Raw genomic sequence first — 65,940 nt, 5'->3', positions numbered from 1 at the left:
TTCGGTTTAAATAATGTGTAAACGAAGCTGTTAAAGGGATACAGTTATCTAAGATACACACGGTAAATCTAGATCTTGATAATAGACAAAAGCTTTGGCCAGAAGTATAACGGTATGGTTTTTTGATAAGCCTTTGCTAAATAGGACATTCAAACACAGGCACATCATCTAGGTCTTTTAAATATAGCATTAGTATGGTCTCGTCGAGATATGGATAGAATGCATGCCTCTTGGTGTTAAAAGTTGAATCATCGTTATTTATTATGACTCTTTTAATGAGACTGAGACTGTTGGACTTATCTTTTTGTCGAGATAATTACTAGTTCGTTAGCAATACGGATATCAACGTGTCAGTAATATATTCTTTTATTGAATATGCAGTCAACTTACAACATTAATCCTCCTCCTCCTCTTCCTCACCACCATAATCAAAAATCATTAACATCATTACCATCATCCTCAACAACCCTAGTATCACCACCACCATGAACAACAACAACCACCCCCACTATCACCGTCATAACCACCATCATTACCACTACCACCACATGCACCACCACCACCTATTGTCCCATCATCACCACCACATTCACCACTTCCATTATCGTCACCACCTCCACTCCCACGAACACCATCACTATCATGACTATGACCACCACAACCATTATCACCATCAATACCATCATCACCACTACCACCGGTACCACGGATACTATGCTTGTCTCCTGGTATTTTTTTTTCTTTAGCCAGGGCGTTATGATTATTTTTGACACATTAATGTCTCTATGGGATATGTTGCCCCTCTTTTACAATAATACATATATACGATCAAAGGGCATATCTCAACCTATAAATGTGTAAACAAAAGCAGTATTCAAAGCTTTCAGTTAGAACTACATGGAATGTTGAAGTAACGAATTCTTGAAACTTGCTTGTATTAAAATAAGTAAATTGGGTATGATTTCCAATGAAATAACTATCCACAAAAGTTCAATGATATTGATGAAAGTAATTATATTAGAAGTAGAAGTCCCCGGCATAAAAAAATGAAACATTATAATTGAGAAAACTAACGGTATAATTTACAACAGAACAATTTACGAAAAATAAATTTGACAAGTATAATAGTTCTCAACTTCTATACAATCAATCTCTGTTGGAGGGTTGTCTTATTGGCAATCATGCTATATATTATTTTTGCATGAAACAGAGGAAACTAGTGAACTGCAGGCTCCTGACTGTGTTCCTTTTTATATATAAATGTTGAGCCACATAATGGTGAATGTTTAAGGAGTCTTAATCGAAAGAAAAACTGAATCAGTGTTTGCTTTACTGTGAATTAAAATATATCTATAAAAAATATATCAGTGTCGATATACATGATGAGCTTATTTTGATATATTTACATTTAGTCACACCTGAATTTGTAAATAATGGCAACATGGGCAATGGAAGGCTTTGCTTTTATTTGGAATAAACGTGATTTAGAAGTGGTCTTTTTTAATGAATAACATAAAAGTAAATACAGACCAGATGCCATCTTAGAGGGAAGAACAGTGTATTTGTTGAATGAAACTCAGAATTTCCTATATGTGACAAAACTTATTGAAAATAATGGAAAACATTAATGATGAATTAGAATTATGCAATGAAGATTCGTATGAACATACATCTGTGTTCGATTCGAGCAATCCAGTATGCTTTCATACAAAAATGTGCAAAGAGGTAGAATATCGTAAACTTCTGAAATCAATTCTAACCATACGCATATATAACAAACAACAAACAAACAAAATCATTCACGTATGTCATAATTTATAATGTTAGTGACAAGACAAAAGCTTGAGTGTTGAAAATTAATGTGACGTCATTGTATTGTTGATCTCATTCTTTATGTCAGTGATTGTGAACATTAACTGTGAGAAAACAAGATGTTACATTTAGCTGTCAAATATTGATAGAAATAACTCTCCCATTTCTTCAAAAAATTATGGACAGTTGACAGTGAGCAGAATTAGTTGTCAAAGGTACCAGGGTAATAATTGGATAAACAAAGTCAGGAATGATCAGTGACGGTGAAATCAAATAGTATGAAAGCCAAACGAGTATAAAAGTGAAAAGTTAATGAGCATTGAGAAACCGAAATTCATACTTTTGCAAACCTATCCAACTATAAGGAAAATGAAACGAAAATCCTTTATCAAATGGCAATATTGAAAGCTGAAATACATCATATGAATGTAAAACTTCTTTTATATTCTTAATATGTACAGTCATTTTCAAACCTGGTTTTAAGCTAGCTAAACCTTTCACTTGTATGAAATCAACTTAGAATTCTATTATATTGACAACAATAGTTGAGCATAACAAACAGCCATAATAGATAAAATGTCAAAATAGGGATACAACATTTAATATTGTGTGCAGATCTTTAAATAGTGATAAAATACAAACAATTATGTCAACAAAAAAATAAATGATATATAGACACTCTATAGACTAAGGATATTAGCTAAACTGAAAGACAGCAATACAATTGCAAATAACTACCATAGCACTATAACATAAATTGTGGCATGTAAAGGTTTTTTTTCTGATTTGCATTCTTGGGGTCATTTTGATATTACGTTAGTATGTAAATAACGAATCAATAAGTCCAATCCCGTTGGAAATGAATGACTACTTGAAAAAAAACAATACTGTCATCTTTCACTGTAATGTTACTCTTTAAACAAAGAGATTCTGAAAGGAAAACGATCACTCATACTTACAGATACGAATAGCAGTAAAAGTTCTTTGTCGGTTGACTTATGAAGAATATAAAATGTTCATTCAACACAACACTCAGATTAGACATTAAAAAAAAATAAGAAAAAGTAAAGCTAAATAGACTACTAGCTGAATATTCAGATTTACTTACAGGTAACGAAATAGCATAATTATGCAACTTCGTCCTTAAACGCGGACGTATGTATGGATTGCAATTGCAAACTTCGTAAATGTCAGCAATTGGAACGTGCAGTAAGACACCAAAATAAACCAAATGTTATCATTTTACAACTAACATTTCTTAAGGTACGAACAATAGACGTAGGTCGTCTAAGTCATTGTACAAATCTGATACACATGTTTTTGTTGTTAATTATTTATATTGTTACGTTACAAATGTTTACAGCAATGAAAAACAGTGAAATCACACAGATACTGAACTCCGAGGAAAATTCAAAAGCAAACACCATAATTAAATGGCAAAATCAAAAGATCAAATACATCACACGAATGTACATTGACGATAAGAAGTTAATACTTTGGCTTCCTATCCTTTTACAGTACATGTGTTCATATAAACTTTTGTATTATATTTTAAGGTCAGTTTAGATTTAACGTATACTACTGTCCGTACCTTGCAAAGAAATGCTAGTATAGTGTAAAGTAATGGTATTTCGTATTTGATATATATAGCCGGAAAAAAACGAGCTAATCAATTTATCTAACCTTTAGGTGTCCTTGAATTTGATCGTTGTAGGTAATTAGTCCTACATTTTATTGCAGTATACATTTCTGTTTATTGAACATATGTCTTGAGTAATTCAAAGCACCATTATTTTTTTATTTGGGGTTTCTATAGAATATTTTGTAATTTTGAGGTTACTTTGCACTAAAGCTTGTACACAGGTTAAACAAGGAGAGTAATTTAGATTTATTTGAAACAAAGATAAATTCTGCACAATTTTTTGGAAAGTGCAAAGGAGTAGGTCCGGTAAGGGCCGATTTCGGCCTCAATTTTCAAGTTCATTTTACGAAATATTTTAGACACGTTCTAAACACTTAAGTGTCTATTTCAATTGATTCAAGTAGTTTATGTGAAAGATTTTAACTTACTAAGTCATTAAAAACGCTCCGATTTAAGCTAAAATATGAAAAATCTATCAAATATGCCAAAAATCGTCACTTTTCAGATGGTTTTTGTCAAAAATGAAAGTGGCCGCATCCGTGTTCATCCTCAACATTTATATATATTATGTATTATCATCAAATACAACTTACATTTCAATATTATGAATGAACACGAATGCGGCCACTTTCATTTAAGACGGAAACCGTCTAAAATTTAGCTAAAATGCTACAATTGTGAAGATTTCAGTAATTTAGCATGACTACATGATGCTAGTACCCGATATATGTGCATTTTATTGTCAAAAACAGCCCATATTAATGTAGGAGAAGCATTGTACTTTTCAATAAATATCTAAACGATTACATTTTCACAATTTTTTTAAATTGCTATATTTTGGGGCCAAAAAGGGGTCTTACTGAACCTACTCCTTTAACAAAAATTAATAGGGGGAAATCAATGATGTTAATACACCTATACATTTCTGTGGGTGTGTTAATTAGTTCTGTTGTTAAAAACATTTGGAGCAATAGAAACATTAAAATCTCAAAAATACTGAACTCCGAGGAATATTCAAACAGGAAGGTTCCTAATTAAATGGCAAAAGTAAAAACTTAAACACATCAAAAGAATGAACCTTGTCTTGTAATCTGAATTTGTTTGATTTCCATTTGTTCATATCTTTCTGGTTAAGCGATTGGTTATGTAGTTTATCAAAGGTTTAGGTTCAAATCCCGATGAGGGAAAAACATTAATGATAAAAAGTTTTAACAATTATATACAACAACTCGTCGTGTGAATCTAATAGTGGTCTATGTCCATATTTTTGAAAATGGAGATAACTCCATCTGAAAAAGTGATATCTTGTTTTTCTACCAAGGAGCAATGAAAGAACGATGATACATTCTTTTTGTATTTCAAATTGATGAATGTTGATGTTTTATTTTTACCGATAATAACAAACACACTCCGTTTAAATAAAAAAGACAAAACATTATTTGGAGATAGAACAATTTTATCTTTTTGGTCACATATTTTACAACAATTAAAATGGTACTGGACTTGAAACAGTATAACATTAAACCAGTAAACTATGAATGCATTAGGAAAAAGATTTTAAAGGATTCCAAAATATAATTTTTAATGTATATGTTTTATCATCGTGTATTCCTGACACTATTATTTGGCAATAATGATGATTAACTGGAAAACATTAAGTAATCTTTAATTTGAACGCACAACAAAATTGTTTCAATACGAAATACAAAGCATAATCGTGAAAGATATTATTGGCAAAAATAAATTAAAGAAATACTTCTTGTATATTTAGCAAAGCAAATGACAAAATTTGTGATATATAAAAAACAATAATCACAAACATTTGGTTTATTCAATGTAGCATCTCAATAAGTTCTCAGAAGTAAAACTCATTTAACCGTCAACCCAGTGAATGAGCATTTTGAATTCTTTTGGAAAACGTTAAGTCATAAAGATAGAATTTGTTATTTGAACGCAAAACAAAATTGTTTCAATACAAGATACAAAGCATAATTGTGAAAGATATTGGCAAAAATAAATAAAAGAAATACTTCTTGTATATTTAGCATAAACAAATAACAAATGGTATATAAAAAACAATAACCACAAAGTATTTAACAGTCAACCCAGTGAATAAAATTTGAATTCCTTTCAAAAAAAAATGAAACACTAATAACATTCAAGATGTAAAGGTCCAGCATCCTTGAAGTCCCTTCAGACCATAATTCTGATAACATCCTACACTGTCTGACAATGCAATAGTGATCAATAATGAGTCAACGTCTTGAAGCTTACTTGTAACTCTTGAAAACTGTCTCATAATACTTTCTGTCATCAAGGGGCATATACTTTAACATATCTTTCAAATCTTTGACTTTTTCTTTTGACAACAAGTTTGATTTGGTCAACATATTAACTTTTGGCATGACAACAGTTTTCTGTTTTTTTCTTGTATTCTGTGCAACAATGGAAACCTCTTTGAAACTCTCATCAGAAAATGATACCTTATACAAAACTTGTAACGGCTTCTCAACTTCTAACTTTAAATACTTAACCTTAGTAAAGGGCACAGAGTTATATTTAAATGTCCGACTAGCTGTCTGAAAATCAAAGAAGTGTTCAGGCTGTAATTGAATCACTTTCATTGATCTTTTACGAACTTTTGTCAGAATTCGCAAAAAACTGACAGGACTAAAAATCTCGCTGAGATTCAATGCCTTCTCAATGTGACTGTGTACACAGTCAACTTCTTGAATAGACGAGTGGCCTGGCTCAGAAAATTTTTGTTCTACAGACTTAAGTGAATATGATCTGTCACTTCTCATAAAATGCTGCAGTGCACTAACAACTATAGAGTTACGATTCTGGGGTATGCAAGAGTCCGACCATAACGTTATGGTTTCTAAAGAAGGAAAATCTTCTAGCACTTTTTCTAAAATTTTTAGTAAGGCACTCGAAATTTCATTGGCACCTCTGCCTGCTATATGTTCTGGCCAAACGGCATTATAAGCACATTTATTTAACGAGAAATGTCCAGTTAAGTTGAACACATTCAATTTTCTTTTGTAAAAAAAATTTGAAATATTTGCCCTTGGACAGGTTATAACATTTTCCATGTCAAAGCAAAGAACTGCCTTTTCGGAACTTCTGTCGTTATCTCTTTCCACTTTGGTATTAGATTTTCCAGCTATGTGTAGTTCATACTTCATTTTCAAATCTTCACCAACTTGATTGATCAATTTATTGGATTTGTACTCCTCACAATGGTCACATCTGTCTTTCTTGGGAGTGTGGAAACCCAAATTAAATTCAAAATTAAATATGTTTTTGTATGTATGATATTTTTCTGGAGTAACATCTGTTGTATTACATGTTAAAACATAAAGCTCATACATTTTTGCTATCGACAAACATGGATCAAGATATTGTCTTTTTACAGAAGACCTACAATAGTGGGAGTCCATTCGAGGAAATGAATTGATATGGTTTCTGATTCTATCTTTAGACTCATCTGATATTTTCCTCTTAACATGTCTTCCCCTTTTGTCCTCAAACTGTGGAGACTTTTTATCAAAAAACCATTGAATCCTACGGCCACTTATATCTAAGGTTGAAAGAAAAAACTCTTTACAAATACGGAGTTTACTACACTCCTTCGGTAAATGATATTTATATGTAAATTGTTTTCTTGAAATTTCTTTGTTTGTTCGCTTCCTTTCTTTCTTTAACTTTTCAATATTATTTCCATAAAATGCATTTTTTTCAGAATCGCTATATGACCAAAAAGTTTTAAAAATCGCTTTCCTTTCTGTTTCTGATATATTTTTACTGCATTTAAACCTGCATCCACCTTTACAGTCCTTTGTTCCTTGTTTAACTTCTCTCTTTCGCTGTGTTTTACCTCTAGTATTTACATATTCCATACCTGACTGCCGTCTTCTTTTCCTTAGATTTTGTTTCCATAATTCCGATTGTCTTTTCCTTTTTCTACCTCGCATCGTTTCATCATTTTCATTAGTCTCTACGTTTTGTTCTTCTATTGTGTCTTCATTTTGCTCTTCTGTATTTTTTACATTTTGTTTCCTTGTTGTTTTGTTGCCATTACCTTCACCTTGATGACTTGGGTCTTCATCAATTTCTTCCGCATTTCTTGAAGCTATGGTTTTGTTTTCATTAGGTAATGCTACTGCAGTATATATAAAATTATCAGTTGAATCACTTTGCAATTCATTAGAACATGTAGAACTGGTTGTAGGATTTAGAATCTGTATATTTGCATAAATATGTTCCGTGCTATGTTCCTCATTTAAATCAAAACTTTCATTTAAATTGGTTTCAAATATATTGTTTACAGTTGAATCTGTAAACTGAAAATTGTTATTTTCATCGACTATTATAATGGTACAGTTGTCATCAGTGTTTTGAATTATAGAAGCTAATTCTTGATCATTGGATACTGTACAAATCTCCTCAATATTATAGTTATTAGGATCCATTGTTAATTATTAAATATTGGTGTATATATGTGATAGGAAAGGTCTGTGTAATTAAAGTGTATCTCCCTGTGTAAGTCCTCTTCATTCACAGATGAATCAACACTAAGGTATATAGACATAAGTGTCCAGTAACACTGATCAAGAATTGATGTCACTTCAAAAAATTTCAAAAATATACCACTTATATCTAGAATTTCTAATTGAGGTATACAGGAAACAATATCTTTGATTGTCTTTGGGTTTACTTTATCAAATGAAAGATATAAGTTTTGAAGTTTATGACACTGAGATACTACATGAAAATCACAGTCAATCAGATTTTCACACTCTGAAAGATCAAGAATTTCAAGATTTGGAAGATACTGTAAAAAGCATGTGCTTGATATTGAAGTTCTAGTTAAATTCAACCATGTGAGTTTTCTTGCACAGCTCAAACTTGAAATGAAACTATAATCCAACACAGACAGACGGCCTGAGTAGGTACAATATCCAATATTGAAAACTCTGAAGCTCTTTGAGTGTCTAAATATGTAAGGTAAGTCTTTTTCTTTTATAACTTGAGGCCAATAAAATTCAAATACTCTCCACAAGACAGGTGTTGATTTAATTAGGTGGTAAAATCTTTTACAAACTCTATTTACTACAAGCACGAGATCTTCTAGATCTAAGAAGAAAAATATCCTTATCAGAGGAACGTCGGGTAGGTTCAAGATTGGCAGCAAATGACAGTCATCCCTGTAAATGATCAAAATGTATAATCATTTCTAAATTGGTGTTTTTGTGCAAGAAAAAAGATTATAATGATGTATCTCCAAATTAACTTGAAAAAAGAAAGTTTTAAAATGTTGTATCTCCAAATTAACTTGAAAAAGAAAGTTTTAAAATGTTGTATCTCCATATATCATGCTTTATACTTTAATCTCTTTTTTCTTCTTCAGAAATATGTTTATATCACAAAGTTAATACACATTTAAACAATATAAATTCATTATTAGAATGATTTTAAGAAAAATAATTGAATTACAAAGCTAAAATATAACTTACTTTTCTGTCATGCTTCAAACTTTTTCCATTTGCTAGCTTGTGTCATATGACCAGAATTCAAACATTTTCATTGGATAAAACATAGATCAGTATAACTTTTTCAAATATTAAAGATGTGGAGATACATCATTCTAAGAGTATTTTTTAAGGCCTAAATGGGGCAAGATTCAGAGATATAGAAGTATAGGGAGATAGATCATTACACGAGGATGCAAGTAGTACCAATAAGTCAATTTATGAAAAAAATGGACATACACCATTGTAATATTCACACGACGAACTGTATTTACTCAAATTATAGTGCTAAAAACAATATAAGAGCACATAATACAACTTTCGATATGATAGAGTCCCTGTTGATCTATGGCGAGCATTAAATCCGGATACAAAACGATTTACATGGCGTGGACCTGAGCTTAAGCAAAGCCGTTTGGATTACTTTTTGATTTCATCTGATTTTAAACCACTTGTAAATATGTAGACATGTATATAAGTTCCAGTGTACATGACCTTATAATTTTTACAATCAAATTAATGGTAAAGGCACATTTAGTAACAATAGCTTACTACATGATATGGTCTATGTAACTGAAATAAAAAATTGCATTAGGGAAACTATAAATCAATACTTTCTGCCTGGGAATGACATAGAAACAGAACTTTAAGTTAACCCATACATGTTTTTTGGGAACTCTTAAAATGTATGATGATGTCTGCCAGTTATATAAAAAAAAGAAAAACACAAAAATTAAAAATGAAAATTATAAAATAGATCCCTCAGAATTATAAAATTCAGAAATTAAAATTTTTAAAAGATGAACTTGATCAACACAGAGAGAAAATAGAAACTGGTATTATAGCAAGAGCAAAGGCAAGATGGGTAGCAGAAGGTGAAAAATGTACTAACTATTTTTGTTTTATCTTAAAAAAAGAATTTTATGAGATGATAATTCCAAAATTAATTAAGAATAATAGAGAGGAAATTTTCAATCAAAGTGAAATTTTACAAAACAAAACCAATCATTTAATGAAAAATTGTATTCTATTCTAACAAGAACATAAAAATAATATTTTTTTTTGAAAATAATCCCTTTATCCGTAAACTTTCTAATGAACAGAGGTTACAGACAGAGGGTAATTTGAATGCTATTGAATGCTTTAAAACATTGAAAAATGCGTAACATGGTAAATCTGCAGGGATGAATGGATTTACAACAGAATGTTATATATTCTTTTGGATAGACCTCCATGATTTTATTATAAAATCTTTTATGAGTCTTTTGTAGACGAAGCGTGCGTCTGACGTATACAAAATTTAGTCCTGGTAGTTATGATGAGTTTATTAATTATATCTTACAAACTGGACCTTTTTCGGTTAGTCAGAAATAAGGAGTAGTAACATGCATTTCAAAAGAGGGTTAATCAAAATGTTAATTAAATAACTGTAGACCTATCACTTTATTAAATGTTGATACAAAAATTGCATCAGCTGCATAAGCAAATAGAATGAAACATTTTCTTGGGGATATGATTAGTGAAACACAGCAAGGTTTCATAAAGGGAAAGTATATTGGGGAATGTACCAGGCTTATTTTTGACATTATGGGGGGAAAAGACAGAAGATGATAATCAACCAGGTCTTTAACTTTTTTAGACTTTGGGAAAGCTTTTGATACTCTTGAGTGGTCATTTACAGACTTGGTTTTGTCTTTTTTCGGATTTGGGTCTATTGTTTGTAGATAGCTCAAGACAATATATTCGGAATCTCAGAGCTGTGTTTTAAATAATTGACATTGCTCTCAATTTTTTAATATTGGTCGGGTTGTTAGACAAGGTGATCCTTTATCTCCTTATCTCTTTATATTGTCTTCAGAACTTATGAGCGCTGCAGTAATAAAAAATAACCCAGATATAAATGGTATGAAAATAAATGATACTGAGTATCTACTAATAGTTATCAAAGGTACCAGGATTATAATTTAATACGCCAGACGCGCATTTCGTCTACATAAGACTCATCAGTGAAGCTCATATCAAAATATCTATAAAACCAAACAAGTACAAAGTTGAAGAGCATTGGAATCCAAAATTACAAAAATTTGTGCCACATACGGCTTAGGTAATCTATGCCTGGGATATGAAAATCATTAGTTTTTAGAAAAATTCATAAAAATTTTTTTTTTAGAAAAATTAATAAAAATGACAACATTGTTGATATTCATGTCAACACTAAAGTGTTGACTACTGGGCTGGTGATACCATCGGGGACGAAACGTCCACCAGCAGTGGCATCGACCTAGTGGTGTAAATAGTTAAGTATGCAGATGACTTATGTCTCATATTAGACGAGGATGAGCAATCGTTAGAAAATGTTTCTATACTTTAGAAAAAATTTCTGAGTGTGCGGGACCTAGGACTAACTGTGATAAACCTGAATCCGTATGGATTGGGGCAAAGATTCACTCAAAAGATAAACTAACAACTACAAGAAATTTGAACTGCAATTATTCAGGAAAATTTAAACTTTTAGGAATAAAATTTGATCTGTTCAGTGAAAATAAAACGCTTGTAAATTTTGTAGAAAGAAAATTAAAAAATACAGAGCTTACTCAAGTCCTGGGTTTATAGAGATTTAACACATATAGGAAAGAAAGATCACTGTAATTAAATCACTAGCTCTACCTTTTCTAATTCGATCTTTGACAGTTTTGCCAAACCCGCCTGATGATAAAATAAAATAATTCAAGATATTCCAGACAAGATTAAAAGAAACGTTGTGATAGGGATTTGAAAATAGGGGGTTGAAAATGCCAGATATAAGATCTTTTTGTTATTCACTAAAGATGGCATGGATAAATAAACTGTTACACCCCTTGAATATATCACCATGGAAATCATTGTTAATAGATCAATACAACAGATTAGGAGCAGACAAAATATGGTTCATAACCCCTGATGGTATCCAAAAGATTTCTACAAATTGTAATATTTCGGGAAGATATTTCACTAAACTGGAATATCCTAAACACTGTCACTAATGGCACTGCTGACGGGATCATGAAACAATCCATATGGCTTTACAAGAGTTTGAAAATTAATAATAAAACTGTATTTTACCAGAGGTGGGTTGAATCAGGAGTTTTCTTTGTAGGTGATTTACTTGATGAAAACAGTATTTTTTTACTTTAGAAGAATTCTGCAAAAAATATAATCCTAATATCAATTTCTTGGAATACCATTCTTTACTTTATATGATATCAAAAGACTGGACAGATCTAATGACTACTTTAGAGAAAATTACGCACATATCTAACGATAAATTTGAATTTATAAAAAAACAATAAAAAGTAAAATCACAAAAATACTGAACTCAGAGGAAAATCAATTTGGAAAGTCCATAATCACATGGCAAAATCAAAAAACAAAACGCATCAAAAACGAATGGACAAGAACTGTCATATTCCTGACTTGGTACAGGCATTTTCAAATGTAGAAAATGGTGGATTAAACCTGGTTCTATAGCGCTAACCCTCTCACTTTAATAACAGTCTCATCAAATTCCGTTACATTTACATGATGCGTTAAATAAACAGTCACAATCAAAAAAATAGTCAAAATATGGGAACATCAGTCATCATCGTATAACAATTTAACAGGACACAACAACATCTACTATCTACGAACACATGGATTGATTTGAGTGTCTGACGTCAGAAAAATTATATACGTCACATAAATTTGTCGTTCAATGTGCATACAATAGTTATCCAAAGTACCTGGATTATAAACAATTTAAATTTTACATAGGCAATGAGCGCAGACAGGGTTAAAAAATCAAAAGTATGTAAGAATAAATTACAGAAATCAAACTAGTCCAAAAGTTATACATAGAATTTATGAGAATCCAAAACTTTTAAAAGGAACAATTTAACAGGACACAAAAACCTTTCCACGAACACATGGATCTACTTGAATGTCCGACGTCAGAAAAATTATATACGTCACATAATTTTGTCGTTCAATGTGCATACAAACAATTTTAAAATTTACATAGGCAATGTACGCATACAGGGTTAAAATTCAAAAGTATGTAAGAATAAATAACAGAAATAGACCGAGATTCAAACTAGTCCAAAAATTATACATATAATATATGAGAATCCAAAACTTTTTAAAGGGAACAATTAAACAGGACACAATAACATCTACTGTCTAAGAACACATGGATTGATTTGAGTGTCTGACGTTAGAAAAATTATATACGTCACATAAATTTGATGTTCAATGTGCATACAAACAATCCTGTCAGTTCTTTATAAAAAAAATCTTGTCAATGTATACAGAACGTCCGACAAACAAGAAGACAAAATGTGTAAGGAACGAGGCATTCATATAGAAAATTGGGATTTCATTTAAAGTTTACCCTTATGTTGCACTAAAAACAACAAATTTAGTTTCTTCAAATTTAAAATTTACATAGAACGCTCGCTACAAATGCATTATTGCAGAAATATGGGTTAAAAGAAACTAACTTATGGAGTTTCTGTAATGACACTTAAGAAACTATAAGTCACCTTTTTGGGGATTCTACCCTAGTTAGAAATTTGTGGTTAGATATTGCAGCACTTTTTCTAGTTGAAAATAATTCAACTTTAATATTTGATGTGGGAAATATTGTTCTTGGATCAGAGTCTTATGATGTTTCCCTAAACTTATTCACTATTCTGGTTAAATATTACATTTAAACATGTCGCTTTGATACTGCATTACAGGTTCTTACAGGTGGCATAGCTATGATTAAAAATTCCTTCTGAATAGAAAAATATCTTCCTCCCCTAAAGCAATAGAGAAATTTGATTTTAAATAGGAATTAATTAAAACTTAGTTCACATGTGAGGAGAATTTTTTTATTTAATACTTACTTAAGGCTTTATAATAATTCATGTATAATTAATAATACTATTATGTTAATGCTCATCACAACTGGAAAGAGATTCGTGTGCATCTTAAAAGTACTGTCTATGTTTATTGATATTGTTATATATATAAATATTGATATACTTTTATTTTTTCGATTGAATTTGAATTATCTCCCCTTGACTTTGGTTGACATGTATCATGTGATTCTGTCCAATATGTCATGTCTGACCCTTATCTGTTAATAGTCTCTGGTGGCCTCTCATGTTCAACACCATTGTATAGTCAGTGGTGCATGTGGCTAGAGGAGAAGGCTGGTGCCATCATTAACCTTATCAGCATATTCAGGTTTTCTAATCCAGAGTGATAAATGATGTGTATGATCAAGTAGAAAATATATAAAAATTCTAACTAGCATATCTAACTTTTTAATTTTTGACTGTTATTGAAAAATTTAATATCAATACATGTATTATGAATTATCTATATATTTATGTATCACAATGCTTGGTGAATTTTCAGATGAAATACAAATAAATAACAAAACTGTATTTAATCATCTTGTAAAATTTGGTTTATCTTATTCTGACTCGGACTAATTTATGTCTTTCTTTTTTCCCTTAAGCGCCTCGGGATGAACCTTTTTTTAACTTGTTAACATTTTACAGTAATATTAAACCAAATCGAAACTAAAACTTGAATTACATCTGCTTTACGAAAAATTCAATATCAAGGTTAGATAAGTAACACTTATCCACTTAAACTACTTTTGTGTATTATCAGTTGCTGTACTTGGTACATTGTAGTGTAGATCTATCGAAACAAATCACGTAAAAAATGGCAATGGCAAATGTTTCAATACATTCTATCCGAAACGAACGTGACTTAGAAATCTTCATTAGAGGCCATATTCAAACGGATGATGCATATAGAACTGTCTGTAAACGGGTCATTAAGAGTATAAGTGAATTTTTAAAGCATAACATACAGGGAAAATACCGACCAGAGGAAGTTTTAAAGGTGAGAACAGTTTATTTGATTCAAACAGTATATGTATTACTTTTAAAGAGTGATAAATGGCAAGATAACAAAAATGGTTGAGAACATTTACTAATAAACAATCAAAATATGCTGTCAGTATATCTTTAACGTTTCAAACAAATATGTGTTTTTGCAAATGTCTTCCTGGTTATTCTAGTCGTTATAATTTGATCACAATGAATAGTGTAGAATAATGTAATTATAAGTATTATTTATGGTTTTTTTTATTATTCAACATTATTATGTCATATCTAAGCTTACTAGAGACCACTGAGTAGGTCAGGGATAATAGAGATAGCATAAGAAGAACCTTCTTTCAGATAACATAATTTATTCATTGATAATCTCTTATCCGTGTTCTTTGTCACATGGCTTTTAACTTGAAAATAATGAATAATATCAAAAATACACTACTGAAACATTTGACGCTTTTTGGCATCTGAGATCAACATCCGAACTTCAAGGAAAGATTTAAAACGAGAGTCTAAAATCAAATGGTAAAATCAAAAGCTAAAACACATCAGACAAATGAATAATAACTGCCCTATTCCTGAATTTTTGAAGGCAATTTCTTGTGTAGAAAATTGTGGTTCAACAGCTAGCTTATTCTTGTTTGAGAACATAACATTTCATTATATTGACGACGATTAGCTACAAATGAAGACATGAATACACAATATTACAATAAAACAATAAAACAATAACACAATGACGAGATGTATGAGTACAGTATCAAAGAAACACAAAAAATCACATAAAAGTCAAAAATGTGAAAAATGGGATTACAAACCTAATAAATACAGAATACAGAAAGGAGGAAAAGAAATGCCTGACCCTCGTGTTCGAACAACAATTAAAAACCTCATTTTCCACATCTACAGCTTATTGACCTCGTGTCAGCTGTTATAATTTCTTTTGGAGATTTAAACCTCTTATGTGTTCGAATGATAAATTCTGGTGTTTAGAATCTCTTAGACCTTTGTTGATATGTTGTAAATATTCAGCTAAATCGATACCTATTTTAAATTTAGGTAGCAGTTCACAAGATTTCGTTATTTTTGTTTATCTTTATTCCTGATTGTTGTATTTCATGAAGAATAAAACAAACGTTTTTACAAGGACCTTCATACCTTATTGATCTGATGTGGTTGCATACAAGTATATTAAGCATTACGTAAACAAATATAAAAAGACTCTTACTACATGTATCATCAATGCCTTGACCTAGTAATATAATAAACTCTAAATTAAAATAATTAAGAGGTAATATTGCTATATGTCTTTGTTTAATGTTTTCAGAAACGTCTTCGCTATAACCACATTACATACAAAGGGAAAATGTTGAAACCGAAATCACACCACATAAATAGCATCCTTATCTTTAGACTGAAACTGGTCGTGATTTAGCTAAAAATGATAACGCATTCCAAATACTATGCACCTCGATATGATATTTGAACCTTACACCAACACGTACACCTCACAGAAGAACGCATACGCACCGGTACGTTAACCATTCAGTTTCTTTACCGGATTTTTAGAAATTAAACCTTACGTAAAACCTCAAGATTCATATTCACAAAATACCTACCATATATCTGTTTTGTAACTAAATGTAGCGTGAAAATTCTTATATTTTGATATAGGATAAAAAAAAAAACGTACTTAAAGTATGACTTCCAGTCATTCACAAGCAGTGAAACCATTTAGGACATACTTCTGATCACAGGCTAGGGATAGTATAATTTCCGCTTAATATCTAAAACAGATAAATCACGCCCCTACCTCTTTGGAATTATAAAAAAACACTGAGCTGCTGTAATGTCCACTTCAACAAAATCCTTCTATATTCAGACTGGATCAACAGCAAAAGGAACGGCAATTAAAGGGAAGTCAGATGTGGATTTAGTTTTCTTGTTGTCAAGAAGCCGATATCAGTCTGTGGATCATCTGAACAATGACTTAAAGGAAATCTTGGAGTATATAAAAGGTGTAATTATCAGAAAATACCAGAATGTGCAGGTACATCAAAGATCTGTCTCTTTCGAAACTGTGTGTAGAGAATCCGGGACTGGTCATAGCCATGTTATTAGTGTTGACCTTTTACCAGCTGTCAACTTTGGAGATCTTGGTAAGGACAATCGTCTACATATAATAAGAAATAATTTAATTGTAAAACGTTTTTACATTTCTTTAAAGAAATTATTATTCTAATATGACGTTCTTCTTTGCCTTTGGATACAAAGCAATGTTTTAATTTCAATGAAACCCGGGCTACAAGTGATTGACCACACAATTGCAAATTCAATGTTAATAGAGTTTTGAACAACACCGGAGATTAACATTGACATTTATGTTGGTCGCTAGGAAATTAAATGAAACCATTCTAAAAATAAGTTTAAATATATCTGTTAATTTTTGGTCGTGAAGCTGTTGATTTTCTATAACATTTGTTTCTACATCAAATCAAAATTGATGACTTTCGTGTGTATTATATGTCCCATCGAAGTGCAAATGTTAAAAATTGTCCTATTCAAATCAAAATAATTATATCATGCCATGAGCTATGCTCGTTTTATCTCGGGTAGGCATTGTATTTATCAACATTTAACATATCGCTTATGTTCGGTATTTAGTTATTGACATATATTATACCTACCAAATTTTAAATGATCATAACGGAGGGCATGAAAGAATCATTTCTTAATTATTGAGTTACTATCACATTTGAAAATAATGTCAAGACTCGATTTTCAGTAAATTTGAGGAGTATCCACACCCAAATGAGAGTAGCATCTGAGGAAGTACGAAATAAGAATGATAGAATTTGTTCATACTTTGTCAAAATGTAGTATCTATTAATACATGTTCAAAAATATTATAAAAATGATAGGTCACCGCGCATTTTCTCAAGCTACATGTTGTGACAAAATGACAAATTTTGTATGGATTATACAGGAAAAAACAATATTTTGTGATTAGAAACTAAACGAAATGATAGAATTGTAAAATAAATTTGGAAAAGAGGGCTTTCAGACAATGCTTTGAGAATATCAAAAGAAAAGATAGGGTCACCGTACGTTTTTTCCGGCTAAAAGAAAAAAAAGGAAAATTTCATGTAGAGTCCTTCAGAAAATGCACTGTTTTAGAGTTACCTCCCCTTAAAATGCAAATTTGAAAATATTGAAAAATAACCAAAAATAATATAAACTTGTAAAAATATTAATATTTCTAAGTTACATTCTTCTTAATTGGTTCTTTTAAATGACATAAGATATATAAAAAAAAAAGCAAATTATGTTTTATTCTGAGTTTTCGATGCTTTATTATTTTTGGTTTACATATTATTTGTGTTGTCAGTTTAAAATGCCAAATATCCTTATTCACAATATCATGGTTTACTTTTATAAAATGTGACTTCGATAGAGTTGTCTGATTGGCACTCATAGCACATCTCCCTATACCTATATATTCAAATTGATTTTTATATATGAGCAAACAAGATCAAGGAATTTTTTTTAAATATGCTTGATATATCTCGCTATCTGTCCGTAAATTGTTTGGTGTTAGTTCACATTTTGTGACGTCATATGTGTATGTGTTGAGCATTAAATCTTCATCAGTACGTTAAGCTAAAATTAGACTATTCTAATGAGGATAATTTCCTTATGACTGCCTCGATAACTGTTTATAAATTATAACATTAATATATTTCTATAGGGTTTGTTTATGTGGTTCATAAGTTTTTGTCGTTTCTTTTTGTATAGATTAGATCGTTGGTTTTCATGAATATTTTCACACTTTACATTTTGATGCCTGTTATAGCTTACTGTGCGGTGTAAGCCAATGCCCCTTGTTAAAGGCCATACTTTAACATATGATTAATATGATGGTTAACTTTTTACAAATTTTGACTTTGTCTCAGTGGCCCTCCTACCATATCTTCATATATCTGTATATAAAAAGACGGGTGTTTGAAAAATGTCAGGCAGTCCTAATTATTTTATAAGTTCAATGATGTATGTATGAAGTTCGCATATAACACGTTGAAATATTGAGAGAAATCAGAGTAAAGTAAAAAGAGAATTTCTGGTAATGGTAATGATATGTCAAAAACTGTTTTATCTTTGTAGAACTCTCCATCATCTTTTGCTCTTGAGTTACTTGTCATTCGTCTGTGGGGTCAGGACGGTTTTCCTCTACATTTCAAGCTCACAAATGCATTGAAAAAAGTAATGGAAACAATCGCTGTTCCGAACAACATTAGAGTTGAATTCGTCGGGGAGTTTTACAACAGAGAGTTTCAACAAAGGTATATTTTGCTAACAGGAAATCATAGAGGTCTATTGAACCTGTGGAAAAATATTCATATTAAAGGAACAATGGTCATCAATTTTATGGTATATCTATTTACGATTTGTTGAATAGGATTTTGATTACAACGTATATTTACAATGTACACGTTCATACATAATAATCTAACAGTGGAGTATTAAAGATCCTTTGTAGTAATACACTAGACTTTATTGATTTCTGTGAACGTGCACAAGACCTATTGTAAATTGGGATTATTGTTTTTCTATTTTTCTATCTTAAACAGCTTTTAGGCAGAAAAAAAAAATCGTTCCTCCGTTTATCAGACTGAATAATAAAAATAAAAGTCGTTGATGCACATTTCAAACTTCGAAAGAAATAATTTTAAAAGTTAGTTTTGCAACTATACAAAATTTTTTGCTTTTTCCTACACTTTTACATCAAAATACTAGTATACCTTTTACTTTATCAAATGATCAAATGACAAAATTTACCTATTTTCTATAATATTTAAGCCATCCACTTTATAATGGGTTGAGATGTAATTTTACGATCAATTATTCTGAATAGATCATTAAATACTATATAAGTTTGTATCTGCTTTTTTGCGCAAAATAAAGTAATGAAAAAAAGAAGACTAAAATTAAGCATCCCCTTTCATGACCTAAGTTGATACAATACATTTCTTTGCATACATCTTAACAATACTTTGTGTTGTCTTACTTAAAGCAGTTCAGTAGAACTTTTGCCTGATTCGAATCCCACAACAACAATAAACATCTTATAAAACATTTAATATTAACCCGCTGGAAATGCTTGAACCTGTCCTAAGTAAGAAATCTGATGTAAAGTGGTTTTCCTCTGTTTATGTAATTCATACGTGTATATTATTTCTTGTTTTATGTTGATTGAAACGCTTGTTTCCCCGTTTGATTGGTTTTCCCTAATAATGTTTTGTGGCCCTTTGTAGCTTGCTGTTTTGTGTGAGCTAATGCTCCATGTTGAAGGCCATAACTTGACCTATAATGATTTAATTTTATGAATGTTTACTTGGATGAATTGTTGTCTCATTAGCACTCATACCATATCTTCCTATATCGAAGGAATGTTTTTTATATATATATTTGTAGATATGCTGCGCCATACATCATAGATCCTGTCAATCCGTATTCAAATGAAGCTGCAAAATGTCGGTGGAATGAAATCAGCCAGGCGGCAAACACGTTCCTGCAGAAACCCTGGATGATAAGTGCTACTTCTAAATTTGTTTAACTCTAATTTGAACATATGAAAAGAAATAGGACACTGCAATATACAAATCTGATTTGATTTTTTTATCCAATTCTATTGTAATTTTATTGACTTTAATTGTCTATATTGTATCAACGGCTGGTATTTAATATAGTATCATGTTAAATCCATCAATGTTGTGTTAAATGAATTAGGAATGACAACAGCAGTTGAGATTTCGATCCAACTGTCAGTTGTGATACAGGGGATCGTTGATACATATAAGTACGAAAGTCGAAATTCTGATTACAAACTTGATATCTATAATGGTTTAGTTTTTTTTTTTTAAATTGTTATTTTGATGGAGAGTTGTCTCATTGGCACTCACACCACATCTTCCTATATCTATTGATATCTTAAGACGTGTTCTAAGACATGTCTTATGATCAAATTTGGGACAGTCATAAGACCATCATTCGATACATATAAGACTGTAAATAAAAGATAGCCATATTTAGTATGGAATCATGACAATTTTAGTTGTATTTATAATCTATTTAAAAACATCCATTCGTCTATTAAATTGTATAATTTCTTTTATAATAACTCAATCATAATTATAGTTAGAATTTTAACACTATACAAATAAAAAGTTGTTGAATAAACAGCTACTGAACTAGACTTATCACCAGTAATGTACTAACATGTGAAACAGATATAATGGAATATGATTGAAAACCTTCAATTCAGGGCTTAAGTAATAAACAGGCATATCATGTACAAATTTACTAACTTTTTTAATATTGTAAATACTTAAAATAAAACAAAATGTATCAATGGAACAAAGTCATAGTTTGTGTGTTGTTTGACTAACAACCAATGGCATATTTACACTGAATATGTACAAGATAGCTATAGTCAATGGAAGTATCTACATTTCAAATAATCAATCACACAATCAATCAAATTCAATCATGACATGACTAGTTAATAACATAATGTACATTCATAGGTCCGACCTTATTGGTTCTGTTTTTGAAATTTATATATAATTGTGCTTCTGTGTCAACAGGGGACTGACAAATACGGATTAGAGGTACTGTTGTTATCACACTGAAAGATAAAACAAAGGTTATATTATATAAGAAAATTCAAAAAATTGATTATATGTTTTCTTGTAGTTTACACGTAAACCATTTTTATGATCTTGATTTTCAGAAAACAAACATTTCCATCAACAAGCAAAGACAATTCAGTAAAATGCGTTATCACTTTACCTTGATATCTATAAAGATAATTCGTGTTATGATTGCCAAAAAGACCACTCTCATCGACTTTAAACAATAAACAAAGTCCATACCGTAATGTCAGCTATAAAAAACTTCTAAACGACAAATGTTAAACACTTCAAACGAATAAATTAGTGGCCTAATTTATTGTCAAAATAATGAACGAAAAACAACATACTATACATCACCAACAGAAAACTATTATTTATTTACAGTCTCCTGACTTGGGAAAGGCCCATACATAATATGGCGGGTTAAACGAGTTAGATAGCGCCGATCCATCCCTAACCTAGAACTGTTGGTTTACAGTACAAAACAAGAAAACACCGAACACACCCTATAAAACCAAAACAAAAATGATATAAACTGCAACAAACAAACAACCCCTCAATAACAGACCTCTGACTTAGGGCATGCACAGAATTTGGTACGGTTAAACTATTTTTCTGGATCTAAACCTTCCCCTAACCTGGGACAGTGGTGTAACAATCTTATCGAAAAGCCAAAATCAGAATGAATTTTCAATCTTTATAAACTCATCATAGATACCAGGATTAAAATTTTGTATTAACGCCAGAAGCGCGTTTCGTCTACTAAAGACTCATCAGTGACGCTTGAATCAAAAAATATTTAAAAGGCCAAATGAAGTTGAAGAGCATTAAGGACCAACAAAAAGTTTTGCCTAATTCAGCGAGGGTTACTGAAAAGGTTTTATGTCACTTCACTTGATTTATGCAGATTTGTATACACATAACCCTCATGAATAAGACTTTGTTGTCGGTCGAATCTATTGAATTCATATACGTTCAATATACCTGTTCAATACTTGTTAATTTCTCTTTGATTGTTGTAAAATTTGGCCTCAACCTAGAATCATCTGCCCAGCAATTGGTCATAAGCTGATATCTGAAAATTGAGAGCATTTAAACGGCAGGGCTTACAATTATTTAATCTCAGTCTCATTTAAACATGACAACTTATAAATGATACAGTATTACGTTCCCTTATATGATTTATTTGTAGTCTATGTAATGATTAATGTTGTAAATAGTATGTCTCAACCGAGCGCCATCCATTCCGAGCTCCATTTAGACGTAAATGAGGGAGACTTGAACTATTGGTTACGTAGGTTCTGAAAATGTTCCTACCTTTTCCTAGAATCTATAGAAAGAGATTCTCTTTTCTACTCACACTTAAAACTGTTCGCTAATTTCGTCGTGTTTTATTGTTTTCTTTTTTATTAATTTCAGTCTTAATGTTTAAATACAACATCTGAAAACATTTGCAATCAAAATCACGCAATGTCATTGGGATTAATTATAAAAAGATCTAGACGGGAATTGAATATTTATGACTGGTTAATACAAGATAACATTAAATGATGTCACTTTATTCAGTGTTTAATACGATAATTGCAATCCTTAGATATCAAAGATGTGGTATGATTGGCAATGCGACAACTCTCCATTCAAGACAAAAAATTCAAAAGTAACTGTTATAGATCAATATACGGTCTTCAACACAGAGCATTGGCTGACACAGAACAAGCTATAAAGGGCAACAAAAATTGATAGAGACCATTCAAACGTAAACAATGTCTTATCTATATACAAAATGAAAAACAAAAACAGTTATTACCCACACAACGCTTTGTGTGTAATGTTCTATTCAAGTAAAAAAATAATATTAAGAAGAACGAATTGATTTTCAAGGATCAACTTCCTTCACGCACACCACTTTATTTCTGACAAACAGAATCCCGCCAAATTTTTCAACATTATTTTTATCAAGGTAATATTACAATGTATATGTATTATTTATTTTTATTGCTCAATCCAATTGTTAAGATTCAGATAATTTTACTATCAAACTAGAAGAGAAAAAATATATGCTGAAAAAATTTATACCAGTAAAGAAAAAAGTTCAACTTAAACTAGCATATTTAAATCATTACATTTTCTCGGTGCAAATTTCTGGTTTCGGCAGTCGTCCTCCATGTTTCACAAATTGCATGACTTCTTCGTTTGATTTTCCAGGATAGGGAACATGCCCTAACGAAAACACTTCCCATAACAAAACACCGTAACTCCTAAACAAAACAAAACAACGAATCAATGACATAGCAATATCTATTTTTCCGTTTTATTAGAAAACTGTGTATTAGCATATATGCCTAAATTAATAATAGCAATGATTGAATTCGGCGAACTCATTGTTTTCCAACATTTCCTATTCGTCATCTGTCAAATATGATTTTTGCATGGTAACGTTAGCAATGTTCTTATATACTTATGATGTGTAGGCGAGCACTTAACTTCTAATAACTAAGGCTGCAATCAAGAGTTTTTTTCTATGACGCCATATTTTGAGGGACCATATAAAAAACAAGATGTGGTATGATTGCCAATGAGACAACTATCGACAAAAGACCAAAATGACACAAACATTAACAATTATAGGTCACCGTACGGCCTTCAACAATGATCAAAGCCCATACCGCATGTAGTCAGCTACAAAAGGCCCCGATAAGACAATGTAAAACAATCAAGCGAGAAAACTAACGGCCTTATTTATGTAAAAAATGCATGAGTGACCCTTAGTGGTGGACTGATTAATAAAGATACTTGTATAAAACTAGATATCATTTGAATCAGAATGTTCTCTAGTTTCTAATAAAATAAATATAAAGTGTACTTTTATTATATTGAAAAAAATCCATCCAAAGTACATGGGAAAAAAAACTGAAATCATGTCATATTCATACCCATGAAGACATGATACGTGCACATTTTTCATAATCAAAACTGTATTAAATTTATAGGTTTAAACCCGGATTTTCCTAAATATTTTGTTTCAGGGTACGGTCTCCTGCTCCGAATAGAGCTACAGTAGCTGCAAAAAAAATTCATTTTTCATTGCCTATAAAACAGGATGTTTACAGTGTTGTCTCCCCTCAAAACAAGTATATTCAATATAATTTTTAAACTATTTCAATCATTCAACCTGTTTAAATTGAAAGCTAAGTAAATATTTTTTACAATTTAATACAAAAAACATGATACCTTTTCACCAATTAAGTCAATAAACAAGGGTTTCCCTCCATGGTTATTTGTAGTCGGCGGATAACCCCTAGTTTTTTTTTTTTTTTTATACGAAACTGTTTATAGCACCCAATACTACATGCATATTTAGGATGATAACTTGTTATTAAGCATCAGCTTCCTAATACTAGATGGATATTGATTTTCGTATGATAGCTTTCAATGCAAGACTGTGTTGGAACGCATGCAACTTTCACATGTTGCTTTTTGCATTTTTAAATGTTTCATAGAAAGTCTTCTTCAATTAAATCATTAAATCATTCATTAAATCATTCGTAAAATGATTTTTCGAATTATGCTTGATGAATGATGTACTCTTATTGAATTATTCAAACCTGGATTTATACCGGTTGAATTTTACTCTTATTGAATTATTCAAACCTGGATTTATGCCGGTTGAATTTATCCCGTTGAACTAGTAATACAATAATTAAATGGAGACGGTTATGTTCATATCTTGATAGATATCAAGATTTAGACAGTGGAAACAAAACTGTTCGACAAATCGGCTGATTTCGATTTTCCTATTGTATCCTATCCATTTATATGTAGGACACTTTCAAGCAGTCCTGGATAAGTGTATGACATACGTATACATGGATTATAAATGTTCCAGTTATTAAGATTGTTCACTGTTTCTGACTACTATAATGATTTGCCTAGCAATGATTTGCCTGAGGTTGTTGACCCATCGTTTTCTTTTTTGTTATATTGAAGCCATATATTTGACATTTTCAAGGACTATACATGTAACACCAATAAAACAATATATATGTATATATATGGATTATCCACATCATCAGTTTTATAGTAACACCATAAATTGGCTGACCAGTATAATGTAACACATAACTAGAAAGTTCATATCCTTAGATTCCGGTAAAGTCGAAAGATGTCGTTGATGTAGTGAAATTTCGATATCGGTATGACACTATCGCCTAAATGCACTTTATTTCCCTTAATTAAGAAAAACCAATTGAATATTAATTGCAACTAGTCCTAGGAGCGTAATCAATCAGGTTTTGAAAACAGTTATAAGACTTAGTATGTTTCTATCAGCATTGCAATTTAATCATAATTTAAATTGAGGGATATGGTGCTTCAATCCATCACTCGCGCACATACAAAAATGAAATAGAATAGCCAGACTGCAATCCTTAAACCTTTGTCTTCTAGTACTTTAAAACCAATACTTACCACACATCGGTCTTTGATGTGAAAACTCCGTCGATGAAAGCCTCTGGAGACATCCATTTTACAGGAACTAAAGCCGTACCTTTCTTCCTGTAGTAATTTGTTCTGAAATAATCAATTGCTTCAAAGTTCAGTAGCATGATCGAAAAATGCGACCGTTGCGTGTTTTTCTGAATGAGAATTTAGTACATGCTATCCATATTGACAGAAACTGATTGCTTGGAAATGTAACGTATTTTTAAAAGTTGTAACACAATACCAGGTTCAAATAGTCAATCGACACCTTTTATTTAAACAATAAAGAAAATAATAATAATCTACCTTCCAGTTAATCGGCTCATCCCAAAATCGCCGACTTTTACTATTTTTCTGGAACCTATCTCTGACAATAGACAATTTCTCGTTGCAAGGTCTCTGTAATTAAAATGCATTCAAAATACACATGCACATAAACTGAAATATAATCATTAAAATATCGTTTGTCAATATACAAATAAATAATATGTCGATTACAATTGAATTCTATCGATTGAGTTGTACAGTATAACATTGAGGATGGAATTCCATCTAGTACGATAAACCATAGACGGATGTTGGTTGTTTTGCTGGCTAATGTATTACAAAACACATGCAGAGAGTGCATAACAGAATATGTCAAGATGGTGTACATTTTAATTTACAAAAAGATCGCAGATTTTTAGAGGTTCTAATATATCCACTTGCAACGTATCTAGACTACATTCGATTTAGATTTATATCAAAAATTAAGTTAGAATGTATAGTATTTGTACATAAATGAAGCTGATGAACTTGTATTTAGGTTTGTGTCCATCATTTTTTACATAAGGAAATGTCTGTACCAAATCAAGAATCTGACAGTTGTTAGCCATTCATTTATTGTGTATGAATTTTTAATTTTGCCATTTGATAAGGGACTTTCCGTTTTGAATTTCCTCAGAGTTTGGTTTGTTTGTGATTTTACTTTTGTCGAAATGGGTCAGATGCAGCGTTTTACATTACCGGTACTCTAATTGACTCAACAAATAAAATCAATTGTATGCAACTTGTGAAAAAAACTTATATAATTAATAAAAAGTAAAATCACAAAAATGCTGAACTTAGAGGAAAATCAATTCGGAAAGTCCATAATCACATGGCAAAATCAAATAACAAAACGCATCAAAACCGAATGGACGAGAACTGTCATATTCCTGACTTGGTACAGGCATTTTCAAATGTAGAAAATGGTGGATTAAACCTGGTTATATAGCGCTAACCCTCTCACTTTATAATGACAGTCTCATCAAAATCCGTTTATTTACACTGATGCGTTAAACAAACAGACACAATAAACAAAATAGTCCAAACATGCGTACATCAGTCATCATCGTATAACAATTTCAAAAGGAACAATTTAACAGAACACAAACACATCTACTATCTACGAATACTTTGAGTGTCTGACGTCAGAAATTTTTATACGTCACATAACTTTGTCGTTCAATGTGCATACAAACAGTTTTACAATTTTACATAGGCAATGTTAGACTACAGGGTTAAAAAAATCAAAAGTATGTAAGAATAAATTTCAGAGATAGCCCGAGATTTAAACTAGTCCATAAGTTATATATATAATTTATAAGAATCCAAAGTTAGTTGATTCCACTACGCGATAGAATGATATTGACGTTTGTGGTTCGACGTATATAGTACTTCATAATAGAAATATATCATAAATATATCATATATAAACGGTTGTAACAGAGATGTTCCGATTTAATTGTTTCAATTACAGTAAAATGCAATTATTGTTAATATTAATATGGCACTACTTTTACTGTACTGTAAACAATACAAAAAACATCCAGTCAATGAATAGATATGGAAAATTGCCTTTCATTGGATACCGTTTTAACACCTTCATATTTATTTTTCGATCCAATTTAAGTTAGATACAGTGGCGAATAAAGCAACTTGTATAAGTAATTGGGGCCCACCGACTGCCACTTAAGTCAGTCATTCCTCAGTGATTCCCTATATACTTAACTTGTTTACCTTCAGAAAAAGGAGGGGGCTTCCTTATTAGCAGCCTCTCAATCCAAGGTGTGCCGAATGGGATGAGATTTCTACAAGTCATAACTTTTTATTAATATTAGTTTTACTTTTTTGTGTAATTCGTTCGATTTTTCACTAGATAATTCTAAAGCCCGTCCTTGCTGACATTTGTGAGATGATGTTTTCGAAGAGTAAGACTATTTTCATACAATTACCTATGAATACACCCGTGTTCCTCTAAATATTGACAACCGGTGGCAACATCTATACAAAGAAGAACGAGCTCCTGGGTTGCTATGTCCTGGGATTAAAAACAGATTCGTATTACATGTCATGAAACAAAAACTGTTGTCTGTTTTAGCTTAAATAATGTATCACTAGCAAATTTTAACAAAAGCCTACAATGATCATAGTATCGGAAAATGAATTTATAAATTACAAAAAAATATAGCAACAATTAATGAAAAGTTTCCATAAACTACAGAATTAAGTTTACAAAATAACCTGATGCTCATCAAATTTAATGCTGATACCAGTCAAATATATGCTTAGTGTTTTTATAACGTTCATTTTGCTATCGAAATTTAATTTGCAGAAATTTTATTATGATTGTTTTTTTTTATTGTAAGCCACCCTTCTGGTGCATCGTTTGGTTCAGTTACAGCTTTAAAAGGATAAACATTATTGTTTTAAATATCATTTGCATGTAACTAGACATCGCTTTTCCACATATTTTAACCGTTGCTCAAAGATATCAGAACATTTATTTCAAATTTTATTAACAAAAATATCTATTATGATATGTAACATAAAACAAACTACAAATTTAATTCGATATTTTGTTTTAATCCCAGTTTATGTATTCTGTGTCGTTATAGATCGTTAGTACACTATTTTATTAAACATAACTTATGCTAGACTATATCGGGTATTTTACTTATCACTTACTTGTAACTTAGTTCGCAAACATCTAAGGTATGAACGTAAATCACCGCCGTCCATCAGTTCCGTAACTAATAATATAGACGACCCTTCGATCGAAATCCCGATAAATTTAACTATATTTGGATGCTTTAGCTTGCTGAAAATATATTTCATGTTCATTTATATTTTCTTTCACTCTAAAGCTAATAATCAATGTGGTTAATCATTATTTCAAAAATATTTTATCCATAATCAAATTCTAAATCATTTTAAACACAAATGTATAGATGTCATGGGGGAATTAACTGTGGTTTGTTTTACGTCCAGTGGCAAATATCAATGACAACAAATAAATTAATAATACAAAAATTAGGTCCCGACTAGATAATGGCGGGAATTGTGGAGTGTCACTGGAAAACGAGGTCATGTTGTACAGAGACATGAATTCCTAGTCCAAGTTAAAAGTAATAATATATTATATAACGACAGTTGAATAATTCCTCGGTTTGAAAGAAAGACTATAAACCACTGAGTAAAAGAAATGTACAGATTAATTTTAAAACTTTCATACGGAAGATTTTAAGGGCAACAGTAAACAAAAGTGTGCCTTATTAACGACCTCATTAATCGAAAAAACGAAATAGACTTGATGCAACACAACTTCCGTTATAGCGCTAGTTTATATCGTCTTTTTTTTTCACTGTTGCCCTAAAAGACTTTCGAAATGAAGAATTATTCTTTTAAAGAACATTTCGATGTGTGCATAATTGTGTAATATATTGATTGAAGCTTAAAAAGCGTCTATGATTGAATGCAAAATGGGTTAATGAGAAACTCTTCATTATATTCCTTTTTGGATGCGTAGAAAGTAAACGAGAGGGGAAAAAATCAACGTATATTATGATGTTATGTCAGGGCGGTAATTAACACATTAATAGAATGCCTTTTCTCAATATGTAAGATTTAGGTTTTCATGCAATTCAGTCTTTCAGGTGCACTTAGGATCCCGAACGATCATTATAAAGAAATTAAACACAAAGTAAAGTGTCTTTTAATTGAATAATTACGCGAACAACTTACCTTAACATGACGGCTTCCATAAAGAAATCCAACTTTGTTTGGTCTGAACATAATGTAGGTAATGTCTGAAATCACGAAAATGACACACTGAAGTACGCAATGCAGAAAAAAAACATCTTGAGAGGCAAAGATTTCAAAGTCTTACTTTCTTTGCTGTATTTTTTTCCATTCGGTCTATTTTTATTCCTGGTTTGCAATGCATATTACCATTTTCAGGGGATTTCGAAATAAAGCAACAAAAACAATAAATATAAACAACGGTTTGGATGGCCATAATATCGTCGCAATGCATTTAAACTAACTATTTATCATTCGCATATACATATATTATTGTCATTTGCTTGTCTTTTCAAACATCATAATTACGAATGTTTCTAATAAGCCTGTTGAGGATAATTACAATGACACATACAAATTAGATTAAATGAATTGCGTCTTGATGCTTGATGTAAACATTTTAAAAAAACTTCTACCATTTACATATTTGTCATAAAAATCATAACTATCCACCGAACACCAATTGAAGTACATGTAGATGCAAGCAAATAAACGACCTAAAATTAAGTAAACTCAATACTACGTTGCTAGCTCTAAAAGGTTAAACAAAACAATAAATAAAAACATATATCATATGATATACATAAGTCAACAACAAACAACGAACACGCTCTTTTAATTGTCAACTATAACTAGTTGTATATCCACATGTATGTATGTATGTACATGTATGTATGTATACTCTGACGTGTATTACAAGTTTTTGAACTAACCTTAACTGCAACTGGGGTTGGTACTTCTGAATGTGCATTATCTGCTAGTAGACCATAGTAAACTTCACCAAATGCACCTTTACCAAGCAACCTGAAGTTATACAATTTTAGTTCGGTGAATAACAACTTTAAGAAAAAACAAGGTTTGGTGAATTATTTACAAACGCAGAAAAACAAAACGAATATCCTATTTTATCCTGCAATTGGGTGTCCTACTATACAGATACAGCCCTACAGGTATCGCTATGCTGTATCTGTATACTATACAGATATCGCTTTAAAGCTCCGCCCACTGTCGGACTGAGTATTGTTTGACCTTTGTGACCTAATAATGTGTATTCCAGTTGCATTCCAATGACGATGACAATTGTCGATTTCAAAACTTGAATGTGTATTATTGTGTGTTACGTGTTACAAAATCAACCATGTCAATTTCAACATGCATGTTTAGTGAATGTCAAGTCTGAAGCGTAGGACAACTCGTAAACTTCTGTTTCAAATTTGACGATGTTTTGTTATTTGTTTTTACTGTTGAAATTAGTTGTTACGTTAAAATAGATAATTATTCACCTTGAACGATGTTGTTGACCATTCGAGACTCTTTTTTTGCGAACCCGTCTTCAGCGTAATGTGTGATTTTGATATTACTACGCGGGCCTCAAGGGATTACAAATCGAAAATAAATGCTAAATTTGTTAGGTTTGGTGACTTTCAAAACACAAAAAATATACAGAATTAATTGCAGGATAAAGACAATTATGTAACTGTTGAGTGTCTTTAAATATCAGCTGTATTTGTACTCGGCTCGAAACAGGTGTAGTAGCTCGCTAAAAGCTCGCATACACTAGGAGCATTCTACAATGTCTTTGGAAATTACGATAAAAATGATTACAAACACCAGTTTACTGATTAGCTAGTATTTTATCCATTTTAAAATAATTTAAGAAGAAGAAGAAGAAGAAGAAGAAGTAGTAGAGCCTTTGTATGAGGTCGATACAAAGATATATGGACCTGAAAGAAGTATATTGACTGAGGAAAAAGTCATGAAAAGACCTTTACTAATTTCCGACCATATTTGTGTCAAATCGTCATTTGATTTTGTTGGAAATATATAGATCATATCATATTGTCTCATAGACATTTACAATATATTAGTTGTTATTGTATTTACTTTTTTTTTCTTACACCTTATGAATAAGAAGATTTTTGTTCCTCAAATAATCGATCATATCCGTGCAAATATGGATTTTTGCTGTGCAATGTGCTATTTGCTATCCGCCGTTTTCAATCTACCTAAGAATATATAGTTTAATATGTGACTATCCCTGAACGAATCAAATTAGTTAGAATATACGATTTAATAATATATTTGTATATTGCTGGTCAATATAAATACAATCTTGATAAATTTATACTGATGACGTCATGACGTAACACATAACAGTCATAACAACTCAGGACACAAAAATAAAATTTACAAGTGAGTCATTGGATAATTTAAGAATTTGATCGGTTAAATGCATACGCTAAGAACACACGACAAGTTATGATTCTTGCAAAATACAATTTAACTAGAGGCTCTAAAGAGCCTGTATCGCTCACCTTGGTCTATGTGAATATTCAACTAAGGACACAGATGGATTTATGACAAAATTGTGTTTTGGTGATGGTGATGAGTTTATAGATCTTACTTAACTAAACATTTTTGCTGCTTACAACTATTTCTATCTGTAATGATTAGCCCAGTAGTTTCAGTGGAAAATGTTAGTAAAAATTTACCAATTTTATGAAAATTGTAAAAAATTGACTATAAAGGGCAATAACTCCTTAAGGGGTCAATTGACCATTTTGGTCATGTTAATTTATTTTTAGGTCTTACTTTGCTGTAATTTTTGCTGTTTTCAGTTTATGTCTATCTATAATAATATTCAAGATTATAACAAAAAACAACAAAATTGGTTTTTGAGTTATAAGCCAAAAACTGCATTTTACCCCTAAGTTATATTTTTAGCCACGGCGGCCATCTTGATTGGTTGGCCGGGTCACCGGACACAATTTTTAAACTAGATACCTAATATTGATTTTGGCCGTGTTTGGTTAAATTTAGCTAAGTAGTTTCAGAGGAAAAGATTTTTGTAAAAGTTAACGACGACAGACGACGCCGGACGACGGACGCCAATTGATGAGAAAAGCTCACTTGGCCCTTTGGGCCAGGTGAGCTAAAAATACACAGAAAGAACATTAAACGTCATTTTCCTAATACATAATCTATATATGTAAAATGTAAATTAAGGATTTTCGCTCAGACAATATGTTATATATGGACCTGTTAGATTATGTTGACACTCGGACGTCGTACAAAAAAGTAAAATGACAAAAATACTGAACTTCCAGGAAAAATTCAAAAAGAAAAATCCACAATCAAATGGCAAAATCAAAAGTTCAAACACATCAAACGAATGGACAACAACTGTCATATTCCTGACTTGTTACAGGCATTTTCTTTTGTAGAAAATGGTGGTTTGAGCCTGGTTTTCTAGCTAGCTCAATCTCTCACTTATATGACAGTCGCATCTAATTCCATTATATTGCCAACGATGCGTGAACAAAATAAACAGACACAATATGTAAAAATGTCAAAAATAGTCAAAGTATACTACCGCATTTGTATACATATATCTGTTCTCAGTACAAAGGAATGAATCATTAGAATACAAAATAATGTCCGCATTTAAAGGGTGACATCAGAAATACTGTGACACTGTGTACTCAAGTTGTGATATTAACAATGTGGATTTTAAAAAACTCTAAAAGAACTTCTGAATAAATTCATATCTCGATATTTCTCTGTAATGATTTCTATCAAAACGTTTGATTTTACAAACTGGCATACCACAGTGACTGTTCCTAATGTGAAATTGAATATTGAAGAAATAATTCACAATGTTTTCCAATATTAAAAAAGTAGCATATGCTATACATATCTTCCTTTTTTACCATACGGTATAGTTTGTTAATAGTAAATAGCATTTTAACCTTTTTGTTCACTATTAACAGAATATGCCGTATGGTATCCCAAAGCAATCAATCTATAGCGTATGATCAAAGTTTTATATTATCTAAGTGCTCATTTATTCCTTAGGGTAATACAAGACCGTCGTAGTTCATGAAGTACGATGTTCACACAAAAAACAATATTATTGAACCTTTGACAACAGACACAACACCATATTCATCCTACAGAGATGATAGAAATTGGAGCACTTCTTTGTCTCTTATCTATTTGCCAATAATTATTTTGGGAAGAACGGAAGTTGCACAAGCAGTCATATGCTAATGATATAGTGTATTATGAAGACAAAATGTATGCAAAGATATCCGTAAGCGAGAAGGATGCAACAAGTAACGCTAGTTACTTGCAATTTAAAATTTCTTACATCCTCCTTGATTAGGATGGCTAGGTATTAGTTCGGCCAAATTGTCAATTATGGTAATGAGTCTGTTATATTTTAAATGTCTTTGTTATTTCTGATCAGATTTTGATGTTCTCATTTTAAAAATTGGTACAGTCCATTAAACAATGTCTTAACATTTTGAAAATTTCATTTCAAAATAGGGAGATTCTCCACATTTGCACACTCAGATTCAATTCACTGTGAATGTTTTGTAACATTAAGAATTTTTGACACTATTTTACGTTATCATAACATATTCTATTAAGCGAACTGTAATTTTTGTAACCTGAACAGAGGGCAAAACTATAATCCTTGTACCTTTGATAACTTTTTACATCACTGGGTCGATGCCACTGCTGGTGCACGTTTCGTCCCCGAGAATATCACCAGCCCAGTAGTCAACACTTCGGTGTTGACATGAATATCAATAATGTGGTCATTTTTATAAATTTCTTGTTTACAAAACTTTGATTTTTTTTTTTTCAACTAAGGATTTTCTTATCCCAGGCATAGATTACCTTAGCCATATTTTGCACAACTTTTTGGAATTTTGGATCCTCAATGCTCTTCAACTTTTTACTTGTTTGGCTTTATAAATGTTTTGATATGAGCGCATCTGATGCAAAACTATAATACTGGCACCTTTGATAACTTTTTACAGGAAAATAAGGGGGGGACCAGCATCATTTTGAGAAAAGAAAGAGAGGTGTCCAATTCGTTCATACTTTAGATTAGGAGCATTGCATATTTGAACAATTTCAATATTCAATATTATTCAAACTGGCACAAATTATATAAAATTGAGAATGGAAATGGTGAACATATCAAAATACAACAACCAGAACAAAAAGGTGTCTACAGCCGACAGACACTTATTGATCTTAAATGCAACGAGAAAATCCCATCCCCGGAGGACTGTAAATAAAAATGTATACTAGTTCAGTACAAAAGAACATCATACATAACTTCAAAACATATATATGAACAATATGTTAAACGTTCATTTATTTCACATCCAATCGTATATGGTAATATTTTTTACAAAGCACAACATGTCAGTATTTACCTCAAAAGCTAACTAAATCTTTAAATAAACATATTAAAAAGGAATATAGTAACGATACTGTTGTCAGGTCATTACAGATTGCCTATTTTGGATTAATATTGATTCAATTAGTGCATCTGATTTAAACACACGTATTCTAAAACCAGTTGTTGGCATGACACAGGTTATGTTCTACTCATATATTTTATGATGGTATAATACTAAACCAATAGCAGGAGGGATTGTGTTTGATATTCATATGATGAAGACTTAATCTTTCAATCAGTTTTTGAGGTCTGGAGCTGGCAAGTAAGTAACTGCTGGTAGTCTTTTGTTAATTTCTGTTTTATTGTCATTTTGTTAAATTTTCTTTGTTTAGTTTTTTTTGTAAACTATTCTGACATCGGACTCGGACTTCTCTTTGACTGAGTATTACTGTAATTTTGTTTTTCCTACATTGGCTGGAGGTAAAGGGGAAGGGTTGAGATCTAAAAAAATCATTGTTGAACCCCGCCGCATTTTTTGCGTCTGTCCCGAGTCATGAGCTTCTAGCCTTTTTAGTCGTGTATGGTTTTTAATTTTGGTTTCTTGTGCATAATTCAGAGTTTAGTACAATGTATGACGTCCATTGTCACTTAACTAGTATACATATTTGTTTAGGGTCCAGTTGAAGGACATCTACGGGTGCGGGATTTTCTCAATGAATTGCAGACCCATTGGTGGCATTCGGTTTTAATCTGCTTTATGGTCGGGTTGTTGTCTCTTTGACACATTCCATGTTTCAATTCCGAATTTTAACAATTAAAAAACATACAAGACTTGTAAGGGCGGATGCTCCTGACTGGGGACAAGCCCAAAAATACGGCGGTGTTAAACATATTTTGTGAGATCTCAAACCTCTCCCTATACAACAAGCTTATTGAATCAATACAAAATACGCTTGATCAAGGCATCAAATCTTTATCTCTTGTTTCGCCATTTTTGGCTTCAAATTTTATTTCGTGTGAGTCATAACCGTCTTCTCTTAGTATGTTGGACATGACGGACGACAATATCAAAGACAGATTGTTAAAAGTCTTAGTCGTTGCAGCATTTTGATTATGTCCCTTTCCACAAAGTAAGATCACTGATAATACTAATTTCTGTTTTCGTATCATATTATTGGAAGGGGGTTTAGAATTTGTTTTTCTTCTTCAAGCTCGTACTTGATAAAAATTAGTCATATTCAAATGTTTTATCTCCCAGGTATCCGCTTCCAATGGAGGAAAATTACCAGTCCCTAATGAACGAAGATATTGTGCCTGACATTAGAAATAGAACATTTCAATATCAACATATGATGTGGATCACTTCATCTTAAACTAACTTCCAAATGTGTTGATGTTTAAGCGAAACAGTAATAGTCGTGGGTGAAACTATATGAATTAATTGGTTTTAAATTATATCTGTTTAAAGATCAAGGTAATATTGCATTAATAATTTACATACAAGAAGGCCGTCTATTCAAATAGGTTTTTACTCTAAGTTTAAATATTTGCGTTTTTTTAACGGTTGCTTTTTTTAAAAACGAACTGCAATTGTTTGAATCATCCCTTGAGAAATTGTGGGAACAGAAGCATGTTTTTTTACTAATATCTTATTATAGCTAATAACTTGATGATCGATTTAATTAATTCAACGTCTCTGTATGCAACATAATTGCAGTGATTTTTTGTATGTCTTTTTCTTGAATAATTTTACGTTGATGTACAATTGAGTGATGGATTTCAGGTATCATTGTTTTTCTTCTTATAAGTTTATTTCTACTTTAGGGGAGGCGGAGTCTACTTTCTTGTGTAACATACAATTTTCATTCAGGCTTATTAATGACACTTGTATGTTGCCCTCAAGACGTCTTTTTTGTATTTCTTCGTCGCTTTACTTTCTAATTGGAATGTACCCCCATCTGTTTTTTGTAAATACCAATAATACAGGCATACCAAATGAAAATGCAAATAAACAAAATAAATATAGTTCTTGCACTGCAAGTTTAATAATAATATTAATAAATGAAAAGCATGCATATAAAATTACATGTGACTTATGTAGACAATGAAACGACATTAAAAAAATAAAGAAGCAATGCTCATAATAACAGTCAAGCAAAGAGTTACTTACAATAGAGAATAAAGAATACAGGAAGTCAGTCCTACACAGAGCATAAAAAGAATACATATATGACTGTATGGTTTGTTTTAAAAATTGCAATTTTATATTTTGTCTATTTACTTTTTAAAATCAATATATCTAAACCAAAAACTTATGTAGTGAATGAAAAACGTGATTTTGCATTAATACCCAGTCAATTATAAATTCCCATTACACTTGATAATTTACAATAACAAGTGTACGAGGCAAAACGTTATAGCATGGGTTAAATTATCACGTGACAGGTATAAATAACAAACCATACAAGGCTGACAACATCAACAGAACGTTTATTAAACAGACCTCTGAACAGTTAACTTATGCCTGGCAATACTGTGTATATCGCTTTGGACTTTTTCATACTCCTCTATAGATGTATAAAGTGGAGAATTAACACTGTTTCCACCAATGAATGAAGACATTGTGTCAAGTGATTCGTCCGATCTCAATGATGCACAAAATAGTGGTAGTCCACATTGTGTTGAGTTTTCATTACGACTCATCTGTCTTACTGAAACAATAAAGAAATATAAATATGAAATATATAGTCCTTTGACTACGAATCACATGCCGTAAAAATACATTCAGAGATGACCTAATATTCAATTATAATGGACGCCTGTGTACTGAGAATAACAACTTTCGAAACTTTATGAGGTCACTTTGTTAAACAAATGGATGTTTCCTATACACCACTGTAGACCTTCTTATTTGAGTAATGTATGAGTAAACTGTTATTCTAGCACCAATTGTGTATTAAATATAAGCTCCTAGACGTTACAAGTAACATATTCTTTTATCATATATTCGTATGAATAATATAATTCAAACCAATCTTGATATATAATTAACTTAGCTAGGAAGAATTGGTAGTTAACCTTACGACTGCCTTTGGTGTATTCCCTTTTTTTGTGATATTCTAATGTTATTCTTATGTGAGCAGAGGAAGAACATATCTCCTATGCAAAATAATTACCCATTTCTTCGAAGTTTCACAATATCAAATAACAAACCTTTCAGAATGATTAATATAAGACACAGTCCTAAAATGCCAGCTAATATTGAAACTACTATAACTACAGAGTTGTCCGTTCTAGGCTTTTTTGAGATTCCTGGTAGTTCTGTGAAAAAAATAATACAAGATTCATATTACAAATATATCCCATAATGAAGTCAGCTAGCTATATGTACTAGAAGTCAGGGACGTATAGAATATTTTGGCACGTCTGATCGAACTTAAAACTCAAATTGTAAAGAAACAACTCTTCCAAATGACAAGTTGTATTATCAGAGATCAAATTTCAAAAGTATTACTTTTCAATAAAGGAAAAGAGGAATACAGACGTACACCCGTCTTTTAACCTTAGAAAACATCTTTTAGATGCGAGACCATCAAATAAAGATTTAGGATGCCAAATATACATGGTGCAACATTGAAATTCACAATTAAAAGAAGCAGATATGACAAAACAGTTGACGATACCAGGCTAATAATTTGAGAAAACTAATCTCAAGTCGAACAAATAGAGTTGCAACCTTATTCTTAGTACAATTGCATAATTATGAATAGTTATTCCAATAAAGAAAAACTTGGCATTAAAAAGTTGCCATTACTTATGCAAAATATTCCATGTCAAAAGTAATTGATAAACAGACGATAGATGTGGAGTAACTACACATACTTCCAAGATGGTTTGACGACCACAAGATACCTCGCGCTAAAAAATAACACATAGTTTGAATTGTTCTCATATATGATAAGTTTAAGTAACGATTGTTACATCTTTTGACTTTAAACTATTGTCATTACAAAATCAAGCTATGTTGGACAAAATATACGATACAGTATGTTATAATAGTAGACCGGATACGTAGGACATAGGAGGCAAATCTTTGCAGCTGTTGTAATGTTTTGTTAGGTATGCTAGAACTGCATTAAAATTATTGTTCGTTTCTGGCCTCAATGACAGGTCAATGATTGTCCGTTTCTGGCCTCAATGACAGGTCAATTATTGTTCGTTTCTGGCCGCAATGACAGCACAGTGATTGTCCGTTTCTGGCCGCAATGACAGGTCAATTATTGTTCGTTTCTGGCCGCAATGACAGCACAGTGATTGTCCGTTTCTAGCCGCAATGACAGGTCAATTATTGTCCGTTTCTGGCCGCAATGACAGCACAATGATTGTCCGTTTCTGGCCGCAATGACAGCACAATGATTGCCCGTTTCTGGCCGCAATGACAGGTCAATGATTGTCCGTTTCTAGCCGCAATGACAGGTCAATTATTGTCCGTTTCTGGCCGCAATGACAGCACAATGATTGTCCGTTTCTGGCCGCAATGACAGGTCAATTATTGTCCGTTTCTGGCCTCAATGACAGGTCAATGATTGTCCGTTTCTGGCCGCAATGACAGCACAGTGATTGTCCGTTTCTAGCCGCAATGACAGGTCAATTATTGTCCGTTTCTGGCCGCAATGACAGGTCAATTATTGTCCGTTTCTGGCCTCAATGACAGGTCAATTATTGTTCGTTTCTGGCCGCAATGACAGCACAGTGATTGTCCGTTTCTGGCCGCAATGACAGGTCAATTATTGTCCGTTTCTGGCCGCAATGACAGCACAATGATTGTCCGTTTCTGGCCGCAATGACAGCACAATGATTGTCCGTTTCTGGCCGCAATGACAGGTCAATGATTGTCCGTTTCTGGCCTCAATGACAGGTCAATGATTGTCCGATTCTGGCTGCAATGACAGGTCAATGATTGTCCGTTTCTGGCCGCAATGACAGCACAGTGATTGTCCGTTTCTAGCCGCAATGACAGGTCAATTATTGTCCGTTTCTGGCCGCAATGACAGGTCAATGATTGTCCGTTTCTAGCCGCAATGACAGGTCAATGATTGTCCGTTTCTGGCCGCAATGACAGGTCAATTATTGTCCGTTTCTGGCCTCAATGACAGGTCAATTATTGTTCGTTTCTGGCCTCAATGACAGCACAGTGATTGTCCGTTTCTGGCCGCAATGACAGGTCAATTATTGTCCGTTTCTGGCCGCAATGACAGCACAATGATTGTCCGTTTCTGGCCGCAATGACAGCACAATGATTGTCCGTTTCTGGCCGCAATGACAGGTCAATGATTGTCCGTTTCTGGCCTCAATGACAGGTCAATGATTGTCCGTTTCTGGCTGCAATGACAGGTCAATGATTGTCCGTTTCTGGCCGCAATGACAGCACAATGATTGTCCGTTTCTGGCCGCCATGACAGCACAATGATTGTCCGTTTCTGGCCGCAATGACAGCACAATGATTGTCCGTTTCTGGCCGCAATGACAGCACAATGATTGTCCGTTTCTGGCAGCAATGACAGGTCAATGATTGTCCGTTTCTGGCTGCAATGACAGCACAGTGATTGTCCGTTTCTGGCCGCAATGACAGGTCAATTATTGTCCGTTTCTGGCTGCAATGACAGCACAATGATTGTCCGTTTCTGGCCGCAATGACAGCACAATGATTGTCCGTTTCTGGCCGCAATGACAGGTCAATGATTGTCCGTTTCTGGCCTCAATGACAGCACAATGATTGTCCGTTTCTGGCCTCAATGACAGCACAATGATTGTCCGTTTCTGGCCAAAATTACACCTTAATGATTGTCCGTTTCTGGCAGCAATGACAGCACATAAACTTAAAATTTGAATACCGGTATGTAATCCTATACATGTACCTAATAATATGCTTAGTGACTTTTATTGAATTTAACTTTACGAATATGACAGTTGTTATCTATTCGTTTTATAAGTTTGAGCTTTTGATTTTGACGTTTGATAAGGGACTTTTCTTGGAGTATTGTGATTTTACTTGTAATAGTAACGAAATGAAAAATATATCTCTGTAACTAAAACATATCTTAATATAAAAACTAACTATTTATGAAGCAATTCCCTTCAAAATATATTGCGTCAAGACCAATAAACAGATCCTCATGGTTCTCATATATAATTCCTCTTATTCTTATTCTGTACCTGCAATATTCAACAATTGATTTTATAATCGTGTAGAAAAAATAATTTCGCATTTTAATTTATTCATTAAAACTTGATACGGATTCTACCGTTAACATTGTTCAATTTGTCATATCAATTTCCCAATAACTACTGTTCATTTTATTATAAGGTTTTAACTACTAGTACTATAAAAATGTTGATACATGATCAACCGTCACACTACCTTAACTGTGATAAAATCCCCTTTAAATGTTAATGTGATTAATTTGGTTCTTTATGATTTTTTTTCCAAGTAAACTTTGTGAGACTAACCTTGCTTTTTCTAATGGTAAATAAACATCTGTGGATAACCATTGTCTCTGGATGTTAAAGACTCCTATCCTCTTCGAACAATCTTCGGTGTCATTACTGCGTATTTCACATAGATCAACTCGCAATATACCAAAATACATTATATACGAGAAGTGCATCTGAAATTGATTGTTCAGCTTTTATCATGAAGTTATAGAAAAGCCAAAACTGCTGAAATATCCCAAGACAAATATTGGTTTGACTGTTTTGTAGATATTTTTTTTTACATACCATTTTGGTTTTTTTAATGTAATGGTGGGAGATAATACACGTTAGCAAGGTTTAAAAGCCATATATGCATTTAAAAATCAAAGTAGCAAAATGAAAATAGCTGTCTAGATTTTACTTTAAATTTCATTTGACGTGTGTTAACATTCTTACACCATTTGCTGTGGTCATGAAAGAAAAGTAATAACATTATAAGTTACCTTGCAAGTTCCATGGCCATCAGAGAGAAAAATTGGACTTTTCATATCTACATCTACATCTACTTGACCTTTTTTGTTGCACTTTGATCCATTAATAAATAAGATTTCACCTGTCATTAAAAAAAAGAAATGAAGTTAGACTATTGCAGGTATCCAATCAACATATGTGTTATATTCAATCCATGGAAATATTTTTAATTTTATGCTTCTATTTTTCTTTCATTTTTGTGAGAGTAATATTTCATGGTAAACGATTTTAAACACTTTGCTGAACTATAAAAGTTTTATCAAGCAACTATTCCTTGAAGTCAATGGAATATAGTCTTAATTTAAAATCATTTGTTCGTTTACAAAAGAATTAAATAAATAAAAACTTATTGAAAAATGAACCGTAAACTGATATTATCTTGCTTCTACCCATGTATTTCAATATTTGCTTTGTTGAGACATAACAAGAAAAAGCAATATACCTCTCGGTTGGAACGCAAATTTTGAGTTGCTAATTATAATGCTCGATATCTGTACTTTCTCCCATCTACAGCTATGTGAATGATTTTGAATTTTCCAACCGCATAGTCCATGGTCAAAATCACATCTGGTAAAATCTGATGCTATGCCTACAATGAATTGTATACCAGTTTTGTATAATCCGATAAATGTGAAGCCGAAAAACTTAAATCACAAAAATACTAAACTCCGAGGAAAATTAGAAATGGAAAGCTTCTTATTATTACATATTTTGAAATGAACTTTCAATTAGTATTTTAGTCGTGCAATAGTACAAACTGTCTATACTAATGGATAAAGGTAACAGTTTTAGTGTGTCGCAATATACTTTTACCTAGACTTACAGAGACGAATTAGTAGATATAAAAGTTCTTTTCAAAACCCAAATCAAACAGAATCAAACACTGGGGAATATGTTTTTTCCTTCAGATTGTTAATTTTGTTTTGATGATTTGTTAAAAACTTTAAAATGAAAATAGAAAAAGAAAAAGAAAAGAATTGAGCTATATGACAAAATGATACAAAAATGATACGATTTTTATATAGTGTGGACTCTATGCCATCCCATATCATCTCACTACGATTTGGATGTATTGCGGACTCTGTGTCATCTTAGGTCATTGCCCGTCATCTAGTTTCTTTCTCAAATAGTAATTCGTCTATAACAAGAATGTGTCCAAAGTACACGAGCACTATAGTTTTCCATGTTCAATGGACCATGAAATTGGATAAAAATTATAATTAGGCATTAAAATTAGAACGATAATATCATAAGGAACATGTGTACTAAGTTTTTAGTTGATTGGACTTCAACTTCATCAAAAACTATCTTGACCAAAAACTTTAACCTGAAACATGCACTTTCATTTTCTATGTTCAGTGGACCGTGAAATGGGTGTCAAAAGTTTAATTTGGTTTGAAAATTAGAAAGATCATATCATAAAGGAACATGTGTACTAAGTTTCAAGTTGATTGGACTTCAACTTCATCAAAAACTACTTTGACCAAAAACTTTAACCTGAAGCGGGACAGACGGACGAACGGACGGACGAACGAACGGACGCATAGACCATAAAACATATTGCCCCTCTAATATCGTAGGTGGGGTATAAAAAAGGAGATAGGGTACGGTTACCAATGAGAAATTCATATGAAGTGAATGTCAATAATGATAGGCAACTGGACCGTCTTTAACAATGCGAAAACCCCATACTATATAGTCAAATATAATAGTTCCTTATTTAAAAATTATGAAACAATTCATTTGAGAAATCATAAAAACCTAATTTATTTAACAAGAAAGTAAACAAAATCTAATTTTAAGACATTCATGAACAAACGACAATCCCTTAACCACAGGCTTTGACTTGGGACATGCACATATGAAATGTGGTGGAGTTAATATTAGTTACATAGTGTGCTAGTGACCTAATACGGTATAAATGGGGTCAGTAAAATCCACCTGGGGTGAGAGCACTGTACCTAAAATATCATTTGATGTCCACCAAAATGTTGTTGATATTGCCTGCTGAGGGACACAGTGACAAGTTCTATGACATAAGACTCTTGTATTTCTCTTGCAAAAACACAGCTTTCAAAATTCTTAAAGTTTTAATTACCATTGCATAATTCTTTAGCTTCGTCATCTCCATGGAAACAGTCTTGGATCATGTCACATTTCCTATGGTTGTTTATACACTGCCCAGAATGACATTGATATTCGGTTTTTGTGCAGACCTTTGGGGGTATATCTAAAGATAAAAAAATAGTTCATCAAAGATATCAGGCTTTCAATTTTTTTCGAAAATTCATCTTCTTATCTAAAGATTATGACTAAGCACTAATCTAGTGAATATTATCACATCTTAATTAAATTTACCAAATCCTTTCTTTTTAAGAATGATTTTGCAGCATTGACGAAAGGATAAACATATCAAATAAATATTACAAAAAAACACCTTTAAGTTTTAACGTATACCGTTACTGTTAAGACTATATATCATATACATCTCTTACCCGTTTCACAGTTTGATAACACAATGTCGTCAACAGCGACAAGATACTCAGAGCGGAATCCTATACTTAGATAAAATGGTTCATGTATTCGTCCTATCGAAATCCGTGTTTGATTCCAGTATCTGCTAAGGTAAGAAATAATAATAACACCGTAATATATCGACAATGATACATGTTTATTGCATACTCCATATACATGTATATATATAAAATATATATATATCTGAACCATTGACAACTCTATTACCAGACTTAGGGTAATTGTAATTGTAATCGTTAATCAGCTGTAATTGATTACAATTTTTAAGTAATCACTGTAATCATTAATCAGCCAAAAATATGATTACATGTAATTTAATTTAATCAATTACTTTTCAAAATACCCTGTAATCCTGATTACATTTTGATTACATTCTGATTACAATGAATTTTATTTTACTGTTTATGGTCAAGAAATTATCCTTTTTGTTATTCTTATTTGATAAATAGTTTTAACATGTTAAGATAGTTTGGTTTACTTTATAAAAGAGGGACGAAAGATACCAAAGGGGCAGTCAAACTCATAAATCTAAAACAAACGGACAACGCCATGGCTACAAATGAAAAAGACAAACAGAAAAACAATAGTACACATGACACAACATAGAAAACTTATTATAAGAATAAACAACACGAACCCCACCAAAAACTAGGGGTGATCTCAGGTGCTCCGGAAGGGTAAGCAGATCCTGCTCCACATGCGGCACCCGTCGTGTTGCTTATGTGATTACAAAGCATGTTGATTGATTTGTATACTTCAGTAAAAAATAAACTGTTACAGTCTTGAAAAGTCATCATTTTCCTAAGAAGAGACATATGAACACAAATATATGTCTTTGGCCTTAGTAAAAGATATTGTTCATATATTGACAATTAAAAGATGTACATGTATATATTTGATAATAACTGTTAAACTCTAGTAATACTTCTCTTTAACTCTGAATTTTTATCTTTTTTTAATATTTTAATTTTTGTCAACTTTAAATTGACAGGAAGATAACCAATTAAGGTTTGTTTTTATTACAGTTACCAATTGAGTATAGCTGTAGGACAATATATATGATAAAAGATTAATCAGACATTCAAATTATTTCTCTAATTAATACAATTAAATTAAAAGTTTGAAAATTTCTTGTTTAAAATAAGCAAAATTTGTGTATGTATTTGGACTGGACATGTAACATGCAATGATTTTTAGTACTTGCATTTTGTTTACAATTCAACTAAAGAATTATATAGAAATTTTTCATAGATTTTTTTTTACTTTATCATGTTTATATCATCCATATTTTAACTTCCATAAACTTCACCTTGAAATACATATAAAGTCTGGAAGAGGTTAGAAGACAAACAGTAAACTCTTTATAAAGCTAATAAAGTATATTCAAAATAATTCAGAGATCATTAATGAAAAAGTGTAATGGGTCAAACCAGTGACACAATGTTCATGTATGTATGTAGTGAACTTTCATGGTTTATTAGATAGATGAGGTTTGAAGTTATATGTTTCATTTTATATATCAAACCTAATCCTTTCTAAAAATGCTACAGTTATAAACTTTTATTCATTCACATCATTCAAAATGTTTTTTTTATAATTCATTGTTATCAGATGTAATCATGATTACTTTGCCAATGTAATCATTAATTTAATTAGAAACTTGTAGAAATGCTGTAATCGTTAATTTAATTTAATCATACAAATGACAAAGTAATTGTAATTTAATCAATTACATTGAAAGTAATCGGACCCATCTCTGTCTATTACAGAAGTTATCCATCAGTTATTGAATGATGTGGTGATTCAAGGCTGAAAACACATTAAATATATTTGTAAGATTTGTCAATTTGGGGAATGTTTGTTCTTCCCTGGCCGGGATCCGAACTACAGTAGAGCCTAGGTAGTCGAGTGGTCTAGTGCGTCGGGCATAGTGCAAGGCGATTTGGTGCCACGATATCTCAGTAACAGCGGTACGAATCCAGGAAGAATAAAAAAAATGCTTCCGCAAATTTACAGATCTTACTTTAGTGGCCGTGGGCTGCCCTTTAGACGAATTGTGTATATAAAGTATTGCATTAGTTCAGTATTATGCAATGTGTAATGCTTTATTGATTATGATTCTGAAACATAAAAAAGAAACACATATTTTAATAGCAAACACTTTTTAAAAAAAATGGAAAAATGTGGCAGGTGTTCATGCGACAAAGGTTAACTTCCTGTTATCAACTTGGCACCTGTTGAGCAGTTTCTATAAACCGTCCTGAGCACATGTTGAACATTCATGCATGCCATGTGTTGAGCAGTAACTATAAATCTTCCAGATCACTTGTTGTGAAGTAATATTAAACTGTCTAGTGCAATTGTCGAGCAGTAACTATTAACAACCTAGAGCTGAGCAGTAAGTATAAAACGTCTATAGCACTTGTTGAACATAACTATTAACCTTTATATCGTTTGTTGGCAGTTGTCGTTCAGAAACTTTTAAATGTTCAAAGCACTTGTTGGGCAGTTACGTTTTATCGTTCAGAGTACTTGTTGAGCATTAACTAATAACCGTTTAGAGCACTTGTAGAGTAGTAACTATTGACCGTCCTGAGTCCTTTGGAAAAGTGGTATTTTTTTATCTTTTATAGTTTTTTAATAGTTATTTATGTGTATGTCAAAGTAGCAAAGTTTTTTTCATATCTTTTCTTGCTTTGTGTTGTTGCTAAATGGGGTTTTAAGTAGCAAAGTTTCTTTCATATTTTTTCATTCCAGATATTACAACTTATTATTTGTTAATTGATTAAAAAGAAGCAACTTTTGTAAAGAATTCAGATCTACAGTTTATTAAAGGAAACCATTTAAGGTCAATGTACGACCCATATTGAAACTGATAAAGACAAAGGATGTTATTACGACATTAATGTGTTATAAATTCAATGTGATCTAACCGCCTTCTCTAGAATAATGTTGTAGTTCATTTTTAAGGACGACGATATATCGATATTTGTTGAATACTGATATTACAGTGATGTGAATCAGGGTTGTTTTTTGCAATCATTCCCACTCCATAATAAGTGGATTAGCAACGTCATAATGAGACGATCTATTCAATTTTTCTCTCTTGGGATTATACTTATTGATTTTCAGTCGTTCAAAAGGCGTTTAACAATTGTATAAAATGTATCCAGAAATTGTATGCGTTAATATTTCATGTGATCAGAGAGAATCATGATATACAATAAACAGTGGTGAATCATAAATAGCATAAATTTTTAATGATAGTTAGTCTTTTGTTAAATGCTTTTATTTTTTTAGTACCGGGAATGATTTGATGTATGTTTCACACGTGAAACAATGTTAAACTTTGTCATCATTGTTAGTAATACTTTAACACTAAATATTTAAGATTGTTTAGTTTACCGATTCGATGTTTTGATATAAATACAAAAGATAAAATGTAAGTCTCAAAATTATTTTCGATTAAACCTACAACATTAAGCATACTGTTGCGATAAGCAATCCTTACATAAACAAATATAAATACATGTCGTTGGAGCGCTATTGTATAGAAAAGGGATTGAAAGCTCTGATTTCTGTTGCTTAGTTTAGTAGATGAATTATACTTAAAAACAATATCAATATTGCAGAAAAAAGGAGTATTCGGTTCTACAACTATAGGAATACAAGGAAGAACTAGTAACAAGCTTTCATGTACAAGATGGAACACTAAGTTGTGAGTTTGAACCCCGCAGGTGTGCTCAACTGCAATCTTAATTGACTAGGATTGTCAGTTTTCCTGTCGTAGGTCAGTGATCTTTTCCGCTCACTCCGGTTTCCTCCACCAATTAAAACTGAACTAAAGATTGGTTCGAATCTTCACTCGGTAAAGAAACGTTTCTGATATATAAAATATCTACTATTATAGAAAGAGGTTCCCTTAGAGACATTTTAAAATAAAAACCGAATAATGTTGGAAGTCTATAACCTTTTAGAAGTTAATCAAATCATTTTGGTTAGATGTGCTTCCGAGTATAGTGTCAATTTTTTTGTTTAGAAAATTTGTGACGTCAAATAACATTGTGATTTTATGACTATGTACAAAAACAAAATAGTTTAAGTGTATGATACTAACTGTTCAATATACACATTACAGCAGGAATTTACAATCTAAAGATATTGAGTGTGTGATTTAAATAAATGCAGTTGAAATTGGTCCTCTCTATTTAAGAATTATCACGCATTGTACCTTACCTGTAATCAAAACGCATGCTTTCTATTACAAAAAGCAACGTTTATATACCAATATGCGAGATTAATGGGGTTTTTTTTCGTGTATACTTTATTTCTAGATTTGATGGATTCTAAAAACAAATTTATAGTGAAATTGTATCAATAAAACACTTAAGTTCATGTTTATCTAGAATCCACTAAACCCATGACAAAGAGTAGACCACAACCAACAATGTATATACAGATTCTGAAAATAATCAATGTTATCTTCGAAACGGTTACGTAATTTACATACCGCTTGTAATGTTCTTTCCGAAGAAGCGTCTTTATTACACGGAACCTGTTAATCGTTGTTATAGTAACAATAAGTACTGCTTTAGTAAACTGCCATTCGGAAAGTTTCAACTCACAACCATAAGAACTGCCGTATATGATTTTTGATTTCATCCAGGCCATCGAATTGTTTGATTCATTTTTCATCGTGTGAGCATATCGTCCTGAAAAATAAATTTAAAGATAACGATTTAATTTTTTTTTAACTAAAAGAGTATATCGCAATGTAATTCAGATTTATTAACATTAGTTTTATTTTATCGATTATACATGGTGTACTAATTGTTGAGTTTTAAAATGCAAACAAATTAAATAGATATATATCTAATTATATACTATATAAAGCAGACATAAAGAATTATAGTTTGCCTTCTTTGTAAAATGTTTCGCTCACCTAGTAATTTTGCATAAAACTGATACAATGCAAAATGAATATTTGCGTCACTATATACTGTGATGACCAATTTTTTTTTGTCTATCTGATTTCGTTTTCCAAAATGGAAAAATGTTTGAGATTTGTTGAAATCATGGGCCAGGCATATACAGAATGTGATTGAGCTAACATGTTTGTGAGAGCTAAACTCCCTTTCGCTTAAACTAGAACAGGTACGAAATAAGAGAGTAAACCGAAAATGTTTATGGTAAAAGACATCGAATTTTAGACGAACGCATTGCAGTTAGTTAAGTTCTGTTTGCACACTTCTTATGAGTTTGTGTCCTGCAGGTAAATGACTGTTAATAAACGCATCATAGATACTTAGTACCAGGAGATAATTTTGTATATACGCTGGACACGCGTTTCGTCTACAAAATTCTCATAAGTGACGCTCGAATCCAAAAAAGTAGAAAAGCCAAATAAAGTACAAAGTTGATAAGCATAAGCAGATCACGTATTCCAATGTTTAAATGACTTCAATCATACGGTTGCCGAACATGGGTACCTCATATACAACCGAATCTGTGTTTTCGTGAATTTTAAACGATTATAATAACTTTTGTTCGTAATTTTTTCCAACAGCCTTGACAATGCGATAAATTTTGAAATCTGGTTCAAATTTTTGTCTGTTTAACTTGTCAATCTGCCGTAGCGATATCGGTGAATCGGATGGACTATTTGTGTTAAGATATTTCATATGAAGTTACAAATTATGCCATATTTGGCACAATTTTTTGGAATTTCGGATCCTCAATGCTCTTAAACTTTGAACTTGTTTGGCTTTATAAATATTTCGATTTGAGCGTCACTGAGGAGTTTTATTAGACGAAACGCGCGTCTGGCGTACCAAATTATAATCCTGGTACTTTTGATAACTATTATAACACAGTTTTGACTAATGCTTGACCAATTTGAATTATTCACGGAATCTTGCTTTTGACTTCCACGAATGTAGACCTCTAAACGTATTGTTTGTAGCTTGGTCGTGGTCTCGTTGTCGTCTTTCCGTTTGTATGACCCTGTCTGTCGCTATAGGTCTAGATTTTTTACTGCTACAGACAAAAAACACACTCCGATTGGACAATATCAGCATGATCAAGTACAGTTTGACATGGAACGTTTTTTTATTTACCTGAGATATGTTCTGCTTCATTGGGTAAAATCTTACAAAAGTAACACCTTCTCTCACTTCCATTCTCGCTTATATAAAATGGTCCTTCATATTCAAGAAAGCATTGGTTGTCAAAGTCACAAAATGGTTCTGCAAAAACGAAATGAACATGTAAATTGACAGTTAAGTTAAAATAATAACTTTCTTGCATTCACAATTAGGCAATTTACCACTAATGTCTTATTTCCTTGTGGTCAGTTTTTATCGTTGGATAAAACCATCGACTTTTGTAAGACTCATCAGTGACGCTCATATCAAAATAGTTAAAAGACAAAACAAGTACAAAATTGAAGAGTATTGAGTAACCAAAATTCCAAAAAGGTTGTGCCAAATACGAATAAGATAAAAAAAAATCCTTAGTTTTTACGAAAACTGACAATCAGTCAAAACTAATTATTCGTGTATTGGTTTTTCACATAAATCAGATAGTTGTTTTAGTGGGTTTTGAATAGCTCGCTCTAAACAGTCTCAGGGACAACAGTTGTCCCCGGTTTTTTTTGGGAATTCTATTATCTTTGGGGAAATTCTATAACCTTTTAGAAAATTCTATTTCCTTTAAGGACCCTATATTTCCTGTGAGGATATTCTATTTCCTTTCAGGAAATTACATTTACTTTGAGGAAATTTGCGGCTTCAAATTTTCCTTTGATGAATACTTTTACTTTGAGTAATTTTTTTACAAACATTTTTACTTGAGGCAAAATTCCAGACAGCAAATATTCTCCACGGAAAATATTGATCTCCTAATTTCTTCTATTGAAATTTTTGTACATCAAACTTCCCCTATGAAAATATTTTTCCTCCATGGAAACAGTAACAGCAGCTATGATAATCATGATAATTTAAACTTTAAGTCCTCTTTATACCTCTAGTGGGGAATTTTGTCACTGTTTTTGTTGCTGGTTTATTGCCGGTTTATTGACGAACAACTTATTTTTTTCAAAATAATAATATTAATGTTTATTTCTTTTTATCATTATATTGACATTTCTGCAAATTTAACGTTATGTTCCACACTAAGTGCATAGTTATAAACTCATTCATTATATATTCAGACAGAGAAAATATTTCGGTCAATAGAGCGGAGCGTTTTCTGTTGTTTGTGATGTAAGAAGTAAATCAATAATGACAAGCACAGTTTTGGTTTACGTCATCACCATTGCACGATATGATGACACAGCCCTGTTTGTTGTCTAATAACATTATGTAATAATAATTGTGTACACATGTTACGTGATTTTTCCTCGTATCATTCTCAAAAACATAGAATGAACAAATATTTCTGCAAAATGACTACTAAGTTACACGTTCCTGACTACGAATATATTTGTTAACTCACCACAAGCTTGTAACTAAAAACATCAGTCTACACCATATTCCAATTCAACCAAATCAATTTGAAAATAATTTTTACTTCAAAATTCTGCCCTTTTTTTTCACAATTCCTGCAAACTTTCCTTTTTGCAGAAAACCTAGAGTAGAACAACTACAGACGATCTGCTGCAAACGTTTTAAAGTTCGGAAAACCTTGTGTAAATAATTTCAATTTACAATAGACTTTTATATATCTCCAACTTGATGCGATGCCCCTGCAATCTCATAAGAACGCTAGCAACTTGATTGTAGAAATATTTTATCATTTTATTTGTTCTGTTATATCGTGTTGAGGGCGGTTGAATAGTATAACCTATGAAAAATCAGCTATGTTTGGTTCCTAACGAGAAATTCAAAGTTGAATTATGTATATCTTGTTGAGGGCGGGTGAATAATATTACCTATGAAAAATCAGGTATTTTCGGTTTCCTTAATTTAATGTTTATCTATGTAGAACCGTTATTAATAGAACTGAACACTTCTGAACGTATTACCTTTTCCAGCTCTACAAATTCATTAAGGTATGTACATTTTAAACTCACGTTTAAAATACTCTTTTATCTGGATAAAATTTGGGATATCCAACTTAATAAATCGAAATTAAATGGGGCGATTTGATACCATGATATCTCAGTAGCATGAGTTAGAATCCCGGCCAAGAAAGAACAAAAAATTTGCTTTCACTAATTTATAGATCTAACATTATTAGGCTGATTTTTAAACGAATTATATATACAAATATATAAACATTGTATAAATGTATATTATTTCGGTTGCGCTATTAAATTATCTGCTTTTGACATAAATAACAAATGATAGCTGAATATTTATGGTACAAAATAAAAGTACTTGTGAAATAACGAAAGTCAAAATGTATAGTGCAAATCTAACATATCACTGAACTGGTTTAAATTCGCAATCAATTTAGATTTTACGCTTGTGAACACTGTCAGATAAACAAAAAAGATATTTCGTCTTTATTCAATATTAAATGGAGTGCATGTTTACTGTAGTTAAAGGTTCACTTGTACCAAATTAAATGCGATGTTATGGAAGTATGCTACATGTACTACTTTACATTATAATTTGTAAATACATGCACTGAAATAAACAATTTGTTTACCGTTATGACCGATTAACTTGTCTTTAGGTTCAATGATCGCATGCGAATTTTTGTACTTGATGTTTTAAATTATTACACACTCCCTTTGGTTCAATTGTAGGCATGCAGAAATTGTATATCACTTACAGTATACTTGATATATATCACTTCAAAATTTTCGTTTTACATTTGTTTCTTTCAATTTTACCGGTTTTATAATTTTACTGCTATAACTAGTAAAGGTCTAAACTTCTGTCCTTTACCAGCAAACATTAACAACCTACAATTGGAGACAGATTTGGATCAATTTGCAAGAAGTCTTCGCCTAAAAGAACAATTTAATAGGCAACACAAAAAACAACTTGCAAGAAGCCGGAATGAATGATTCGGAATATGACAGTGATAAAGAGGACAAGTGCATCCCAAGATTTAAATTTAAGTACATTATTATTATTTTCTAATTTTGTGGTTTTGTAGTTTACTCCTTTAAACATTTTACTGCTTTAACTATTACTAAAGGTATTGCCATAATATTGACAGCTTAATATACCTTCCTAATTCGTTTTTTTGTTTCTTCAGTTTTCTCACTTTTACCATTTTACTGCTATAGCCAAGAGATTGACTTTATATTGACACCTCCTGAGAGCAACCGGAACAATGAATCAGTGTCATGACAGTTCTCGGTTAATATATTAATTAGTAAAAAAGAAAGAAAGACAAGAAAGGGAATTGTTTCAATTATAAACTTACAACAAATGTATTTCTAGTCATTTATTGACGTTGAACTGAAAATCTTGAATTAACAGAGCTAAATTGTACTATAGAACTAACTGAAAAGAAACATCGTTAATTTGTATTTGAATAATATCTGTTTTGGATCTACGTGAATTGTTTAAAACAAATTCCAAATTATACTTTTTTGTTTGCACTACAAGAGGATCGTTGTTGTGCTTTAATTTTTCTTTCAGCAGCCGACAACATTCTTGTATGCGGTTTATATAATATTGACTTCGTTTATAACTCGTCATTTGTGTTACAAATTGATTTTTATTTATTTAATAGTTTTATCACGTGTGTCCTTGGCATTACAACCCAACATCATGTCTATATACCTATACAAATGTCTACAGTATATCATCAATGCTTGCCACCCACTATAATATGCTTTATTAATTAAGTGTTAATGTCAGCTATTGTCATTTTAGTAAATAACAACTCCTACAGCGCCTACTATTAAGCAATTAAGAGTTCAGATAATGTCGCCTCAAAACCCTTGAAAACCAACAAGTATTAACAATGACGGTATAAATTGTACTTCAACAAATGCACATTTCGACATTATATGTCTCTTCGGTAATGCTTGAATGTTCGATGCTAGAACCGAACTTGAAATTAACAGCTCTTCCAAAAGACTGACAAATTAAAGTCGGGTTCAATCTTTTAGTCTATTTTCAGACTTATCAACTACGGTTCATTAAGTACTGTTTATCAATTCCCTTTCAGTCGATTTCAATCTGTTCAGATCATTGGTATACTGTTCATTGCCTGTTTAGTACCTTTACAAAACTACAACATATTGAATATTGTCTGAAAAGCTACTGTTCTGCTTGGGTTGAGGGAAAAATAAATATTTGAAAAGAGGCTCAATTTAAATAAATTAAAAGTAATCTAAGCTCTTGACAAAAACTTTAATGTTAACTGTATTATGGCAAAAAATTTCAGATGTCGTTAAGATCAAAATGACCGATTAGGAATACAATTAACTTATTAGACAAAATACAAATGGTGAAACGAACTAATAGACATATGACCTGGCTTATTGTCGTTAGTTTCACAAACATATTGTAAGAAAAAAATATGGCGAAGTATGTAAACCTCTAAATTTTCCTATTTTTTTTAGGATAATGTATAAAAAAAATATAGACAAATAATATACGTGTATGTATATACATATATAATTTTGTATTATTTTACAAAAGGGGGAGTTTTGGTGTCCTTGAGCTCCTGTCGCATTGATGTATCTCGTTATATCTCTTTGTATTCCTATACAATATTATATGTGTTAAAACCCTATTTATGATAGCAATAAAGTTAAATTAAGTTTCATAAATAAAGAGTATAAATACCTGGAATTTATGGCAGCTTATTGTATAGTATACTACATTGACAAAAGATAGTTTGATTATATAAATGTGTACCTGTCCAAGAGGTGCTGAGTATCGCTGACATTGCTGACGTATCCATATCCTCTGATTGTAATCGACATGTTAAGTTCAAGGTCAGACAATTATTAGAACATTTTAATTCACAAAGATCAGTTATCAATACATACTGCTCCGATGAATTTAGATATATATGAATGCGTTCCGTCAGATCACCTAGTACCATATTCGTCTTGTGATTGCCTTCATGGTTTGAGAAAGATTTTTCAAAATCAATTTGACTGACATTTTCAAATGATATGGAAACATTAATATCTTCAATGATATTTCCGATAGGAATGATGTTCTGTAAGGCAAAACTGATTTCAAAAATCCTAATAGTGGTTCTTGATAAAAGTTTCTCAATAGGTAAGACTCCATGCCTATGACTGGTAGCATCTTTCACATTCGTAATGGTTACGTTGTATGAAGAAGAAAAGTTAGGTATTATGCCGCACAGGATAAAACTAATACCTATTGTAAGTAGTAAGCTCATCTTTGAAAATGTACAAAAAACAAAGATAGGAGAACGTGTCGCACGAGTAAGTCGTCAACATGAACTAACAAATAAACGTGGGTGTCTATCTACACATAAACCATGATATCATACGATGACGATATATATATGAATGAATATTATACTGTATCTCTTTTCATATTAAAAGAAAATAAACTTCATGTACTGCTAGATATAAAACTAAATATTTGTGTTCAAGGAGTAAAATTATCCTAATATAACAACTGTTAATATTATCAAATTATTATTGATAATTATCACCCGTACAAACTATAAACATTTACTAAATTATATTGTACTGGAAACTTTTTTACATTTTCATATGATTTATTCAAGTTTAAACTGAATTAAACTGTCCGGTGAGAATTCGTCGTTAAGAGTATTCTAAGCTATTCTATGATAGCAGTCGATCGGATCATAAATAAATGATATTTTTAATCCTTACTGAACTATTCATGTCAGATGAGCTGGAAACATATGGCTAAGCAGCAAGGAGTGTTTTTTTTTAATATTGTGAAACTTGAATCCGCATAATGGCTTTAATATTCGTCGTTATTGTAACGCCATGTGATTCTTAATGATTGATTACCGATAGCCATGATTTCTCTTTTAGGACTAGTTAATATTTTATATAATGTATGCGTCAGTGTTAGTAACGTAACAAGGAACCCCGAGTTAAATTAAAAACTGAAAGTCCTCAGCAAATGTCAAAATTAAAAGCCCTAACACATCAAACGAATCGATAACAACTCTGATATTTCTGACTTTGTACAGGCATTTTCTTATGTATAAATATGGTGGACTAAACCTGGTATTATAGGTAGATAAACCACTTACTTGTATGAAAGTCGCAATGAAATCCATTATCTTGACAAGGATGTGTGAACAAATCAAACAAACATGATATGTAAAATTTTGAAAAATACTGGTAGAGCAGTTACTATTGTCTTATAATCTGAATCACTATAAAACAAACAAATATGCGTATGAAAAATAAAAAATTGGCGTAAAGACAAAGAACACTAGGAAAACCCTAAGACAAGGATACAAACATTTATTACGGATTATAATAACAAAAGACGAACTGTATAACGTCTGTAACGTCAAATGAATATTACTAAAAATATTCTACAGTAAGAGTTATAGTCAACAAAGACAAATAAATGAATACTATAACACGTTAGTAAGATGATAAACAAGTTAATACCTAAATATATACTTCAATTTATTTATCATTGCCAATGTTAAGTTGGTTTTTTTTGTTACCTATTGAGACATCGAACAATCTTCTTTATAACAGATTTTTTACTGTGCGTATTGCTATGTGTTTTATTTTTGTACATTGGCTAGAAATATATAGCAGAGAGTTGAGATCTCAACAAAAGATGATTAATATCGCCGCAATGTTTAGCCTGTTCCAAGTCAGGAACCTTTGTAAGTATGCTTTTTAATTCTCGTTTCTTTTATATATTTCGGAGTAGAGTATGATGCACAATATCATTGAACTAGTACATATTTTTGTTTTGTGCCAGCTAAAGCACGCCTTCGGGTGCGGGATTTTCTCGCCACATGTATTGAAAACCCATTGGTTGCCTTTGGCTGTTTTCTGCTCTTGGTTGGAGTGTTGTCTCTTTGACACATTCCCTTTTTCATTATCAATTTTATTCAAGACCATCTTGCAATATTTGTGAAGTTGATACAAAATATTGACCAACAAGGTCTGAGTATCTTATGATGAACATTTTTAGAAAGAAGACGAGACGTTCTTTGACATAACTTGGTCCATCAATTTTCAGCTTAGACTATACTGACGTTTTATAAAGTCTGAGTAGTTGCTGAAAACTCTTGAATACTGAATGAGTTGGGAAATAGTTCTGATGGACAACTGTCATTATTTACAAATAGTTTCAACCAAAGGTGGGAGTATCAATTAGAATCAACTCCACTTTATTGTGAGTCTGAAAAGACCACAGTTAATATTTATTGTTTTACATATTAAATACACGCTCATTTGCACATCTCAATTATCTTCATACACACTTATTTACACATCTCAATTATCTTCATGATCATACACGCTTATTTACACATCTCAATTATCTTCATACACACTTATTTACACATCTCAATTATCTTCATACACGCTCATTTACAAATCTCAATTATCTTCATACACACTTATTTACCTCAATAGTATAATTTTAATCACGTTTGGTCTTCTCTTCGTATAATTATTCTGTCAATAATAAAGTCTCCAAGATGAAGGCTAAAGGATTTAAGTGATGCTTTTTGTTTCAAAGAAAAGACAAAGACAAAAACAAAAACAAATAAACTCATCATAGATGCCAAGATTAAATGTTGTATTAACACCAAACGCGTGTTTGGTCTACAAAAGACTCACCAGTGACGCTCGAATCCAAAAGAGCATTGCGGACCAAAATTTCTAAAAGTTTAGCCAACTACAGCTAAGGTAATATATTCCTGAGGTAGAAAAGCTTTAGTATTTCAAAATTTGAAAAGTTTTGTAAACAGTTAACTTGTTAAATATGACCATATCAATTCTGTCGACTACTGGCACCATGTTCTGCTTTACTTATAGAATCAGTGTATATTCATTTGATGTCAGTAAATGGTTTAATGTACAATTATCATGAACTTGCTTTAAACAATGAGCTAAACGGTAAAACTCTAATCCGGGAATCTTCTTTTTGCAATCATTTTTTTTTGGTATTCCCCTTATCATATTATAATTGTTATTAAACCGTATTAGTTGTACATAAATAAAGGATAAATAGTTTTATAATGAAGACTTAGATACAAATAAAAATCAGTAACTTAACTTTTGTAATTGAATAATGCATTGTTGGTGCCTCATTATTGAAATCATCAAGTCAACTTCAATAAAACAATCTCAAACCTTCAACTGAAGATTAAATTTTCTATTTACATTCATGGCAAAAAAAATATGTCAAACAATAATTGATTCATTTAATTGAATCGTAGGCGTGACTGTTTGCATGTTACAAGGTATCATTTCTTGAGTTGACAAAATAATATAGAATCTGAATAATTCTCTGATATTGAGTAGTATATTTACATAATGATTACGTTGTTCAAATTGTGCTCTGTTATGCTGTTTAAACTTAATGTCCTAGTAAATGCAAAGTTACTACTTAGAGTATTCAAAACGCTTATTGCAATTAGTTGAGACAAAAGAAGTGCATTATCTTAGTTACTAGAGTCAGTTTTGTTTCTTATATCATTCGTGATAAAAACAAGAGTCAATAAAAAATTATGTCCTCAGAGTATTTTTGTTAAATACTTTAATGAACATTCTGCTTAACGGAATGAAAATATCTGGGCAGATTATTCTTCATTCCGTTCTTTAAATTATGTAACTTTGCTTAAGCTATCAGATTGTAAAACTCTGAAACAAAGTTAATATCATATTAAAGATTGTGTGGGTAGTGTTGGCTTTCTTGTACTCAAATTCTTCATTTGTTCGTGCTTACCGATCCCGAGTTCCTCTGTGTATGAATTACGTGTATCAACGATGAATAAACACAATTAAAGAGAATAACACATATAATACATTAATTCTGTATGCAACAAAAACCTTTGAATAAAGTATTACGAAAATATTGGTTATACGACGATAAACAACAAACAAACTGTACAAATAACAAAAAATATCTATAAACGTCAATTCAACGCTCAACATCGAGTCTTTAACAAAAGACAATATCAATTAGTTAAGTCAATGATACTTCAACTTACTACGCGTAAAACCAGATCACATCTACAGGTCAAAATACAATATTCAAATTTAAAAAAAAAGCATATGCTGGGATAACGTTAACGATGCATCTAACCAATACATTAGTAACCTAATGATATCTACAAATCAAAATGATGTCTTTAAGATGAGACACTAGTTACCCAATGATATCTACAAATCAAAATGATGTCTTTAAGGTGAGACACTAATTACCCAATGATATCTACAAATCAAAATGATGTCTTTAAGGTGAGACACTAGTTACCAAATGATATCGACAAATCAAACTGATGTCTTTAAGATGAGACACTAGTTACCCAATGATATCTACAAATCAAAATTATGTCTTTAAGATGAGACACCAGTTATCCAATGATATCTACAAATCAAAATGATGTCTTTAAGATGAAACACTAGTTACCCAATGATATCTACAAATCAAAATGATGTCTTTAAGATGAGACACTAGTTATCCAATGATATCTACAAATCAAAATGATGTCTTTAAGATGAGGCACTAGTTATCCAATGATATCTACAAATCAAAATGATGTCTTTAAGATGAGACACTAGTTACCCAATGATATCTACAAATCAAAATGATGTCTTCAAGATGAGACACTAGTTACTCAATGATATCTACAAATCAAACTGATGTCTTTAAGATGAGACACTAGTTACCCAAACGATATCTACAAATCAAAATGATGTCTTTAATATGAGACACTAGTTACCCAATGATATCTACAAATCAAAATGATGTCTTTAAGGTGAGACACTAGTTACCCAATGGTATCTACAAATCAAAATGATGTCTTTAAGATGAGACACTAGTTACCCAATGATATCTACAAATCAAAATGATGTCTTTAAAATGAGACACTAGTTACCCAATGATATCTACAAATCAAAATGATGTCTTTAAGATGAGACACTAGTTACCCAATGATATCTACAAATCAAAATGATGTCTTTAAGATGAGACACTAGTTACCCAATGATATCTACAAATCAAAATGATGTCTTTAAGATGAGACACTAGTTACCCAATGATATCTACAAATCAAAATGATGTCTTAAAGATGAGACACTAGTTACCCAATGATATCTACAAATCAAAATGATGTCTTTAAGATGAGACACAAGTAACCCAATGATATCTACAAATCAAAATGATGTCTTTAAGATAATATACAAGTAACCCAATGATATTTACAAATCAACATGCAGGTTTCAGACCACCAAGTAAAAATCTCTATCTGTTCAACCAAATTTTGCAATTTTCACAGCTTTCTAAATAATTTTCCTTAAGGGGGATCGCGGGTTTAAATTAATTTTTTTGATTTAATATAGGATTTCGCTATATGTTTGTATAAATGAACTTTATCTTGTACTTAAAAGAAAAATGAAATAAAAAAATTTGGGTCACTGTTTATTTACGCTCACAATCTGCCTTCGAAAGAAGCATACATTTTTGTTAATGTCCTTTTTTCCTGTTGAACTAATATGAGAAACAGCGGTAATATCGAAATAAGTTAGAACCCCGCTCGACTCCAATCTTTATTGACTAGGATTGTCAGTTTTCATAACGAAGGTCGGCAGTTTTCTCCGGGCACTCCAATTTCCTCCACTACGATGCCCAGAAATGGTGCTTAAAACTTGCTTGAAAACACCAAAAGTCAACCAATCAAACGCTATCTCCACAGGCACTTGTCTCAGAAAAAAATTTCCTATATACCTTATTGTTATAATAAGGTATATAGGAATTTTTTTTTCTGAGACAAGTGCCTGTGGCTATCTCTTTAAACTCAGGTTTGATGCGCAATCTTTCAAACAATCTGAAAGAATCCTAGATGAGCTAAATGAGCCATGTTGTTTATTATCATATTGCTTTGTCATATGAAATTATATGATTAATAATTGAAACTTAATTATAATTCAAAACAACTTCTATAATCTAAAAATATAACATTTCATGAAAAAAAGGCACATTGTGGGCATTTAAATTGATCAAAAGAATTGATGATTAAAAATAATTGATAACATATCTATCGTCATTTCATTTAAGATAGTTTTTATGTTGTTTTATGCTAAATATTTTATTCTAATGTGTTTTTGTAAAGTACACATTTCTTTGTCTGCAATGAAATCATCTGAACAGCTGCGGAGTACACATTTGTTTGTTGAGTGTACTTTTACTTTGTTGACACGATACATACACCTAAGTTCTCAAACGGAAAACCGAAAAAAGCTTAAATTAAGAAATAATTTATGGTAGTTAGAATAAATCGTGATTTTACCACGGGTTGGTCCTTCATAAACAAATAATATACCGGCATAAAGGGTCAACCCGTTGTAAAATCATGATATATTCAAGCTCCCATGAATTAATTCGATTCTTATAGGACAAATACGACAATTCTTTTGGATCGAAGCGCTCTATGTAGAGGCAAATGTTTGCCGTTCCCATAATTAAACGCACTATTAAATTGGCGTTAAAGAACGGAGAAAACTGAATAAGTGACATGATTTAAAATGTTTACAATAACGTATTACGATAGTTTTGGATGAATTTAAATGATAATTTATTTATTTGTAATTTATGTATAAACAAGAACTATCTTTAAAAAAAAGATATCCGACGTATTTAAATTTGAGTATATTTTCAAAACTATCATTTCGATAACCTTCAGAAGCTCTGACTGTAACTACAATTAAGAAATTCTTTACTTAGTCTGGTTATATTAAGGACAGGCAATAATGTATAAGAATTTTGTGATGACACCTAAAACATTTATTTGTCAAAAAATCTAGTGCAAATAAAAAGAAACAAATATTCATTTACTGTTTACATTAAACTTAATTTATGGTTAACAAAGCTAGAAACTATTGGTAGAATAATTAGTTTGTTTCTGTTTACATTCACCAATACCCCCGCGGAAATCTCACATGCGTAGGTGCGTTCTAAAAGTCATTTACGTTCGTACAACAAAGTTTACATTAAAAATTATATAATTGTCCCGAATAAACAGCTGTCATCATACTCATGGAAGCAAGAGCTATTGGAGAAACAATTATTTTAATAAAAATATAAATATTTGTAAGATCTAGTTCAAATATTTAAAGTTTTTCACTTGCTTTCCATCACGATATAATTTTCGAGACGTTTTTTCAAACACAACCAAATCACCCACCATGACAGCATTTTGTCCAATCACAGAAAAGATTTTCGAGCATGCGTAGTTTGTTGCCATAGTGAAGCATCCTTAAGTTCAAAGTGCACAAACCGAAACTATACCGACTAAGTCGGAAAAAACTTTGCTTATACCACATTTTAGCATCGTTTTTTTACGTTTCCTTGTGATGATTTTTGGTTTCTCATGCGTGTATTTTCCCGTAAATGCTTTTATTTTAACGTCATCGTTCCATATCGTCGATTACCTCATTCATAAAAAAGCATATGACGTGGGAGCAGCCCAAGCAATATATTCATCTTTAACCACGGGTGTGTACTTAAAGCGTTTGAAGGACGTCATGTAAGAATGAAAAATAATAACAGTTTCACAATTATCAATGATAGGTGTTGTTTGGAAGAACGACGATGCTCAATATGTATACAGCATCATGCCAGGTTTCCGCAACTTGAAAGAAGCTTGCAATAAATTAACTTTTGATTGTTGCATGCATGTATAAAATAATTGAGAATGAAAATGGGGAATGTTTCGGAGACAACAACTCGTCCAAAGAGCAGAAAACAGCGGCAGGCCATCATTGGGTCTAATTAGATACAGTGAGAAAATACCACATCCGGAGGGGTGCTTCAGCTGGCCCCCAAACAAAAATATGTACTACTTCAGTGATAATGGACGTCATACTAAACTCCAAAATATATAAAAGAAACTAGAATTAAAATCACACAAGACTTACAAAGGGCAGAGGCTCCTGACTTTGGATTTACGCAAAAATGCGGCGGGTTATCAATGTATATATATATATATATGTATGCATTTAACAAGTTCTCAGTGCTCAGTAAGCGTACAAGTATCCCTACACAATTTTTGGGGAATGTCCGTTCTGTTGGAATATCATAAGAGCCGGAATATTATTAGAGCCGAAGATAATTCTTCTGTCATGCCATCATAATCCGATGGAAGACTCGTATATCTGTTCACTTTTTCAAAATTAGGCACATGACATCGTGAACTGTGGGGCGCTGCTTTACTGTGGAATCGTTAACGATATTTAAAATTGCCAAACGGAAGCTGAAATCGTACCACGTGACATGAAAAGTTTTATCTACGACATCCACATGTATACTATTGTCCCTCCTCTAGTGTAACAGTTTCTTTGGGTTTCTGTATACGTTTATTAAAACATTGAGTGTTGTATTATACTGATAAAGTTGACACGATAAGTCGTAGAGAAATACAATACACTAGAACACACCCGTGATATCGCGGGTCCATGACTGAACTAAAGAATATAACTATGCGTATGCCTTATTTTAATATTGATAAAGTCTTGCCAAAATAAGATGTACAGTTTTCTCTGCTTTCAAAACCTTTCTGCTTGAACCCGTCGACCTGGAACCTATCAATTATTGGTAATATTATTAATTTGCAGAACAAAAGGGCCTGGAATGGAGTATTTTTTACTCAACAGTATACAGCAAAATTCTAAATACACCGTTTGGTGGTGCGCCTGTCAGATGCGGAACGTACAGAAAAGGTAATATGTAACAGTTGAATATAGGTGTCATACCACCAATTAAAAGTCCCTATCTGTTCAACCAAATTTTACAATTTTCACAGCTTTCTAAATATTTTACCTTAAGTTTAACTTCATAGAAACCAGGTATATCCTGAATCCTACATGTTTCAGCTTTCTACATGCCAATTTTCAACAGGTGTTTAAAATCATATAAAAAAGAAAAGGTGTTCCGAATAGAGGTACCACTAAAAATAACCCCTGGTTTTCTGAAAAATCTTAAATTAGTATACTATGGAGTGCATTAATCCTCAATTTTGAATGCAAACTCAGAAACAAGTAAATTTTAGCTCAAAATGGTCTTAATATATTTCTCTTTCACCAAAAGTTTCATTTCTGCCAATTTGTCTGTTAGTTTAAGAAAAAAATTACATCAAATGCACTATTTTTTGTCCGAGTAGGCCTACTTTCACATACGTTCTAAATTTGAGGAAGTAATTGGTGGTATGACACCTATACTATTGGTACCGGTGTCGGACTCGACCCGGAACTTCTTAATTATTGGCAATATTAATTACGTGGAAAACAAATAGGCCTGGAGTGGTGTAATGTTTAATCAACACCATTGTACTATATTAGTTATATATAAAGTTGAATTCTTTGATTCATCGTTTTTACGTGATGACGGCTGACAAATTGGACCTCGTAATTTTAGTATTATAGATGTGAATAAACTCATCATAGATACCAAGATTATAATTTCATATTTTCGTCTACAAAATAATTTATAAATATGAACATATCAATGCAAACTCAAGTCGGAGCAGAAGTGCTAACTACTGGGCTAGTGATATCCTCAGGGAAATAAAACTCCACCAGCAGTGGCATCAACCCAGTGGTAGTAATTTAACTCATCATAGATACCAGGATTAAAATTTCATATTTACGCCAGAGTAGCGTTTCGTCTGCAAAAGACTCATCAGTGACGCTCGAATAAACAAAATGTTAAAAAAGGACAAAAAGAGTACGAAGTTGAAGAACATTGAGGACCAAAAATTCCTAAAAGTGTTGCCAAATACAACTAAGGTAATTTATTCATGATGTAGAAAATCCTTAGTATTTCAAAAATTCTAAATTTTGTTAACAGCTCATTTATAAACGTATGTACGGCCATAACGAGGATTCGTATAA

The 65,940-nt window shown here is 31.7% G+C and overlaps 2 protein-coding genes across 3 annotated transcripts; one reads left to right on the top strand and one right to left on the bottom strand.

The window, feature by feature from the left end:
- Window positions 1-14,623: 14,623 nt before the first annotated feature.
- LOC134688120 (2'-5'-oligoadenylate synthase 1-like) lies at window positions 14,624-18,296 on the top strand. Its single transcript, XM_063548592.1, has 4 exons — window positions 14,624-14,910; window positions 16,786-17,062; window positions 17,689-17,760; window positions 18,292-18,296. The coding sequence occupies exons 1-4, from the start codon at window positions 14,728-14,730 to the stop codon at window positions 18,294-18,296; spliced, it is 537 nt and encodes a 178-aa protein (XP_063404662.1). The 5' UTR covers window positions 14,624-14,727.
- A 3,180-nt stretch (window positions 18,297-21,476) lies between these two features.
- Window positions 21,477-56,346, bottom strand: LOC134688436 (ALK tyrosine kinase receptor-like). Of its 2 annotated transcripts, none has more exons than XM_063549149.1 (20): window positions 55,745-56,346; window positions 51,032-51,160; window positions 49,426-49,627; window positions 44,876-45,000; window positions 44,479-44,610; window positions 42,823-42,969; window positions 42,353-42,462; window positions 41,886-42,043; window positions 41,494-41,591; window positions 38,589-38,696; window positions 37,879-38,086; window positions 30,889-30,979; window positions 30,119-30,183; window positions 29,063-29,195; window positions 28,330-28,415; window positions 26,381-26,473; window positions 26,063-26,164; window positions 23,719-23,853; window positions 22,580-22,670; window positions 21,477-21,588 (listed from the first exon to the last, which is right to left on the bottom strand). In XM_063549149.1, the coding sequence occupies exons 1-20, from the start codon at window positions 56,241-56,243 to the stop codon at window positions 21,541-21,543; spliced, it is 2,760 nt and encodes a 919-aa protein (XP_063405219.1). In that variant the 5' UTR covers window positions 56,244-56,346; the 3' UTR covers window positions 21,477-21,540. The 2 variants fall into 2 exon arrangements, with proteins under 2 accessions (XP_063405219.1, XP_063405220.1); XM_063549150.1 differs by having other exon boundaries at window positions 44,876-44,997; window positions 55,745-56,345.
- Window positions 56,347-65,940: the final 9,594 nt, after the last annotated feature.

Source organism: Mytilus trossulus, chromosome 10 (assembly GCF_036588685.1).
Source record: "Mytilus trossulus isolate FHL-02 chromosome 10, PNRI_Mtr1.1.1.hap1, whole genome shotgun sequence".
In the NCBI taxonomy this organism is placed as follows: Eukaryota; Metazoa; Mollusca; class Bivalvia; order Mytilida; family Mytilidae; genus Mytilus; species Mytilus trossulus.
Note: the sequence above shows the minus strand (reverse complement) of the source record. Positions and strands in the feature narration are given on the sequence as shown.

Bases quoted from the DNA above. Each gene is read 5' to 3' on its own strand.
- LOC134688120 (XM_063548592.1), top strand. From the start codon at position 14,728: ATGGCAATGGCAAATGTTTCAATACATTCTATCCGAAACGAACGTGAC. The intron at 14,911-16,785 runs GTGAGAACAGTT...TTCTATATTCAG, and splicing joins GACCAGAGGAAGTTTTAAAG to ACTGGATCAACAGCAAAAGG. The intron at 17,063-17,688 runs GTAAGGACAATC...CTCGATTTTCAG, and splicing joins TGTCAACTTTGGAGATCTTG to TAAATTTGAGGAGTATCCAC.
- LOC134688436 (XM_063549149.1), bottom strand. From the start codon at position 56,243: ATGAGCTTACTACTTACAATAGGTATTAGTTTTATCCTGTGCGGCATA. The intron at 51,161-55,744 runs GTACACATTTAT...TCGTTTTTGCAG, and splicing joins ACTCAGCACCTCTTGGACAG to AACCATTTTGTGACTTTGAC. The intron at 42,463-42,822 runs GTATATTGCTTT...TTTTAATGACAG, and splicing joins ATTTGCGTTCCAACCGAGAG to GTGAAATCTTATTTATTAAT.